This window comes from Pelobates fuscus, chromosome 6 (assembly GCF_036172605.1).
Source record: "Pelobates fuscus isolate aPelFus1 chromosome 6, aPelFus1.pri, whole genome shotgun sequence".
NCBI classification, from domain to species: Eukaryota; Metazoa; Chordata; class Amphibia; order Anura; family Pelobatidae; genus Pelobates; species Pelobates fuscus.
This window is the reverse complement of record NC_086322.1, coordinates 213,164,641-213,236,729: the sequence shown is the minus strand read 5'-3', so window position 1 is coordinate 213,236,729 and position 72,089 is coordinate 213,164,641. Positions and strand designations below refer to the sequence as shown.

Genomic DNA, 72,089 nt, shown 5'->3' with positions numbered 1-72,089 from the left:
CAACCATCTAAACTACGGTACTCCAAATTGGAACATGGACACAGCGTGAAACTTCAAAGTTAGAAAAAAACTGAATGGCTGCGTCTCAAATGTGCCCCTTCAATATCCACATATTCCTGGCAAAGGTACATATGGGGGTATTGCTGTACTCAGACCACATAGCTGAGCAACATATAAGGTATTATACAGTCATAGTACACATAAGGTTTGCAAAATATACTGTGCAAACTCACTTTGTGTGTCAAAAAGGCAGAAAAAACGCTTATTACCACTACACCTGGTACAAGCTAGCGGAAAGATGATCCCACGCTAAGGTTCAAAATATGCCTATTGAAATACCCTGGGGTGTCTTCTTTAAGAAATGGTATGGCTTTATGGGGTATTTGAATTATATAGCCTGGTAAAATACTCTAAAATGGGACATGGGCACAGCGTAAAAATTTAAAGTTTGAAAAAAAATGGAATGACTATGTCCCAAATGTGCCCCTCCGATGTCCACATATACCTGGCAAAGGTACATACGGGGGTATTTTTGTACTCAGCTGACATAGCTGAGCAACATATGAAGTTTTTTTTTTAATTCTTTATTTTTGTATCACACTGCATATTTAACACAAGTAGAGTGCAAACATTTGTTATAAAAACATCAGCTTCTCATACGCTTCAAAACATTATTAGGTAAAGATTATGCAGTGTGAATTTTTGTATATTTGAAAAGTAAGATACAAATATGAAAAATAACACAAGTAGTCTCAGGGGCGTTACAGAGGTCGGCTGTCTAGCTGCGGTTTGCGTGTTGCCCACTGAGAGAGGGTCATCCCCGTTGCTGCTGTCGCCTAGTGGTGTGTTTCTCGGGTCGGTAGTGGGGATGGAGGGGGGGGGGGTTACAAGGGTGGGCTTGTAGCTCCTTTGGGATCGTGGTCTCACAGGTTGGGCTTCATGTGTTCCGTCCGTGTGTAGTGTCTGGTGAGGTTGGGTGTCTGACTGGTCTCAGTTTGGGAGCTATGTGCATTTGGTGAGTGCTAGGATGTAGGTCGGGTACGTGTGTGATGTGTCTAAGTACCATAAGTGTCAATGAAACATAATATCAATAAAGTATAAAGTATAAAGGTGGAAAGTCATTCCCCAGGTGGGGGTAGATGGTGTATCACCCTCTGGGTATGTCCCTCAAGGTGGTGCGGCGGGGCCCTGCCCTCTCCGTGCTTGTCTGGGAGCAAACTCTGGTATTTCTGCTGGGTTCAGATGCGACAAGTTCAGACTACTCCGCTGTGGTGGTGTCAGGATGCCCAGTGTGGTAAGCAGAGATTCGATCTCCTGGGCGCTGTGTACTTTGTGTGTGGTCCCACCGTGTGAGAAGATGACCGCTCTTGGGGTTCCCCACTTGTAGGGGATATCTTTATTTCGTAGGTGTTGCAGGCTCGGTTGCATCCCCTTTCTCCATGTCAGGGTGTTCCTGGTTAAGTCCGAGAAGACAGACAGTGTCGATCCTTCAAAGGGTAGAGGAGTTTTTCCCCGGAGCGCCATTAGGGTCAGTGCCTTGTGTTGGAGCGATTGGAATCGCACTATAAGATCCATGGGTGCAGTCGTAGGAGCTCTGGGCGATTTTGGCAGCCGGAACATACCATCTAGCTGCACGGCCTTCGCCTGTTTGGGCGGCAGTATGGTGTTAAGAAGGCGTCTAATAAAATGAGGCACCTCTGTGGTCCCCACTGAGTCAGGTATTCCCCTGATCTTTAAATTATATCTCCTGCGTTGGTCCTCCAAAGCATCCAGTCTGTCTGTGGAGGCCTTGTGGCTGCGCTGGAGGTCAGCCACTTGTTTTTCAACTGCTGTCAGCCGCGTATCCTGGGCGCAGGAGAGTTCCTCCAGCCTGGAGGCCTTAGTGGCTACCGCGTCTATGGCCGTTTTGTATTGGGCCATGTCGGCTGCGATGTTCTTTCTAAGCTCGCTCAGCATGAGTTGGAGCTGGTCCGCTGTCACCGGTTCTCCCGGCTTTGATGCGGCCTTTGCGGGGTCCGGTGCTTTGTTAGCTGTAGCTCCTATATCCAGGTCGGCAGTAAAGTCATCCGAGGAGTAGGAGTATAGGTCGTCCGCCGCTGCCATTTTGTCCCATGCGGCCTTGTTCGTGCCGCGCAGCAATTCCGCGATATCACGGGTCGTTGGGGCATTGTCTGCCCTCGTTTTCTTGTTTTTTTTGCCCATGGCTTCTCAGTGTGCCTTTGGCAAGAGGGTCGCTGGAGTTTGGGGTTCCTCTCCACCTTTTAGAGGTCAGTTTCTCTGGTCGAGACACGGAGCTCAAGATTGTGCGTCCGACCAGTTCCCTAGCTGGCTCCGCCCCCAACATATGAAGTTTTATACAGTCGTAGCACACATAAGGTTTGCAAAATATACTGTGCAAACTCACTTTGTGTGTCAAAAAGGCAGAAAAAACGCTTATTACCACTACACCTGGTACAAGCTAGCGGAAAAATTATCCCACGCTAAGGTTCAAAATATGCCTTTTGAAAAACCCTGGTATGTCTACTTTAAGAAATGGTAGGCCTTTGTGGGGTAGTTTGAATTTAAAGCCTGCGAAAATGCTTGGAAATTGCACATAGGCCCAGCGTCAAAATTCAAAGTTCTGTAAAAACTGATATGGCTTGGTCTCCTATATGGCACTGTAGCTTCACAAAAAAGTGCCAAAGACATTCATTGGGGATGTCTTTTTACTCAGAATACTTAGCTGAGCATAATTTGGGGGTTTTGAACTTAGTGGCACATATGAAATATACAAAATGCCCAGCAAAAATGCAGTCTGTATGTAAAAAAATGCCCCAAATTATTTTTTACCACATACTTTGGCATATATTGGTGAAAACATGGGGGAATGCTAAGGCACAATATGCACCTTATGATATACCCTGGAGTGTCTACTTTTACAAATGGTAGGCCTTTGTGGGGTTTTTTTGAACAGTCAAACTGTTATAATACCCCAAATGGAAGCATAGGCTCATTAAATCCGTCTCTCAAAATTCTACTGTGATACTGAAAAGGACAGGTCTCCTGTATGGCACTGTAGCTTCACAAAATAGTGCCATAGACATACAATGGGGGTGTCCTTTTACTCAGAAGACTTAGCTGAGCATAATTTGGGGGGTTTGAACTTAGTGGCACATATAAAATATACAAAATGCCCAGCAAAAATGCAATCCGTATGTAAAAAAATGCACAAAATAATTTTTTACCACATACTTTGGCATGTAATGGTAAAAAAAATGGGGGCATGTTAAGGCACAATATGCACCTTATGAGATACTTATGAGATACCCTAGAGATACCCTGGAGATACCCTTATGAGAAACCCCTTTGTGGGGTTTTTTTGAACAGTCAAACTGTTATAATACCCCAAATGGAAGCAAAGGCTAATTAAATCAGTCTCTCAAAATTCTACTGTGAATACTGAAAAGGACAGGTCTCCTACATGGCACTGTAGCTTCACAAAATAGTGCCAAAGACATACAATGGGGGTGTCATTTTACTCAGCAGATGTAACTGAACACAAAATAAACCTTTGTACAGGAATACCACACACCAACTTTACAAAATACACATGAGAAGTTCTTTGTTATAAGTTTGTGTGCCAAAACCCCCCAAAAACACAATTTTACTCCAATATTTAGCAGAGATTGGCGGTGAGATGGCTACGTAGAACGTGTCAAAACAACCTTAGGTAAATAGCCTGTGGTGTCTACTTTATATAAATATATACTTTTGTGTGGCAATTTTGTTTTCTTTTATGGCTATTAAGCTTACAAGACAAACATACCAAATTCTAAATCCGCTCCACATTAAAAGTTTATTTTACTCCTTGTGCTTTGTGACCTGTAACTACCAAAAAAAAACTTAAAATCCCAGACACATTATATATTCTGTAAATCAGAACAACTAAATTAATTTATTTTTAATTACTTTCCTTAACGTTTTCCTAAAAAAGCACAAATTAACTCCAGTTAGTGGAAACGTAATTGGTTGCCTAGCAACAGATTACAAGGATTGTCAGATCCACACTTTGTCATGCTGGTGGACAACATGTGAAAAGTGCTACCTTTAAATATGCGACAAGTTTTTGGAAGCATGTGCTTGTTTTCCTGCAGCATATGAAATATACCCATATAGGGAGACACTGGGTTCCCCCATCATTATAATTAGAGCCCCCATCTGCAGCCTATGGGAGGGTTGTCCATTTGTCCCCGCTGTTCATAATAACTAACATTTAAAGGGACACTACAGGCACCCAGACCACTTCTGCTCATTGGAGTGGTCTGGGTGCCAACTCCCACTACCCTTAACCCTGCAAGTGTAATTATTGCAGTTTTTTATAAACTGCAATAATTACCTTGCAGGGTTAACTCCTCCCCTAGTGGCTGTCTATTAGACAGCCACTAGAGGGAACTTCCTGGTCCCTAGCACAGATTATCTGTGCTAGAGCGTCGCTGGACGTCCTCACGCTGTGTGAGGACCTCCAGGGTTGCTCTTTTCCCCATAGGGAAGCATTGAAATTCATTTTCAATGCTTTCCTATGGGTCGCGCCAATGCGCATGTGCGGCATTGCCGCACATGCGCATTAGGTCTCCTCGGCCGGTGGGCGGGATCAGTCTCGCCCACCAGCCGACGGAGGAATAAAGTGGAGCGGCGGGGGAGGAGCAGGCAGCGACGTGGGACATGTCGCTGCCTGAAGTAAGTGACTGAAGGGGTTTTCACCCCTTCAGCAACTGGGGATTGGGGGAGGGAGGCAGAGGGACCCTCCAGTGCCAGGAAAACGGATTGTATTCCTGGCACTGGAGTTTCCCTTTAACCTGCACTAATTGTGCACACATTATTATTGCAAAAACTGTAAAAAAAAACCACAACATTTTTCATTTTTTTGCATTTTTCTGTATTTTTTTATAATAAATAAGCATTTATGTATATATATGTTACATTAAATTAAAGCCCTTTCTGTCCTTTAAAAAACGGTATATAATATGCGTCGGTGCAATAAATTAGTCAAATGCAAATTGCAGCTGAACGCAAACAGGCTTCCGAAGCTCTGTCCTTAAGGGGTTAACTTTATAGTCCTATTACTTTCATAACATTGATCGTAAAGGCTGTGTTCAGTCAGGGCTTGTCCTTGGTTCACAATTTATGTAATCTTCATTATGATTGCAGGATCTCTATATTCTAAATGTTGAAATATTGCCAGTCATGCTCAGCTTGCTAAATACTTTCTTCCTTGTCTAGTTTCTCAATTTTGTTCTGCTTCATCACATCCCTTCTGTTTTGCATTACAATAACATTTTGTATAGGGTTATAGTAGATCAAATAAATCTTTTCCAATGGTGTCAATATGACACAACCTCAGTAGTCTTTACTAACAGTTTAATTAGATCTAGAGCAGGGAGCCACAATACAGCAAGAAATATCTTAAAGGGAAACTCTAGGTACCTGCATGGTGTTTCAAGAACCCCAAGTCCACTCTAGTGTCTGGCACTGGGTTATATGGCTATCGTTTTTTAAAAAAAATCACTGCCACTATAAGACAGTCTACTAGGGCTGTCAGTCAAACAGCCTGGAACACTTACAGGGTTATTCAGTAAAAGTTAGAATTGTTGGGAGTTCAAATTGAATTCCAAGTTAAAAGGAACTCTATAGCGTTAGTAATACAAACATGCATTTCTAAAGCTATAGTGTTTCCCTACCAAGTTATGTGTGTAACGGATCGACGGGCACCCCGACTGGGTACCTCAGTTGAAGTATGCTCCTAGCGCTTCCTGAGGACTCCAAGCACTGCAGCAGACAACACAACCACCGAACCGGAGAAGCATATGAATGCTCTCAAGCATATGAATGCTGTAAACAGCTGAACAGGAAAAACATACAATCAGCTTACACTCCTGGCAATCAGCATACAATCCAATTCCCCCAATAACGAGATTACACTTCATTTTGAGGTCAAGCAGAACTGACTGTACTGGCACAAACAACCTCTTTTATTCACAATCTACACACATAGTACTGCCCACAGGGTTTTGAAATACAACCAATCAATCCGCACAATACACACAGACACTCCAACACAAAATCCCCCCCTCTGCCTGTGATATGATTACTGAACACAATGGGTAATATAATTATCACAGGCAGAGAAATACAGTTTTTACAAAATATTAATAACGTCTAAAATATACATGCCATTCACATAAAACATACACTTTCATAATCAGCATGCTTGAAATATACACATACTTAAAAATCAGGGCAATCGGTTCAGGGGTTAAAAAGTTAAGGGAAAGTCCTATTTGACCAAATGAAGCATGTTTTTTCTGCCCAAAACCAGTTCCACAGAGTCTTCTATCCTGGAGATAATTGGGAAGTAATCGAATTATCTCCAAGGACAGAGGCAAAACTCCATTAACCACATGGTAGCAAAATACAATAAAATACATAAAAATATATAACTGTGCAGCTATTGCATAAAACAGGTACATTCAACATATCCCCAGATAGCTTAGATCTGAGCGAAAATTATTACTGAATGGCGCTCAGATCACATATACAGTTCAATTGTCATGGAGTCTTTCACATAGTATTTCGTTATACGAATGGGCTCCATGGCATAGCTATCTGGGGTAACACTGCTCACATAGGGAAAGTACCGAATGACCCGGTTTTCGGGTCTTTGCAAGGGAAAATCCAGCATTTCAACATGGGGCCATAGTCACAGGGCAGGAGGCTGGCAATCAGTCTTCTCCAATGCCCAGTGACGAGGCTGGTTCCGCCACAAGGTGTTTCATCCTCCGCCCTTGATGGTTTAAAAGGTAGTTTTACTTACCTTTACTCCCTCACTGTGCTGGTCGCGTTGCGGCTGCCGATTCCCTGGCTGAAATTATTAAGGTTGATGAAAGCGCTACGGAATCTGTTGGCGCTATATAAATGGAAATGATTATAAAATGATCCAGCCAATACAATGTTCCCCCACAGGGAAGTGTGTGCACCAATCAGATGGACTCTATAAGCAGCATTTGATTGAATAACAGAGCCTGATTCGGTTATTCAGCAGAAGCCCCCTTTAGTGGCTGTCAGGAAGGCAGCAAATAGAGATGTGTTTAACCCGGTTGCAAATATAACAATGCTGTACTAAAAGGCAATGTTTTAGATTGCAGAGTTCAAACTAGAGCACCCCTTCCCCCGGCCTCTTCATTGTGATGAAGTGGTCTGCGTACCTTTAGTGGTCCTTTAAGGGCAAAGTAGCTGAACTGAATGCATAGGTGACTTTGAGACTATTTCCAGTTTGGCTATTTTGATCCTTAAACTTAAAATTCTTGACAATTCGGACTTCAGTGAATAACTTGACCTCATATCCCAGCTGTTGGCACACTGCAGGTTGTGCGAGGGAGCTGAGCAGGTATAGCACAGTAAGTGAAGGCCTCCCTTGCCACCTGTACACCATTACATTTGGGCAGAGTTAGCAGCTTGCCCTTTTCCTCCCCACCAGTGGTGGATCCAGAGCCTGATCTCAGGGGGGCACTTGTAGATTATTTAAAGAAATAATCCAGGCACAATAACCACTACAGCTCAGTGTAGTAGTTATGGCGCCAGTAGTGCCAGGAACCCATCCCAGAGTAAGTAGTCAAACCATTTAAGAACAGTTTGACAACTTTCCTGGGGTCTGCTGGGATATAGGGCATAGGAGCAGTGGTATGTGTTAGGGGTGAAGTGTGTGTGAAAGGTGCAGTGTGTTTGTGTGTGAGTGGTGAAGTGCGTGTGCTAGTGCGTGAGGGTGGCAGTGTATGTCAGGGTTGCAGTGTGTGTGTTAGGGGGCAGTGTATGTGTGGGGCAGTGTGTGTGTGAGAGAGCTGCAGTGTGTATGTGAGGGTGGCAGTGTGTGTGTGAGAGAGCTGCAGTGTGTATGTGAGGGTGGCAGTGTGTGTGTGAGAGAGCTGCAGTGTGTATGTGAGGGTGGCAGTGTGTGTATGGGGGGCATTATGTGTAGTGTGTATGGGGGCAGGGTTTGTGGGGCAGTGTGTGTAGTGTGTGTATGGGGGCAGTGTTTGTGGGGCAGTGTGTGTAGTGTGTGTATGGGGGCAGTGTTTGTGGGGCAGTGTGTGTAGTGTGTGTATGGGGGCAGTGTTTGTGGGGCAGTGTGTGTAGTGTGTGTATGGGGGCAGTTTTTGTGGGGCAGTATGTGTAGTGTGTGTATGGGGGGCAGTGTTTGTGGGGCAGTGTGTGTAGTGTGTGTATGGGGGCAGTGTTTGTGGGGCAGCGTTTGTATGGGGGTGGAGGGGGAAGGAGGCTTTTAATATTTAATAAAATGAATATACTTTATGTCCCCTCTCCCTTCTTACCTTTACTGGGAGAAGGGGGGGACATATTTTGTTCCCTGGTGGTCCAGTGGGATTCCCTGGTGGTCCGGTGGGATTCCCTGGTGGTCCGGTGGTGGTGAGGTGAACTCTAGCCCACGCTCCAGGGTTAGAGTTCACTCTCGCGAGATTTCGAGCGTTGCCGTGGTAACCGCGGCAACGTTCCAAATCTCGCGAGAGGAGGACCCGGAGGAGCTGCAGGCTGAGCTCCCGGGTCCTCTCTCCTCCCTCTCCCTCCCCTGCCGGCTGTCACCACAGTGCCTGCGAACCGGGGAGGGAGATCTCTGATCTCCCTCCCCAGTCCGCAGGCACATAGCAGGGCTGGCACTTGGACAATGCCAGCCCTGCTTTAGCCGGCAGGGGAGAATCTCGGTGGGGGGGGGGGCAATTGCCCCATTGCCCCCCCACTGGATCCGCCACTGCTCCCCACATCATTGGCGCTTTAGATGGAGAGGGAGTGGGCAATTACTCCGTTTTAGCAATGCTATAGAACCCAGATCACTATACAGTGAACCCGGCTGTGTGTAAAATTTAAGGTCAAAATAGCCAAATTAAAAAATTCTCTAAGTCAGCTATGCTTTAATTTCAGTTACTCTGACCTTAAAGGGATACTATAGGCTATGTAAATTTAACTTATATCACACACAGGCTATTAACAGAACAGGAGAAAATCAGTGGCATACTTAGGAGGGGATCCAATACGGCTTCATTCAGCTATAGTTGTTTTGGTGCACATTTGAAATTCACTTTAAATTCCCACTTTAGTAAATAACCGATTATAGCTTTTCAAATGTCAAAACTCATCTAACAGTGAAAATGTTGTGAGTGACAAAATCCAGGCATTCAATATACAGATTTTGGAAAAAACAAAACAATTTTTTTTTTCCCGAATAAGTTGTATACGTTTTTTTTTTTTTTTTTGCCAGCTGTGAGCTAAAGGCCTGAACATGAACTCACATTTCAATTAATACATCCTTATGTTAAAACTTAAGTATTGTTTCTGCCACATATAAATCTTTGCATTGCAGTTGGCAGACATGTATAGCTTTACATGTTATTTTTCTATGTTTGACAATTAATGTTACTTATCCTGGCAGATTGCTAAATTGCAACACAAACATTACGCATTAAATTCAAAAGGCACCTCCCGTCCATTGTTGGACTAACCTTGTCCTTACATGTAACTTTATGGCTAATTATGTGTTATCTTTTATTATTTTCCATTTCATTATTTATAATTTTTAGAAAATTTATCACAATAGACAATAAAAGACTTACATTTAAAAATATAAACAAAAGACAATAGAACAATAAATACATTCCGACAGTTCTAGCACTCCAAGATACCAAATTTTAAATGTATTACCCTTAATTATCACCTTATTTATAAATTAGACGACATACCAAATTTAGTATCTTTTCTTCGACTTGAAAGAACCTTAAATAGCTATTCACTGTCTTTGACAAACCATGTAAACATAAAAACAAACAAACATAAAGTCATACTGTGCCGAGATCTATAAAACCTGACAGATAGTGCCTTACTATAGGGCTTGATATTTTCCCCTTTTCTTTTACCTTTTCTGCTACTTTCTCTCTTTTCTTCTCCCTTTTTTTTATTAATAAAATTTACGCTATAAATAGCCAAAAGACAGCTTTATATAGAGATGCAAAATATAGAAACATTACAACCTTATGAATATATCAACAGTGTTAGCTCTCTAAGTTATAAAGTTATTAAAACATTTTTCTAATCTGTCTCTATATTCATTAGTTATTTGTCATACTAAGTTTATCATCTTTGATTCTTCTCAAAAAATGGTTCATTATTATTCACTACTTGTATTTAACAGTAATGTCCAATATACATACTGTGCTAAGATCGAATAATAGATACTATCATTTTCCTTATGTAGGGCTTAATTTTTTTTACCCATTCCTCCCATTGTTCTATTCTAGAATTAGTATAGTTATCTTGTCTCAGGATTCCAATCTCCATTTTGCAATGGTTCAGGACCTGATATTTTATCATATCCCAAGAGGGGGAATCAGATAATTTCCAGTATCTCGCTAATGTTGCTTTAGTCTCCGTTAAGATGTGAATCACTATATCTTTTTTACTTCTTGAAATTCTAGGCCAACCCAGATGTAGTACAAAAGACCTACAGGTAAAGTCAAGATCTACTTTTATCACCTCTTGACAAAACATTGCTACTTTATTCCATAGTTGACTTAAATTTGTGCAAGACCACCAGATGTGGACATAGTCTGCTCTAGTCTCCAACACTTATATTGAGAGGATGGGTAAATTTTTTCCAATTTAGTGGGGACATAGTGCCATCTATTAATGATCTTATAATGACTTTCAGTTGAATTTAAACAATGAATATCCTTAGTTATGGCATTATTTGCATTTATCCACTCATTTCTTGTAATAGTAACCTGTAGGTCTTTTTCCCAAGATACAAGGGCTGGAAATATTGGGCTTGATTTATATAATTTATATAATTTAGCACAATGTGATACTACATTTTTATTACTTTTAGAATGAATTAGATTCATGAATAGATGTAAGCCTTCAGATGACTCTATGACCCTATGTTTGTGTAAGAAATGCTTTATCCTTAAATATGTAAAATTCTCTCTATAGGTGTAACGAGTATATACCCCTACACGCAGGATCCAGCCTAACAGAAGACAGTACAGAGGAGAGATACGTCTACCGGACCTTAGAGTGGCCGGACTCGACGTAAAAGGATAAGACAGAGTCAGGAACGATCCGAGGTCAAGGGCACAAAGAGACAGTGTAAACGAAAACTAGCCGGGGACTGGTACACAGGAATCAGCAAGCCGGCAAACAGTACAGAATAGGATAAAGCGAAAACGAAGTCAGAATACAAAGCCAAGGTCAAATACGGAGAAACACAACTGAACACAACAAGCACTAAAGGGAACTGTAGCAGAAACCACGATAGGGCAAGGAACTAAGGGAAAAGGGTAAGTATAAGTAGCCTTCAAACTAATGTGATTGGCTCCTGTCACTTCCACTCCCCCAACAGGTAAGTGTATGGGGTGATTGGCATGACAGGAGCCAATGGGAGCCTTTTTGCAATTTAGGCTCCCACTGTCTCTTTAAGAGCGCGCCCGAGATTCGCGGCGCGCTCTTAGCTGCAGGCGGGACACGTGACCGCTTCTCGCGGTCACTGCCCGCCTTCCTGTCTGAACAGTCGGACGAGCCGCGCGCGGCTCGTGCAGCCGCAGGACCGCGCGCGGCTTGAAGAGAGGACCGCGTCCGGCCCCCGGATAAGGTAAGTACCGCTACAGTACCCCCCCCTGAGGACACGCCCTCCGGGCGGGCAGGACCAGGCCTGGCAGGAAAACGCGAATGGAAAGAACGTACAAGGCGGGGAGCATGAACAGCATCCGCAGAAATCCAACTGCGCTCCTCAGGCCCATAACCCTTCCAATGTACCAAGTACTGAAGCCGACCCCTAAGAAAACGAGAGTCAATAACAGCAGATACTTCGAACTCCTCATGACCCTCCACAGAGACAGGAGGGGGAGGGGGAGTATGCCGGGTATAGCGGTTGCGTACGTAAGGCTTCAACAAAGAGGTGTGAAATACATTGGGTATACGCAGATTCTTAGGCAGACCCAAGGCATAAGAAACGGGATTAACCTTATGTATAATGCGATAAGGACCAATGAAGCGGGGAGCCAATTTCATAGAAGGCACCCGGAGGCGAATATTCCGTGTGGAAAGCAAAACCCTGTCCCCCACAACATAGGAAGGAGCCGCTCTGCGATGCTTGTCAGCCTGAGCCTTCTGGCGGGCAGCAGAGTCCACCAAAGAACGCTGAACCTGCTCCCAAGTATTACGCAAACCAGCCAAATGCTCATCCAGAACTGGCATGCCCTGAGAGGAGAATGCAGCCGGAAGAACAACGGGATGCTGGCCATACACAACGTAAAAAGGGCTTTTGCCGGAAGAATCATGAGTGGCATTATTCCGAGCAAATTCAGCCCAAGGAAGCAGGTCAGACCAATTGTCCTGATGGTGAGACACAAAACAACGGAGGTACTGCTCAAGAGACTGGTTGGCACGTTCAGCAGCTCCATTAGACTGGGGATGGTAAGCGGAAGAAAATGAGAGGGAAATACCCATCTCCGAACAAAAGGCTTTCCAGAACCTGGAAATAAATTGGCTACCCCTATCGGATACAATAGATAAGGGAATACCATGTAATCGAAACACTTCTCTAGCGAAGATAAGAGCCAATTCCTTGGAAGTGGGCAACTTGCGAAGAGACACAAAGTGAGCCATTTTGGAAAACCGATCTACTATCATTAGGATGACTGTGTTACCATTCGAAGGGGGTAATTCAACAATAAAATCCATTGATAGATTAGACCAAGGTCTCTCGGGAACGGGCAACGGATGCAACAGCCCACAAGGAACTCTACGAGAGGTTTTCATACATGCACAAGTAGTACAAGCACTTATATAGTCAGTAACATCCTTACGTAAGGTATCCCACCAGAAATACCGAGAAACGGCTGACACTGTTTTGGAAATACCAGGATGTCCAGCAGTCTTAGTATCGTGATAAAGTGACAGAATATCCCGTCTCTCGGGAATGTCAACGAACAATTTATCATTAGGCCTCTCGCTGGGTGCCATGCCTTGTTTCGCTTGTATGGCCTGCAAGAGGGACGAGGAAATAGACAATATAGTAGTTGCTATTATCCTGTCTGGGGGAATGACAGGAGTGACATCAATCTCCTGTTTGTCAATAGTCTCGAATTGTCTGGACAGAGCGTCCGCTTTGGTGTTCCGGTCACCTGGCCTATAGGTGATTATATAATTAAAATGAGACAAGAACAGTGACCACCTAGCCTGCCTTGAAGACAATCTTTTAGCTTCGCTAAGGTAGGATAGGTTCTTATGATCTGTAAATATGAGAATAGGATCCTTAGTTCCTTCTAGCAAATGTCTCCATTCTTTGAGTGCTAAAATGATAGCAAGGAGTTCGCGATTACCCACATCATAATTCCTCTCTGCCTTGGACATTTGTTTAGAAAAGAAGCCACAAGGATGCAATGGCTTGTCAGGAGACTCTCTTTGGGATAAGACAGCACCTACCCCTATATCGGAAGCATCAACCTCAAGTATATATGGCAATGAGGGGACAGGATGCTGTAAAATAGGGGCAGAGGCGAACGTAGTTTTAAGAAAGTCAAAAGCCTGAAGTGCCTCAGTAGACCAGACACGTGTATTGCCATCCTTTTTAGTCATACGAGTAATAGGCGCTACTATAGACGAAAAACCTTTGATAAAACGTCTATAATAATTAGAGAAACCCAGAAAACGCTGGATGGCTTTCAGACCTTGCGGCAGAGGCCATTCTATGACTGCAGCGAGCTTCTGGGGATCCATCCAAAAACCCTCGGCGGAAATCAAATACCCTAAAAACTGGACCTCGGACTGGTCGAATAGACATTTTTCTAATTTGCAATAAAGACCATTAGCAAGAAGGGTCTTCAGAACTGTTGTAACATGTCTGTGATGAGCGTGAATGTCAGTAGAATATATTAAAATGTCATCCAAGTACACAATAACAAATGAGTGAATAAAGTCCCTTAAGACATCATTAATAAATTCTTGGAACACTGCTGGGGCATTGCAAAGCCCAAATGGCATGACGGTATACTCATAATGACCTGACCGAGTGTTAAAGGCTGTCTTCCATTCGTGGTCCTTTTTAATACGTATCAAATTGTATGCTCCTCTAAGATCTAATTTGGTGAATACCGTAGCATGTTTGAGCCTGTCAAACAATTCTGTTATTAGAGGTATAGGGTAAGCATTTTTTATGGTGATCTTGTTAAGACCTCTATAATCAATGCAAGGTCTTAAATCACCTTCTTTCTTTGATACAAAGAAGAACCCCGCTCCAGCCGGAGAAGAGGATCTTCTAATAAATCCCTTGTCTAATGACTCTTTAATGTACTCCTCCATGACACGGTTTTCTTGAACCGATAGGGGGTACACCCTGCCCTTAGGAGGTATAGTACCAGGCAACAAATCAATAGCACAATCGTAGGGTCTGTGAGGCGGTAATTTGTCAGCCTCTCTTTTATCAAAGACAGTCTTTAAAGTTAAATACTGAGAGGGTATTGTCGTAGATAAAGGAGGAACAGTAGGAACGTTAATAGAATTCACAGGCGTGACTTCAATAGTACATGACTCATGGCAGGCTTCACTCCATGATTTTATCTGCCCTGTCTCCCAGTCAAAAATGGGATTGTGGGCACGTAACCATGGATACCCTAACACCAACTGTGAAGAGGGAGAGGTGATGACCTGGAACCGAATGGTTTCATAGTGTAGAACCCCTGTGAACATGTGTAGCGGTGCAGTCTCGTGAGTAACAACAGGAGATATCAATGGTCTACCATCTATGGCCTCAACGGCCAAGGGTATCTCCTTCTCTCTGATGGGAATATTGTTTCTCTTTACAAAACCAGAGTCTATAAAGTTCTCGGCTGCCCCAGAATCAACCAGGGCGTCTATGTTTTCAACTATACAACTCTCTCCCATATGTAAAGAAACAGGGAGAAGCAGTCGGTTAGGAGGCAATGTAGGAGACTTAGAAATCACACCCAAGGCCAGTCCCCTATAAGGTCTTAGGTGCGAGAGTTTTCCGGGAGCAGAGGACACTCCTTTACCATATGGTCTCTCTTACCACAATATAGGCAGAGTCCCTCCCTTCTCCTATGTAATTTCTCAGTATCTGAGAGTTTGGCAACCCCTAATTGCATAGGTTCCTCTTCAGATACTTTAACACTCTCCGGTATATTAACTCTGGGTTGAATAGGTGTAACAAAACGTCTATTCCTGTTCTTAGTATAGAGCCTGTCACGAATCCTATTATCTATATCGATGAGGTAGTCAATAAGGTCCTCTAAGGCAATAGGAAGCTCCTTAGCTGCTACCTCATCCAATATAGAGTCTGATAAACCTTCCATGAAGGCCGTAGTTAACCCATTATTGGTCCAATCGACCTGTGAGGCAAGGGTACGAAACTGTATAGCGTAATCAGCCACAGACCTAGAACCCTGTTTAACCCTCATTAATGCTCTAGCGGCATTCTTAGACCTTTTCATAGTATCAAAAGTTCTGCGAAAAGCTGTTAGGAAACTGTGAAAGTTATGCACCATAGGTCCATTAGCCTCCCAAATAGGGTTTGCCCATTCAAGTGCTTTGTCGGTAAGTTGGTGCATAAAGAACCCAACTTTAGACCTCTCTGTGGGAAATGAACGTGGATACATTTCAAAATGAAACTCTATTTGGTTAATGAACCCTCTGCATGTCTTAGAATCCCCTCCATACCTAGGAGGAGGCGTTAAATGTGCTGTAGCGTTAGGCATAGTCGATACTTCAGGAAGCAGGGGTGCAGGAGGGTTAGGTGCGGTTGCTGGAATGGTTCTAGCTAAGAGCGTCTGGAGAGCCTGAGCTATTTGATCCATACGGTGATCCTGCTCTACAAATCTAGCCTCATGGGTCGCCATCTGTTGAGCTAAATCTGCGGGGTCCATGGCCCTATCGTAATGTAACGAGTATATACCCCTACACGCAGGATCCAGCCTAACAGAAGACAGTACAGAGGAGAGATAAGTCTACCGGACCTTAGAGTGGCCGGACTCGACGTAAAAGGATAAGACAGAGTCAGGAACGATCCGAGGTCAAGGGCACAAAGAGACAGCGTAAACGAAAACTAGCCGGGGACTGGTACACAGGAATCAGCAAGCCGGCAAACAGTACAGAATAGGATAAAGCGAAAACGAAGTCAGAATACAAAGCCAAGGTCAAATACGGAGAAACACAACTGAACACAACAAGCACTAAAGGGAACTGTAGCAGAAACCACGATAGGGCAAGGAACTAAGGGAAAAGGGTAAGTATAAGTAGCCTTCAAACTAATGTGATTGGCTCCTGTCACTTCCACTCCCCCAACAGGTAAGTGTATGGGGTGATTGGCATGACAGGAGCCAATGGGAGCCTTTTTGCAATTTAGGCTCCCACTGTCTCTTTAAGAGCGCGCCCGAGATTCGCGGCGCGCTCTTAGCTGCAGGCGGGACACGTGACCGCTTCTCGCGGTCACTGCCCGCCTTCCTGTCTGAACAGTCGGACGAGCCGCGCGCGGCTCGTGCAGCCGCAGGACCGCGCGCGGCTTGAAGAGAGGACCGCGTCCGGCCCCCGGATAAGGTAAGTACCGCTACAATAGGGAAGAGAAAATAACTGCCTAATGTCCTCAAAAGACATAATTTGATTCTGTTGCATTATTTGATCTATATTATTAATACCGTAAGACGTCCAGGTTTTTATATTTAAATCTTCTATGTTGACTGTCAAAATGTTGAAAGGTATATCCGTAATAATTCTATCCAGTATCTTAAGTCTCTTTTTCCAATTTTTCCACTGCAATAATAAATTATCCATAATTAAGCCTATGTTTGTTATTTCTCTTTTGTTGACTCCAAAATATAGCTAATAAGTTTGGAGATCACAGTCTTGTAGCTTCTATTTTTGTCCAGGCTTCCTCTGCGGAGCTCTCCTTTAACAATATAATTAAATGAGCTAATGCGCATGTGTCATATGTCTTTAGAATATCTCTTGGAATTCATATTTAGTATTTTTTTATTCACCCTCGTTTTTTTTTTCCAGCCATATAAACTTCTCAAAAGCTGTCTGTATCATTGTAAGCCATGGTTTTGGAATTTTAAGAGGTATCATGCGGAATATATAGCTCCATTTGGGCATAAAGTATGATTTTACAACATTTATTCTCCCAATCCATGATATCTCTGCAGGTCTTAAGTCTTTAAGTTGTTTATTTATTTGTTTCATCATAGGGAGAATATTGTTCTCTATGATTTTATTTGGGTTACTTGTTATTTTAATACCTAGATATTGCAAATGTTTCTTAGCCCAAGCGAAGTCATATTTATTCCCAATCTTCCCTCTATCTTCCTTACTTAGATTTTTTGCTAATATAGTTGTTTTATCTACATTCAACTTGAGATTGGAGTAATTTCCAAATTCAGTTATAACTTTCATCAATTCATCCAATGATGGTACAGGATCTGTAATGGAGATTAGGACATCATCCGCATATAGTGATAATTTGTAGTCTTCTTGACCTATTCTGACTCCTTTAATCTTTAGGTTTTCCCTAACTTCACAGGCTAGAGGTTCGATATATAACAAATAAAGCAGCGGCGAGAGAGGGCATCCCTGTCAGATATTATACCTCTCCCTATAGTTCTAGCCCTTGGATAGGAATATAAGGCCATTACAGCGTCCATTAGCCATCCACCAAAACCAAAAGCCTTCATAGATGCTATCAGGAAGTCCCACCTGACCCTATCAAAGGCCTTCTTTGCGTCCAATGACAGGGCCAGAAATGGGACTCTGGAGTCGTTAGTGCTGTCTAGAATATCGATTATTTTTCTCACACTATTGCTGGAGAGTCTACCTTTTATGAAACCGACCTGATATTTATGAATTAAGTAAGGTAAGACGGTTTGCATCCTGTTAGCTAGGATGCTAGCATATATCTTTATATCCGAATTTAGCAGAGAAATAGCTTCTTACTTGATCTGGTGGTTTATCTGGCTTATGTATAGGGATAATATTTACATATAGCATTTCCTCTGGGATGACCTTTTCCTCCACAATTTGATTAACCCCTTAAGGACCAAACTTCTGGAATAAAAGGGAATCGTGACATGTCACACGTCATGTGTCCTTAAGGGGGTTAAATACATTTTTCAAATGGACCACCAATTCTTCCTTAAATTGCTTATATAATATATTAGGATAGCCATCCGGGCCTGGAGTTATTATTATTTTTTAACATATCTATTGCCTCCTTAACCCCTTAAGGACCAAACTTCTGGAATAAAAGGGAATCATGACGTGTCAGACACGTCATGTGTCCTTAAGGGGTTAATCTCTAATTCAGTGAAAGGTTTGTTGATACTATTAACCTGTTCTGCTGATAGCTGTTTCATCTTTTTATTTTTAAAATATGTTTCTGGATTGTTAAGTTGGTTAGGCAAGTTATATAGCTCTTCATAAAAAGAGTTAAATGCTTTACCAACTTTTTCAGGGGTTAGTTGTGGCCCTTCCTCAGTTATAATTTTCTGTATCATCGTGGCCATTCTATATCCTTTAACTTTATTTGTAAGCATTTTATTTGCCCGGTTACCTCTGTAATATGATTTTATTCTTAAGTGTTCCAATTTTTTGGAGGTTTGCTGCCATATAATTTCATTAATATTATCTTTAAATTTTATCTATTTTCTCACTCATTTGTTTGGAGGGATTATCTTTATTAAGCCTTGTTAAAGCATTTAAATAAATATATAGGTCTGTCAAGGAGGAACTTCTACTCTTATTTCTTATTGAACCCATTTTGATAAAGAGCCCTCTCAGAACTGCCTGGTGCACCATACTGTTATATCTGATGTACCTTTATTTTGGTTATCTTCAAAGAAACATTTTGTTAATTCTTTTACTTTCTCTATTTCTTGAGGATTATGTGTTATCTTTTAACTACTTAATAAATAAAATATAATTTGAAAATAAAAATGAATAAACAGACCAAAAGTTTATACAGATTTTGAAAACTTTTATGAGCAAAACCATTCAATTAATTTTACAATTTAAACAATTACAATCCAAACTGCCATGGTTAAGGCACACATTATATTAAGAGAAAACTATTTTCTTTAAACTTCAGCAAGACAACACACCACACATCACAGTATTGAAAGAATTTAAAAGAAGAAATAGCTGTGTGTGAAATTGACAATGTTAATCATTTGTCTGCAGTAGCACGTAGCACAATCCTATCACAATTAGGAATGTCACCACAACAAAGTTGACAGCTACATGGTGCAGCTATAGTTGTATTCTTTTTAATTCAGCACATTGTTTAATGTGTTGATGCTTTTAGTTTCTGGTACAATATTTCACAACACAGAACTAACTGAAAACCAAAGCCATTTAAAAAAACAAAAACAAAAAAAAAAACGAACAAGAAATATTTCTACTTAAAAACATTAACATACATTTAATGCGTTACATGTTCGTTAAATATTTACACAGGAAAAAAAAAAGCTCTAAAGTTTCACACAACTATGTTATAGTTGAAGTTTATATGAAAACAACAGATTTAAAGCGAAGCTGTCACTTTTTTGTACTTTATAAGGTTGCCATCAACGTTTGTCAAATTCCAGCAGCCGAGGCAAATGACGGCTGTGGGATTTAGGCTCTGTTTATGTAGGATTCTGTGGTCTCTCTGGATCATCCATATACCTTAGTGTTGTACTCTTATGCATGCGTGGTTGCGAGGGAGATGCTGGGATTAGTAAAACTTACCTTCCCTGCACCTCACGGCCACTGGACCCATATGAGATCGGTCAGTTTCAAGGGTCTTCATGAATCGTGAAATATGCAAATACCCCTGAGAGCGGATCTGTCAGTTTTCTGAAAATGACAATCCTTCACCCCAGTAAACATTACTAATGTTTAAAGAGAAATGCCATAAGCATGCACATTCAGACATTCTTTACAGTACAGTGTTTATTTAATGTGAATAATATGCACTGGGCGTGCTCTATCAGACATAAAATGTAAATTGTATTTAGAAAAAAAGAAAAAGAAATTCTGATTTTTGAAACAATTTCTTCCTAACTTTTATATCCACATAGCTAGCTTTTTAAATTTTTAATTTACATAAGGTAAAATGCCAGTCACATTTCCACATCACTTCCCATTTATAGTCTCTCCCCAATATAATTTCTCCGCTTTCTCTTACCTTATTGGCACATCACTGCCAAGTGAGGGAATACCTAGTGCTAACAAGGACTGCTGCCTAAAGCGCTCAGTTGCATGACAGGCTCATGTCACTTATCACTGTCATTTGTCAGCAGATGCAGGAGCCTGCCCCACACACAGCCTAATTAGACACTAAATGCACCCAGATCACTTCATTGAGATAAAGTGGTCTGGATGCAGTGCCCCTGTTATTTTAACCTTGCAATGTAAAATATTGCCTCCACTGCAATAACAGTTGGACCTGGTTAAGCATAGCAATCTATGCTTTTCATGGGGAACATTTGCCTGCCAATGTTTCAGATGAATAAGCATTGGTTTGGCTGAAATCATCAATATTGATTATCTCAGCAAGGGGTTGGGTGGCTGAGGGATAAAAGGTAAGTAAATCTTACCTTTTTAAACCAATAAAAGGGGGAGGAGAAGGGGGGCAACACTTCACTATAGCATAAGGAATACATGTTCCTTAAGCACAGCCATGTTTGTATGTAGCCGATTTCTAACTTTCTATATATAGAGAATGCATTCTACCTTCTAGGAATTCAGGTGGGGTAAAGATTACATATAGCTGCCTAACCTTGGATGAATATTTGTTTTTTGGCATAACAGTGCAAATGGGGTGGGACATTATGGATTTACCATTGAGCAAAAAAAATGACTAGGAGTAAAAAAAATAAAAATAAAAATAAAAAAAAATGAAGAAAAGTATGTTGTTAGAGAAAATGTTGAAGTATTTAAAATGGTTTGAATAAATTTTAAGTAGTATATACTGTTTACTACAGTAGGTTTATAGCATATACAGAAAAGCATTTTGTTGGCTTTTACCAGGTAAACTTGGACAACACTTTAAACATAGTGCCTAGAAGATACTTGATCTGCTTGCTGGTCGACTGAAATATTGACACATGTCTACAGCATGATATAAAGAATGGGCTCTTTACATATTGCTTTAAAATGGGATTAATTATTACTAACTCAATTTAATTATTTTTGATAAGCTTTTCAAATGATTATAACCTGTTTAATGGTGACTTCTGCAGATAAATCAGAAGAAACATTTCAAAGTCTATAGGTGTTTTGTAGATAAATACATTGAAAAGTTGTTCAACATATTGCGATCAATTGAATGTTTGAAGATCTTATCCAACAGAATTAAATCAATGCCTATGTTTCTATGACTGTATCTCTTTACTTATCATTCATGGCTTTTGCAACATTTAATCTCAAATGGGTAGAAATACATATTGAAAACCAGTAGTCATTAACATTTTATCTCGAAGTTAAGCATATATTCTAATTTATATACAGAGAGCAGAAGAATAAAGAAACATCAGGTCTAGCTGTAGTCCTCAGTAACAAAATAACGATTTCTTCTATTTTAAGAGGAAAAAAGTATATGTATCCATATATTAGATCTATAATGCTTACAAATATATACTCTAATAAAATCCTTAAAGGCATACAAGCATACACAAGTTAACAGTAAAATTCCTAAAGCAGGCAGAGCTCGTTTGGACAGTTAATACAATGTCACTGCATTTCCAAGAATCCCAAGTGGTTCAGTATCTACCGATGTATGTAGGATACCATGTATAGAGTGGTTTATAAGAGGATAAATCATATGTAATGACTGGGTAGCCAGATTGCATTTTAATGTAACATGCCACAGGGACAAAATAATTTTGAGGTCAAATATAAGGGGTTAAGTGTGAAAGTGTGTTGATTGTAAGACACAAATTCCATGGTGTCATTGATACAGCCTCTGGAACTACGCAATACTACCCATATTTTTAAACAAAACAGATGCATCCCAGACTTTTCTGTTCATTTAAAGTATTGGAAAAATGTGGACAATAAAGCATCTGTTAAGTCCATTTTCTTCTTTATCTTCTCTTTGTTCCTCCAAACCCTGTTGGTTAAATATTACAAGAAGAGTGAGTTAGCTGTACGAAAATAAAAAATTATTTTTCTGAACTATATTTCTTATGGTATATTCAAGATCGAGGGAGAAACTTAAAAATAAATCACCAGTCCTGCACAGTGCAAGTAAAGAGTGGTCAATGTCTCTATTTTTTTCACTTATTTAAAAACCTCTTTAATGTGCAAAATGTATCCGTGCTTTAGAACTGTGGAGCATTGAAACGCACTTACAGAAAATGTAAGTCATTAAAGTTTTGATAGGAGTCAAATTTTTTTCCCCTTCTCACTCTACTTCCATCTATAACAAAGATTTTCATTTCTCATACTCTTGGTTCTTATGAATTTTCAGTACAGACTGCGCAAGTGCCCATAAAATATACACATATAGATATGAGATACGAGTCATGCTAGATTCTGTTACTGGAGATTCTCTTGTATCAATATATATATATTTTACATTGGATTATATGGTAAATTAGTTACTTAAGATGTGATAATATACTCAAACTAATTTGAACTCCTAGAAAACCCAAGAAGGACCATTTGGAGTGGAAGACTGTAAAGTCAAAAATATAACTCCAAAAATGTATGAATTTGTTCCCTTATTGGTTGCCGTTTTTGGTGACTTTTGCTCAAGCAAATGAGGTCTGTCCATTGGGGGAGCACCAGTTTTTGTTAAATAAAATAAACAAAAACCATACAATGTCTTCTCCCCCCTCCCCCCCCCCCCCCCGTTTTTTTTTTTTTTTTTTTTTTTTTTGTGTGTGTAAACTTACATCTTTGATAAATATTTACACACGCTCTCTTCCCTCCTTTGGAGGCATCTAGTGGATAAACCCAGTATTACACCCTTAAAATGACGCCCTATATTTCACTATGGTGTATTCCCTATATATGGGATAGTCCACATATTTTGGAGGCAATAGTGTTAAATAGACACCTTCCTATTCATGATTAAAACATTTATGCAGAGAGGTGACAGTCAAATCCTGACACCCCACCAGACAAAATCCTTACCTGATGTTGTTCTCACACCTGAACTCTGTGGTGTTTGAAATGGCTGAGAAGCTCCATACATTGGGCCATGGGAATAGGTAGGGCCAGACCAATTGTTAAAATATGGAGACTGGCAAGGTTGAGTTCTAAATGTAATGAAAAATAAATAAAATGTCTGTTAATACATTTCTTTCAAATGAGATGGACACATAACTATATATGAAGGTCAACATTAATAATCCTTAAAAGTTATAATTTTTTAAATTTATTATAATTTTTTTTTAAATCCCTGGCAGTGCGGGGAGAGAGGATTTAAAAGATACTATACATTTCATTTAACTTAGAAATGATGGATTAAAGCAGGAATCAGAAACCCTTTCCCAATAGCCATGTCTTTGTATGGATGTAGGGCCTCATTCATCTATATGGCTAAAAAGTAATCTACTAATGATAATAGTAATACTTACAAACACAGGACATGAGCTGGTTTCTTAATTTTGATCTATCAACAGCTTAGTAAATGGCCCACTAATTTGGTTTCCTTATATGGGATTGCCATATAATAAGGGTACAATATTTGTTAGCTTTTTACTATACAGCTGAAAGATCAAAATTAAGAAATGCTCTTTTCTTCTCCCCATGTCCTTTCATTTTCTCAGACATGTCTTGAATCTTCTCATCTAGGTTACCTTTCCCCATGTCCCTTTCTTTCCATTGCATATCACCTCTCTCCATGTGTCCGTCTCTCCTTATCAATCTCTCTTCTCTAAAGACAGTCCACTTCTATTTCTGGTAGAGTTCCGTTATCCCATTCTTTAACAATGTTTAAATCCTCCCCTACCCCCCCCCCCCCCCCACTTCACTCCCATTGCCACCCTTCACTGCCACTTTAATTTCACCTCACGTACACAGACACACACATAAAGGGCCGGCCTTAAGGGTGTGTGAGCTGTGCAGCCGCACAAGGCACCAGACAGCCGGCACAGTTTGCACATGCACAGGCTGGTCTACATTTGCCCCTGCTGTGTGGTAGTTGCTGGGGCTGGCCACAAAGCATTTTATTAATGGTGCAGTGTAAAAGCCGCACAAGAAGGACAATAGTTATTAGATGTTCCTTATTGGGCTATATGACATAATTTCATAAGCCCACATGACTATATTGTGCGGCCAGCAAGTTATTGGTAACCGACCAAGATATTAATAAATATTATCTCACTTCATAGTGTCCTTAAACCTCACTGCTTAATCACAAACCTGAGTTTGTGCCAATATTAATTATATCAAGTACTGCTGGACCCTTAGGACCAAGTTGTGATTTAGAACAAATTCATTTTTGTTCTTCCTGTGCATATTTTTACTTTGTCTATACACATCATAATTCCTTTAATTTTGTAAGGAAGCCTATAGTTGTGATTTAGAGACTTTATTTGATATAAACATCAATATCTTATCCTTTCTTTATGTTAAATAGATGAGCTCTGTTTTTTGTATGGTATGTACATAATGAACAGTTAGGGTCCCACATTAGGGATTGCAAGTCCCCATATCTATGTGTTTATTCTGATTGGCATGGTTTTGTCTCCCCATCAGGAATAAGCACAAATGGATGCTCTATATCTTGTACAAGATAATCCTTTGTGATTACATACAACTATGGGTGGATTATTTGGAGCCCCCACATTGAGGGGTTCATCAGTTACCCCATTACAATTTTCGATGGGATTTTAATTCTGTGAGCAACTACATTTATGGGTAAATTTAGGTTTCAGGTCTCCCCTGTAGGGGTTAATTGAATTGGAAGCACACTCTGAAGTCTAAAAGGGGTGTGTATTGCCCTACGGACCCTAAGCACGCCCCCGATGACGTGTCAATTAGCCGTATCACGTTATCCAATGGGCGGAGCTAAAACCTTCAAATGACCGGCAAGCTCGACTCGACGGGATTACCCTAGACAAAGGCGCCTGTATAGCACTGAAATGCGCATCAGGTAGGATGCTTTAGTTTTTAACTCCGGGACCCCTTAGTATGCCTGCCAGATACTCAGGAGGAACTTAATTTTTCATTAGACCCGCCTTCAGTCTAACCAAGGGGATGAGGGGGGAGTTACTCCCTCACATCTTTACTAGGCTGCAGTATTTCAGAAAGCAAGGGAAACAGCTAGTGAGATGCTCGTTTGGGGGCGATCCGTTTGTCCCTGGTATGCTGGAATAGAGGAGTCAGTGAATACATACCTAGAGCTGCTTTGAAGCAGCTAGTTTAGTGATCAGGACGTATTGAAGGGTAGTTGCTTGATTTGACTAAGGGAGCAACTGCTATGTTTACATTTGGGGTTAAGCCAGCCTCTAGTGGCTGTATCCGGACAGCCACTAGAGGCGCATCTGCGACACTGGAGGCATATTATGCCTCCATCGCACAGAGCGTCCATAGGAAAGCATTGAGAAATGCTTTCCTATTGACAGCTTGAATGCACGCGCGGCACATGCCGCGCATGCGCATTTGACTCCGCTGACGTCGGCGGGGGAGGAGAGGTCAACAGTGCACAGGGAGCACGGCGCTGGAATAAGGTAAGTAACTGAAGGGGTTTAAACCCCTTCAGTGCACTATAGTGTCAGGAAAACCGCTTTGTTTTCCTGACACTATAGTGATCCTTTAAACATTTCCTTCATATCTCTACTCAAGCTGTATTCTGAAAGTATTTATATAAGGCTTCTTTGCAATACAATGACTACATTCCAGATAACTTGTATCAATTGTTTTCAAACAAAGTTAGCTCCCATTTCTCTACTAGATTGTAACCACTGACTTGAATTTATAGGGTTATACAGGTGGTATCAAACTTTGTTGTATTTACCCCTATGTAAGGAAGCTGGCAGGCAACTTAGGAGATAGTCACTGAGTGTTTCACTTATTATTTGCGTATTTGTTTTCTCTAATAAAGATTTATTTTTATTAAAAAAAAAAATTATGTTTCATACCATTTGTATGGATCCCATATGTGGGTAATCAGTTTTGAGGCTTGATTCCATGCTCTTTAATCTGGGATCTTCTCTCAAAATTAGTATTTTTTCCATTTTTAATACATTTTGTCCCAGGAGACTGTGGATTTAGACTTTTGAAATGGATTAATGACACAATTGATTAAGTAATGTCAGGATGCTCTATTATAACAGCTGGCCTTTGATCCTGATTTCTTGTTCCCCCCCCCTGCACTGGATATCCTGTTAACACCTTGTCTTTGTGACTATTGGGAAGTGTTTGTGTAATCAAGTAACACCTTTTGACCAGCTAATGCCAAATGTGCTTTAAGTTCTTTGAATATGCAATTGACAGGACATGACTGTATTATGTAAAGACAACCCCTTTTGGATGTGTGGAGAATTGTTATAAGATCTGTGTTTTCCCCATTAAATTTAGGAGCAGTATTTTGTCATACACTTGTGTGACGGAGTACTGCTCTCCAAGCTTGTATTTCTGCTGTGTCCATTCCTTGTCTTCATACCTGAGAGAAAACATTGCTGTCTGCTGAATTTAAACCACAACAGTATGGTGTCAGAAGTGAGGGGAGTCCAGATCGGGTAAGGACATTTTCTGTTTTATTTTTGTGTTCTTTACCCTGTTTGGATTCTCTGAACAATTTTTTTGTGGTTGCAGAAAAGTAATGTTTTTTTGTTTTTGTTGTACTCTCAGAAGTTAAAAGGGTTTGAGTCCCCAAGTAGCTGTGCATTATAATATTTTACATAATATTGTATTTTTACAGCATACTTTATGTTATGGGTTAGAGTCCCATAATAAGTTGTTATTAAGTTTGGGTTAGAGTCCCATGTAAAGTTGTTGTTATTAAGTTTGGGTTAAAGTCCCATGTAAAGTTGTATAAGAGAAAAAAAATGGATATTTTATGGGTTAGAGTCCCATCTTACCGGTAAGTTGTATATAGTGGGTATAGCAGTCCCACTGAGTGACCAGAGTTAGTCACTATATTGGATGCACGGTTTGGACACAGTAGAATAAATTTTATTTTGTTTATTGCAGCGCTGCATGTATAGTTGTATTGTTTAAAAAGTGTGCATTGTTCATATATAAAGTGTTATATATTGTAAAGTGTTATCTGTGTGAAGTTGGAAATGGGCTCCAGTAATGGTAAAAAAAATTCCCAACAAAATTCTGTAAAATTTAAATCATCTAAAGATGTCCCTAATAGTGCTGCGTCACGTACTCCTCAAGTCAAGTCTCAGGGTCCTCGATTAGGCCAAACTCCATGCCAGTTTGTTCAAGAAACTATTGGAGATTACTATGCTGAGCCATTTTGTACAAATTTAGTTGTATGGTCAGAGAATTGTGATAAAATGATTTGTAATCCATGGTCAAGAGAGGGTTCTTTTAGTGATTTTCATTTGCAAATGCTGAAAGGTATGTGTATTAAAGGTTTTAAAAAGTGGGGTCCAGGTGGAGATCCAAAATGGGATAAGAAGTATATGCATAATGCAGCTACAGGATGGTTAAAGTGTGCTCAGTTATGGGTTGTTCCTGATCAGACTGCAAAGTATGTTCAGGCTTCTGCAGCACCTCCTGCTTATATGCCTTCTGTTGTACCATTATATCACAGTTTAGATAAAAAAAAATAAAAAAATAAATAAAGATTTTTTGGAATATTGATACGGATGAAATTTTAATGGCAATTGGTAGAAGGAAAAGGCATGTTGGACAGATGGTTGTGAGTCCTTCTGCAATGGTGAGATGCACTGCAGGAAGTGTTGATGTTGGTATGAAAGATGAGAAAGTGACTAAAAAGTCTGTGGATGTTGGTGCAGGGAATAAGCATGTTGTTAGTGTTTTAGTGGTGGATGAGGGTTATAAGAGTCATGGTGTACTAGTTCCCAGATGGAGTTGATTGCTCTTACACAACCTTGTATTGCTTTTAAAAATCAAGATGTGACTATTTATATTGATTCGAGATGTGCCTTTGGAGTGGTTCATGATTTTGGTGTCATTTGGCAGGCTAGAGGTTTTGTTGCAGCTGATGGTTGAACTGTTTCTCATTTTGCATTAATTGATGGATTATTGAGGGCCATACTGTTACCTAGATCCTTAGCTAGATCCCTCAAGCTTCTTCTGTGTTACTCGTCCGACAGTTCCATGGCTATGGACATGTCGGACGAAGAGGGGTATTGGCTATGCTAAAATAACGATTTGTAATTAACAGGTAAGATCATACAGTTACCAATATTTTATCCAGGTGCTTAACATGTGCAAGAGTTAATACTACCAAACCACAGTTTAGTAAACATGACCACCTTCCTCCAGTGGAAGGCCCAATGTTACATTTACAAATTAACTTCATGCATATGAAAATGGCAAAAGTGGACTCAAGTATTTACTTGTATTGTAGACACGTTTTGGCTGTTATGATTAATAATGATAAAGGAACTTCTTCCACTTCAGCAGTTACACAGCAGGTTTGTAAAATGTATAGATTGGAAATTTCATATACCCTATCACCCTCAGTCATCAGGGCAAGTAGAAATAATGAATTGAACGATAAAGGAGAAATTGACAAAAGGAGGCTTGGGTAGCACACGTAATTGGCCAGACAATTTGCCAGCAGTTTTAGCTGAAATCAGAATGACCCCTAGTTCCACTACGGGTTATTCACCCTTTGAAATTTTAATGGGGAGACCTTTTCCAACTTCATGGTGTAAGTCTAAAGGTGCTCCGATGGTGAGTGGAGACCTAAATGTTGTGTTATATGTATTGAACCTTGTAGACGAATTGAATGGCATCTATGGTGATTTGTCTCTATCTCTTCCTCATCCTTCAGGTACAACCACACATCCTTTCAGGCCTGGAGACCAAGTCTTGGTGAAATCCCTCTTCAAATCCTTCAACAACCGTTGTTGCCATCACCAGAAGAGCTGTTCTGACCGAGGAGAACCAGATGTGGATTCGTGAAAGCTGATTAGAAAGATGTCCCATCAAGCACTCTGGATATTCCAAGCAAAGAATAATCAACCTCAGACTGATCCAGAATGAACAATAGTGCTCGGTGCACCCTAATTATTCTTCTTTCCATGGGACTTGGTTATGCGCTGATTAATATTATTTGATCCCAAAGAACAGTGATAGTAAAATATGTTATTAATATATTTCACTCTAAGCAGGCTTTATCTTCTTCATCATGGGAAACAGACAATCATTTTATTGGATCTGCAAAGAATTTATACCAAGCGCTAAAATGTAACTAATTGTTTAATAAACCTTAATTCGTCCAGGAGGGAGGGACGGTCTTATTATAGCCATGGCTCCCCGGAGATTTTCTTCAGAAATAACGGTTCTGAAGTTTTTTTTCTTCCCTGAGTGCTATAATAGACATTTAATTAATTTACTGATATGTTATTCTTTCAGAATAAAAGATTGGAATGAAATGGATTAATGACACAATTGATTAAGTAATGTCAGGATGCTCTATTATATAACAGCTGGCCTTTGATCCTGATTTCTTGTTTCCCCCCCCTGCACTGGATATCCTGTTAACACCTTGTCTTTGTGACTATTGGGAAGTGTTTGTGTAATCAAGTAACACCTTTTGACCAGCTAATGCCAAATGTGCTTTAAGTTCTTTGAATATGCAATTGACAGGACATGACTGTATTATGTAAAGACAACCCCTTTTGGATGTGTGGAGAATTGTTATAAGATCTGTGTTTTCCCCATTAAATTTAGGAGCAGTATTTTGTCATACACTTGTGTGACGGAGTACTGCCCTCCAAGCTTGTATTTCTGCTGTGTCCATTCCTTGTCTTCATACCTGAGAGAAAACATTGCTGTCTGCTGAATTTAAACCACAACAACTTTCCCTTCAGTCTTGTTTTTTTACCTTTAGGACTTATAGAGAGCACTGTTCTATCTTCTAATTTCAACAATTCATTGTGCTAACAGAATAGCCAGCAAATGCATAGATCTTGGTCAAAGTCTAGTAACCATGACACTCCTCCGTGTCAGTCATTTCACAGGATATAATTCTGTGGCAATGGAATGAAAATTGGTTTAGGGATTCTGACTGCATAGACCAGGCAATCCCTTAGTTCTGCTGCTCATCAGTCATGTCATGTCTCAGTCATGTGGCACAGCCCGGTAGAAAGATTGCACGGGTTAATGTGCAGATCAGTGAATCAGCACTTTGTAGAGAGCTTAGGAATCTGTTAGTCAGGCCCACATTCACATTGACACAATGTGCAGGGTTTGAAACAAATAAAATACATAGAGCTCAGATTTTAGGCAGACATAGAAGGGAGAGGACAGGGATTGTTTTGTCTTGTTCAACTAAATCTGTAAAATTTGAGTTTATCGCATCTTTCAAACCTACACTTTGTGTACAAGTGAAGGGCATGGGGGTGGTGGGGCTGAAATGCAGGTTTCAACACAAATTCTGCAAGTTTGCTATCACTTATCACAGAAAAACTAATATATTACTGCCTAAAAGAGATGCGAATGGATGAGCGCGCGCGCACACACACAGCCAACCCCATGACACTAAAGCCATGCGTTGTATCAATTTGAGGTGGTTAGTAACTAAAGCACACACTCTAGATATCAGACTGAACCACAAGCTGTATACATGCAGGGTCGTCTTTAATATTGATTGGGCCCTGGGAAAGCATTTGCTTGGGCCCCCTGGACCCACTCCCTGGCATGCAATCATGCCTCCACCCCAACGCAGTGGGCGAACATACACTGGCAGACATACTGACACACACAGACAAATACACTGGCAGACATACTGACATACACACACAGAGACATACACTGTCAGACAGGCATACTGTACTGACACATACGGACACATACACTATCAGACATACTGAAACACAGACACATACACTATCAGATATACTGACACACACAGACACAGACACACACAGACACATACACAGATACACGGACAGACAAACTGACATACATATAACATTTACATTTTAAGCCCACCCTCCAGTTTCCTACCTTTTGCTGGAGGGTGGCATCCCTGGGATCCAGTGTGCTGCCTGTGGATGATGTGAGTGAGGAGCCCCCATCCTCACTGCCTCCTCCTCCTCCCTCCCGTGCAGGTCCTTCTCCCGCACAGCAGCTCTTTATGGGAGGAAGTGACACTCAGCACTCACTTCCTCCCAGTGCTGATGAAAAGCTAGGGGCCCGGTCACGCTGTTAAAGGGCCACAGCGCCCGACCGGGCCCCTGCTAGTACAAGCCCACTGGGTGGCCCTAAGTGCATGGGCCACCCGGTGGGACTCCTTACAGTGCGGGGCCCGCCTAAAGCGTCCGGGAAACATTTTTTTTTTTTAGGGCAGCGGGGCCCACGGGACAGCTGCCTTGGGCCCCCAGGAGTAATTGGGCCCGGGGCAGCTGCCCCGTTTGCCCCGTGTTAAAGACGGGCCTGTATACATGACTATAGCTGTGTACTTGACTATATGTACAACTATCTTCTCTAATTTCCAGACAATCCCTTTAATAGAGTGCCAAATGAAAAAGTCTGGCAGCATCTAAGGTGCAAGATGCATATTTTGCTGCTTCATGCCAGATACTTTGTTTTTTATAAATTGCAAAAAAACACTTGTGTGTAAACTTAACTATTCTTCCCTTTTTCACAGGATTTAAAGGACAATTCCTTCAATAGAGTGCCAAATGTGAAAAAAGGAGAAAAAAATAAATCAGTTTTTCATTAAGCGTACAAAGCTCAGTAATTTCTCACCTCCGATTGCCAAACAAGTATCCAAGTACACCACCAGTTCCTAAGCCAGTCCAAAAACCTGGCCCTTGGGTGCTACCGCTGCCAAATGTAGAAGTGCCACCTAAACCACCATAACCTGCTGAAGACCCTAAATGCAGAAAAAAAAATAGTTAAAAAATGGAACTCATCAATCAATATTAATGTCTTTAAGGTGCAAGTTCTTTTCACATCATTGGGAAAAAGCCATTTAGTCTTTTTGCCATTACATTGCTCAGTTTTAATATTACTCTTTCATTTAGGGTAGGCACACATATTATACACTGTGTTTTCTAAAGAGACCACCCAGGCAAAAATCGGACAGTATCCAAGGTGCAAAAATACATAATTATTCTCCTTGATGCCAGATGCTTGGTTTTTGTTAAAATAAAAAATATAAAAATTGTAAAAAAAAAAAAAAAATCTTCTCCCCTTTTCAACAGGACTGGTTAGGTACATAGAGCTAGGTGTTCTTGTCAAGTATTTTAAGTAGAAAAAAACAAAAAATCATAACCAATAATAATTAAAACAATTAGAACAGATTTTGAAATCTGTAGTACTATATTTTAATATACATATACTAACTTATTATTTGCTTTTATATAGAGCCAATTTATACTGCAATGCTTTACAAATTTTATAAGCAGGGAAAATGTAACAATAAAATGAGTTGATTATTGCAGAGAACAGAACGCTTTCTTAGTTCTAACCTAGCCTAGGCCTGATAATCCCTAAACAACGATTGCATCAGACTTCCTGCATCATGTAAACAAGCTATTAGCGGATTTATTAATCATACCACTGCATTATAATGTTAGAGCACCCTGAAGTGGTCATTGTTTAGAATTTCAAATACATATTTATATATAGGTGGCAATATTACATTGTACCGGATGTCCATTCTTTGGACATATGGTAATACGTACTGGCCCAAATTGCCCCATTGGAGAGAAGGACAAGGTCTTGTTATAAAAGACTGAACCCAGAACACAGAGGGGAGAAAGGAAAATCAAAATACCTGGAATACATACACAAAACTTTCTTTTATCATTCATTGGTATCTTGCCAAATGCACTATAAGACATTTTTAATGTAACCAACTTTTACCAACATTTTCTATAATGTTTTCTCTGAATAAATCCTTGTCATTTCTGCTACGTGCCAAGCAACAAGATTTCATACCTCATAACACACACTGCTAATTGGTATACTCTGGACACCATACTGCAGAAACTGCAGTTCAATGCAGTGAGGTGCCCCCATTCCCAGAGGATCGGTATAGTATCACATTTATTATTCCCAATTCTATTTTGGTGTTCTCTAGGCTGATCTGACTAGTGTTGCAATTGAAATAGGGTGTAAGCTTGGTGGGTCATTGCTCCCACAATCTATTCTCTGGAAGCTGGCCCTAGAGATGTGATTTTTTTTCTCTCAGAGACTGAACACATTCAGCAATATTCTGTTGATTTTGCCTGGTTTTCTGATGGTCGCGCTAAAATAAATAAAATGTAATTTCCTAAGCAGATAATTATATAACTAATAATTATAAGTATAGATGATAATGGAAGTCATACTCAACATTTTTAAATAAAGTGAATTTATTCTTTTTTTTATTTAAGAGCTAAATCAGTGCATTACATATACAGATCTTATATATTTTTAGTCTCCACTCCTTAAAAAAAAAAAAAAAAAAAAAAAAAAAATCATTTAAAAACTCACTTTTTCACAGAAGCACATCAATTCAACTGTTAATGGCTTAAAAAAAAAACCCTCACCAAGTCTTCCTTGAATACCATTCTACCAATCTACTTCTCTAATACTATCCTTACCTTTTGTGCCACATTACCCCACTCCCTCTAGCATGTAAGCTCAGTGAGCAGGGCCCTCAACCCCTCTGTTCCTGTGCATCAAACTTGTCTGGTTACAATTACATGTTTGTTAGTCCACCCATTGTAAAGTGCTACATAATTTGTTGGCGCTATATAAATAAATAAATAAATAAATAAATAATCTACATATAAAAATATAAATATGTGTTGCATCTACCGATGCCTCTGCCTCCCCGGTAAATAAAGAGTTAAAAACTCTTTATTCACTTACCTTATCCCAGTGCCAATGTCCCTCGGCGCTGGGTCAAAGCCCCGTCCCCTCTGTCCCACTTCGAGCGGGGTCTAATGCGCATTCTAAATGCTTTTCTATGGGGAAAAAAAATCTGACGCTTGAGGTCCTCATGCAGAATGTGAGGACGTCTAGCGTCAGATAACAGACCAAAATCCGTTACAATTCTGGAAACGTCCCCAGTGGCTCTCTGGTAGACAGCCACAGAGGGCAGACTTAGTGCTGCAATGTAAACATTACTTCACTTAGCTGAAGTGGTCTGGGTGACTACAGTGTCCCTTTAAGCTATACTAATCAGCATAACTCTACACTACATATTCTATAATAATTGGTGCTATAGATTTATTCAATTCTGAAAATTGTGAAGTCATGTCTTAAAGGTTTTCAGTCTATGTGTTAGTTGTTTAATATAGTCTCACATTTAGAAATAAATGGTTTGATCTTGGTTTCTTTCTTCATGTATAGAGATATATAAAGAGATCGGTTTCCTCACTACTTTTGCACTCCAAAGCTCGCAGGGTATATATCATACCACTTCCTCTCAGTGAGGTAATTCAGGATGCATCTCCTTTGTACAATTGTTATAATACTAAAAGCAAATAGGAGTTAAAAAAAGAAGGGCTTTGCAAACCTGTGAAGTCAGACTTGAATCCTGGAGGAGGGGGGCTGTAGCCAGGAGGTGGAGGGGCTGTCGCATGGGTTTGGTGACCATATCCATACTCATCAGGCTGAGGCTGTTGCGGAATTGCAGGCCCACTAAGGAATAATTTATACACTCCATAAGCCAGCACCAAAATCACAACAACGACGATGGCACTGCTGCCATCACTAGACGAGGGAGAATTCCAGCTTTTCGAATGCCCTTGGAAAAACCCAGATCCGTGTCCACCAGCACTGTAACTACCATCATTAGATCTCTTCCAGCCTTCCTCAGTGTACTCTAGAGTGTACTCCAAACCACAGGAGCCACGGAGTACATAGGGATCCTCAGGGTAGTCAAAACCCTCACAGTTTACTTCCACTTTTCCAAATCTGTAAGAGTTGTCCATGTCTACCTTGCATTCCCACTAAGAGTTAAAAGAAACATGATTATTTTCCCTGCAAACGTCCACAGCATTGTCTGCTCTGGGGAGTAAGAAGGTAAAAGTTATTTATAATAGAGGACTTTCATTTTTCATAGTATATTTGTAATACAGTAAACACAAAAAAAGTTATCACCATTTGTTTTCCATTTCTGTTGGTTACCAGTGAGACCCAAAAAGAACCTATGGTTCCCACCAACCACATACCTTCTCATATAGGACCAGGACCATCTACATATCCACAGACAGGGATTGTAAAGTCCAGGCGCAGAGATCTGGAGCTGATCTTGAGCTCCAGGAAAGTGTAATTGCAATTTTTTTTTATTTGCCATATTTGATACCCTAAAATAATACACTATATTTGGGTTGTGTCCCTTCTATTTTTCATATTGCTACTTTGGAACGAAGGACTTCAATTGCAAGCGCTGCTTCCTGCCATTCTCTTATTTATTCTCATCTACGACCAGGAGGAAGTTCGGGCTGCTACAGGTACACAAAGCAATCGCTCTCTTTTTCACATTTGTACCAGTAATATATGCAGATTTTTATGTGATCTCTTACAATTTACAATAAACATTGAGTTAAAAACAAACAGCAAATAACGTTTACTATGCAAGCAAAACATTAGTAACACATTTATTATGATATCATAGCTATAATTGTCAATAAAGATCAGAAGACTAGAAATTTAAAAATAAAGAATAATAGTAATAAGAAAGATTCTTAACTTTCAGACAAAATTTTGAGCATTTTAGTCTAAACAAGGTATGGGGAAACAAAGAGAGTAGGCAATTTAAACTTTTCAGCTCTAAGTATTACAATTTGGCATTCAGGTTTGATTTCAAGTAGAATTTATTCTGTCTGTCATTCTTCTAATAATACCAACTAACATCTGTGGGCCAGGCCATACTTGAAGACTATAGAAACCCAACAATAAACCTCCTGGTCAATTAATTTGCTATAATGATTTCCCATCCTAATGTTACACAATTATTTAGCTTTGGGATCAGATTCTCTATTTTCCATTGATCCCAGGCCTGGACTGGCCATCAAGCAAACCAGGTAAATGCACGGTGGGCATCGATGACCATGGGCTGAGTCCGGCAGGGTAGCACTGGCCCTTACAGGGACCATGGTCCCTTCAGGGGCTGGAGGAGAGATTCGCAGGCCGGAGTGGGAGAATTGACTCGGACAAGCTCTGTGCGTGCCGGGCAGCCTGTCTTCTCGTGAGCGCCGCTCTGAAATTCCGGCGATCGCGAGAGGCAGAAATGGTCTGTACCATGCGGAAGTACAGACCAAATAAATGGCCGGCTGGCCCGCCAGGGATCTGTGTGCGGCGTACCCCATCTCACTGGACCACCAGGGATCTGCGTGCTCCCTCTCCCCTGCAAGGTAATAGGGAGTAAATGAGAGAATATATAATTTTTTTTATTATTTAATGAAGCCACTATCCTACCCCCTATACACATACTACACCCCCTTTATATACACTGTTATATACATCCACTACATCCCCTTATATACACACAGTACACCCCATTATATACACCCCCTTAAATACACACAGTATGCATTTGCATATAATCAATGTTTCAGTCCATTTTCTTGATATATTAAGAAAAGTCTGGTCATTTGGTCTGAAATTGTGAATGTATGCTATTGCACAGCAGTAAAAACAATTATGTTATCTTGTGTTTTTGTGTGTGTTTTTTTAAGTAATAAAAGTGTACTCTTCACTTTGGCTTACAACTGGATATATTTCAGTCTATGCCAATTCAATTCCCATAGGAAAGCATTGGGGGGCTATTGCGCATGTTTGGCAATATGCTGCGCTTCACCGCACCAATCATCTGCTCATAGAGATGCATTGCATCAGTGCATCTCTATGGGGAGTGATCAGCGCCTCCATGCCGAGTGTGCAGCACTGGACTAGGAAGCATTTCTAGTGGCCGTCTGAGTGACTGTCACTTGAGATGTGCCTAGGCAGCAATGTAGACATTGTCTTTTCTCTGAAAAGGTAGCATTTACAGTGCTCAGCCTACAGGGACAGGCTACAGAAACCAGAACCACTACATTAAACTGTAGTAGTTCTGGTGACTATAGTGTCCCTTTAATACGACGTATTTCTCTCACTGGTCGACTCTGAGTTACAGGGAGAGCAGGAGACAGCAAGAGAAGATGCATTTTGTTTGTATCTTTCTCCCCCAAGCCCCTTTCATGTGTCTTAGCCCCAGCCCCTCTGTTTCTTTCTCCCTTTCCTCAGCCCTTCTGTGAGTCTCTTTCCAGTACCTTTATGTGTATCTTTCCCCACAGCTCCTCTGTGTGTCTCATTCTCCCCTTTTCCAGCCCCTCTGTGTGTCTCTTGTTCCCCTCCCTTTCCCAACCCCTCCGTCTCTTTCTCCCCACACGCCTCTGTGTCTTTTTACTCCCCAGCCCCTCCATGTGTCTCATTCCATCCTCCCCAGTCTTCCATGTGTCTCAGTAGCCCCCACATGTGCCCCATTAGCCCCAACCCTCCATGTGTCCTATTAGCCCTCCCTCCGTCCATATAGCCTCCAGCCCTCCATGTGTCCCTATACCCCCACCTAGCCCTCCATGTGTCCCTATACCCCCGTGCCAGCCCTCCATGTCTCCCATTAGATTCCCCCCACCCCAGCTCTCCCATTAGTTCCCCCCCAGCACTCCCTGTGTTCCATTAGTCCCCCCAGCCCCATTAGTTCCCTCCAGCTCTCCCTGTGTCTCATTAGTCGTCCCCACAGCTCTCCCTGTGTCCCATTAGTCGTCCCCCCAGCTCTCCCTGTGTCCCATTAGTCGTCGTCCCCAGCTCTCCTTGTGTCCCATTAGTCGTCGTCCCCCCAGTCCGGCCCTGCTATACCCACTTATATACACACACAGTACACCCCCTGCACTCGCACACACAGTACACAAACTCTATACCTCCTAAATATACAGTACACTCCTTGCATTCACAAACTATACCCCTATAAAGACACACTACAACACCCCCTACACTCACACACTCTATACCCCTTGTGTACACACACACACACACACACACCCCCTATGCATTCACACACACACACACACACACACTATACACACACAGTACTTTATTTTCCCTATAAATACACATTTTATACCCCTATACACACACACAATTTACACCCCCTATACATACATTCATTGCCGCACCTACACACACACACACACACACTAGAACCCCTATATGCATACAACCACTAAAGATCCTAGGATACACACAATGCAACCCCCTGCGTCTCCTAGATACACACAGTACAGCCCTCACATGCGTACACTACACCACCTAGTCCCACATACTCAACAGGTACTATAAAAACACACACTACAGCCCCTAGCCACGCACAGTACGCCACAAACTAACCCTTTTACACACAAACTACAAATGCAAATAGTCCCCTATATACACAAGCATCCTCCAAACACATACAACACCACAGGGACCATACACCACAGGGAGCATACACACATTAACAGTCCTGTTCCACATTTGTTCTCTGGTATCCCACTATTGAGGACACCAAATTATTGAGACAAATCACTAGCAAATACGGCACATGTTTATGTTGAACAAAAACAAAACCAGAAAATTTACTTCACCACAAAGCACTGGATGCTCTGGAGGGGCATCACACAAACATAAACACACCTCCTTTATGGCTCTGCCCCTCATAGTGGGCCGCTCTGCCTTTAATTGCCCAGGCTAAATTTTTGTCCCAGTCTGGCCCTGACTGATCCTGCATATAAATAAGCTACAGACTGCATTCTAGTCTAATTAATGAGAGAGATTATATCAATATAGTCTAGAGTTAAAGGGACACTCCACTGCCCCAAAAAAACTAAAATAATTTTTAAAAAACGGTTTAGTAGATATAATCCAACTAAAACACGTATTTAATTATGCATTTTTTCATTGAAATTAAATCTAAAAACAGCTTGCAAAAGCTGCAGTTCTCTTGTCTGCTGCCTTTGCAATTCCTCTATTTCTAACCAAGCCCAGATTTTCTTTAGCAATCTAATTACCAACTTCACAATGCAGCTCAATGAGAAGTCTTTGCAAAGAAGGTGCACTGAGCAATTGCTGCCTCTTGAAATTATATCCACTAAGCTAACCAAACCAGGAAGTAACAGGACCAGTTGTCGGACTGACAGCCTGGTACAGAGTGTCTCTTTAATGCCATGTGAAATTCACAAGTGATTGAATACTGACAGCAATATACAAAATAATAATTCATGCAAAATATGTTATCTTGAAAATGGAATTCTGTCAGGCCAATAGATTATTGTGCCCTCACTTCTTATCAATATATACCCTAGATCAGGGATAGGCAACCTTCGGCACTCCAGATGTTGTGGACTACATCCCCCATAATGCTCTTACACACATAATGCTGGCAAAGCATCGTGGGAATCCAAAACATCTGCAGTGCCAAAGGTTGCCTATGCCTGCACTAGATATATCCAATCTTAAATAGTACAAAAATCGACAAAAAAGAAAAAAGTTACCTGAACGTCAATGCCATCCCAACCTCTGTTATGACACTGTACCACCTGTGGCATCACCTTGCAGCCAGCACTGCCACCAGTGCATTTCAGCTGTGGTACAGGGGACGTGCGGCGACTATTTGTGTATCGTTCTGAATACAAAGTGATCGCTTGAATATCTCTCAGCAGCACTCGGTCTGCAATGAAACATACATTGCTCCTAAAGTGATAGTATATAACCAATGAAGCTTAAAAGGTTTATAGCACAGATTATACATCTATAAAACATCATACCTCTCTCTAAACATTTCTGAGTCTCTACAAATGATCGCCTTGGCCAGTTCTAGGCTATTTATCAATCTTTTCATACAATATTACATTACATTATTATGTTATTTCATTATATTTATATGTGACAGAAATTAGTTTCATTAGACTGTCGTGAAGATAAATGAACATGTGGTGTGGAAATACTGTTGTATGCCAAAGCTAAAGGATCTGTTACATAAGAGTGATCCTTAAAGGACCACTCTAGGCACCCAGACCACTTCAGCTTAATGAAGTGGTCTGGGTGCCAGGTCCAGCTAGGGTTAACTAATTTTTTTATAAACATAGCAGTTTCAGAGAAACTGCTATGTTTATCAATTAGTTAAGCCTTCCCCTATTTCCTCTAGTGGCTGTCTCACTGACAGCCGCTAGAGGCGCTTGCGTGATTCTCACTGTGAAAATCACAGTGAGAGCACGCAAGCGTCCATAGGAAAGCATTATGAATGCTTTCCTATGTGACCGGCTGAATGCGCGCGCAGCTCTTGCCGCGCGTGCGCATTCAGCCGACGGGGAGGAACGGAGGCGGAGAGGAGGAGGAGAGCTCCCCGCCCAGCGCTGGAAAAAGGTAAGTTTTAACCCTTTTCCCCTTTCCAGAGCCGGGCGGGAGGGGGTCCCTGAGGGTGGGGGCACCCTCAGGGCACTCTAGTGCCAGGAAAACGAGTATGCTTTCCTGGCACTAGAGTGGTCCTTTAATATGTTTACACTACTGGGGACACAGTAGCTTTTGCTACTATGCCAAGAACATATTTGTGAACATACCTCCCAAGTGTCCCTCTGTCACTAATTTCTATCATAATGTCCTCCCCCCGCCCCCGAAGCTCCATATTATTTATGTGTGTAAGAGTATAACAGAGCTCCAGAGCAATAATACTCACAGTCACATCTTTAAACGACATGAATGTGTTTAGAAATCGGTCTGTGTAAAAACGATAAGCTTTTCTTCTCCTAAATTATATTATAGTTCATAAAAATTGGTTACAGTAAGTCATCTACAATTTATCAGAACAGGCCTGCCCCTGATAACACCCTGAAAATTAAAGCATCCCTCTTTGTCCATTCGAAATATTGGAAAGTTTGGCAGTTAAGCAAGACAAAGTTAAGTTAAAAAGCAATTATTAAAACTATATATTAAACCTATACATTTGTTTGCAGTCTGCCAAGCAATTTCCTATAAAGAGCCACCATGACAGTATATGACAGGTGCCTTCATACCCAGCTTGTGTTACCACCATTACCTTCCTGCCATGGCTCCATACTCACCTTGTGTGTGCACCACCTCCTTGCCATGTCTCCATACTCAGCTTGTGTTACCACCACCTCCCTGCCATATGTCCATGCCCACCTTCTGTTACCACCATCTCCCTACCAGGTCCCCATGCCTAACTTGTGTTACCACCTCCCTGCCATGTCTCCATGCCCATCTGGTGTTACCACCACCTACCTGCCATGTCCCCGTGCCAATCGTGTGTTACCACCACCTCCCTGCCATATGTCCATACCCACCTTCGGTTACCACCATCTCCCTATCATATGTCCATACCCACCTTCGGTTACCACCATCTCCCTATCATATGTCCATACCCACCTTCTGTTACCACCATCTCCCTACCATATGTCCATACCCACCTTCTGTTACCACCATCTCCCTACCATATGTCCATACCCACCTTCTGTTACCACCATCTCCCTACCATATGTTCATACCCACCTTCTGTTACCACCATCTCCCTACCATATGTCCATACCCACCTTCTGTTACCACCATCTCCCTACCATATGTCCATACCCACCTTCTGTTACCACCATCTCCCTACCATATGTCCATACCCACCTTCTGTTACCATCTCCCTACCATATGTCCATACCCACCTTCTGTTACCATCTCCCTACCATATGTCCATACCCACCTTCTGTTACCATCTCCCTACCATATGTCCATACCCACCTTCTGTTACCACCATCTCCCTACCATATGTCCATACCCACCTTCTGTTACCATCTCCCTACCATATGTCCATACCCACCTTCTGTTACCATCTTCCTACCATATGTCCATACCCACCTTCTGTTACCACCATCTCCCTACCAAGTCCCCACGCCTATCTTGTGTTACCACCTCCCTGCCATGTCCCCGTGCCAATCATGTGTTACCACCACCTACCTGACATGTCCCCATGCCAATCTTGTGTTACCACCACCTCCACCCGGCCATGTCTCCATGCCAATTTTGTTGTTTCCACCACCTCCTTTCTGCCATGTCTCCATACCCACCTGGTGTCACCACCACCTCCCTACCATGTCTCCATACCCACCATGTGTTACCATCTCACTGACATGTCTCCTGACCCACCTTGTGTTACCACCACCTACCTTCCATGTCTCCATAACCACCTTGTGTTACTACCCCCACCTCCCTGCCATGTCCATACCCACCACATGTTACCTCCACCACCTCCCTGCCATGTCTCCATACCCACCTGGTGTCACCACCACCTCCCTACCATGTCTCCATGCCCACCTGGTGTCACCACCACCTCCCTACCATGTCTCCATACCCGCCATGTGTTACCATCTCACTGACAGGTCTCCTGACCCACCTTTTGTTCCCATCTCACTGACAGGTCTCCTGACCCACCTTGTGTTACCACCACCCACCTTCCATGTCTCCATAACTACCTTGTGTTACTACCCCCACCTCCCTGCCATCCATGTCCATACCCACCACATGTTACCTCCACCTCCTCCCTGCCATGTCTCCATACCCACCTGGTTTCACCACTACCTCCCTACCATGTCGCCATACCCACCATGTGTTACCATCTCACTGACATGTCTCCTGACCCACCTTGTGTTACCACCACCTACCTTCCATGCCTCCATAACCACCTTGTGTTACTACCCCCACCTCCCTGCCATGTCCATACCCACCACATGTTACCTCCATACCCACCTGGTGTCACCACTACCTCTCTACCATGTCTCCATACCCACCTGGTGTCACCACTACCTCTCTACCATGTCTCCATACCCACCTGGTGTCACCACTACCTCCCTACCATGTCTCCATACCCACCTGGTGTCACCACTACCTCCCTACCATGTCTCCATACCCACCTGGTGTCACCACTACCTCCCTACCATGTCTCCATACCCACCTGGTGTCACCACCACCTCACTACCATGTCTCCATACCCACCTGGTGTCACCACCACCTCCCTACCATGTCTCCATACCCACCTTGTGTTCCCATCTCACTGACATGTCTCCATAACCACCTTGTGTTACCACCACCTCCCTACCATATGTTTATACCCACCATGTGTTACCACCTCCCTGCCATGTCTCTATACCCACCTTGCTGGTTCCAGCAGTGAACCTGAGCCAGTTGCATGGTGGAGAGGAGGGCCAAAGCCAGACACATGCCAGCTGCTGCCATCTTCTCAACAGGTAGATGTCTTGATGCTCTTTTGTGTCTCTTACAATTAGTCTGTCACTCAGTGAGCCTCTAACCCGCAGGGCTCGCACTCTATCCGCTTTATACCCGCACACGGCTGCCCGAGCTCCTTACACTAGGTTACATCAGCAGCAGTCAGCAGGGAGCTTGTTGACTTCCGCATCCAAACCTGTCACATTCCTATTGGCTGTTCAGTGACAAGTGGGCGTGGCATACAGGACGCTGTCATCCATGTTAACATACGATTATTAAATAAAGTTTCGTTCGTAAAAAAAACCCAAAACAAAACATTCCATCTAAAGCCTCAGTGGTAGAGCATTTCCGGCGGAAGTAGTTCCTTTGTTGTCATTCGAGGTCTGGTCAGCCGGGCAGTCAGCTGCCTTGTTCATCTCCCATTGTACAGGAAAGTGATCCCAGCCGTAAAGAGAAGACAGAAATCCACATCATTTATCTTCTGCATTAATAAAGAACATACAGGCACTGACCCCCTGATTTCTGAACATATATTTCATATATAATAATAATATTTATTGAGAGACAGTGAGTATTCACAGGATAGTCTCCTGAAGCAGAGCTGGGATAACCATGGCTGGCATCAAAGGTAATTAATAATAGACTTATTACAGTTACTGGGAGCCATTATTAATGGGCTGTGTCAAACTAGCCATTCATCTATATGTGGTTTATTAGAGAATGAATATGATGTTATTGTCACAGTAATAAAGGGTACAATTTATTTATTTACCAGTTAATACAAGCAATGACTTGTTTTCAGGTTTACTGGTTATTTTAAGCACTATATGCATAGATATTTATTTGCAGATGCATGCCATCGATACATTTTATATAGAGTACTCTAGCTAGCAGGAAAGTAAATATGCAATGCTACAGTATTCCTTTCTTAGTTTAAATTCCACTGTGAAAGTTGCCTTTAGTTCCAGTGTAAGGACAGCATACTCTCTGCAGCTGCATTTGCATCAGTTGAAGTAATCTGTTCTGAATAATTGTGTCCCATCCAGTTCTTCTCATAGAGAAGTAGGATATATAGCACATGTGCAACTTTTGCCGTGCGTGCGATGTGTTCCACATCATTATACTATGTGTGATAACATCAAACATAAAAGTCTTCAGTGGGGGGGGTCTTGAAACTAAAATCACTTCTTAAAGGGACATTATAGGCACCCAGACCACTTGAGGACAGCTGTGCATGAGGACATCCAGTGTTTACACATCTCCCACAGGAAAACATTAATTCAATGCCTTCCTGTGGGGAAGACTTAAAGAGACACTATAGAAACCCAGACCACTTCAGCTCATTGAAGTGGTCTGGTTACAGTGTCCCTATTGCACTTAGTGCTGTAAAGTATAAACTGCAATAATTACCTTGCAGGGTTAACTCCACCTCTAGTGGCTGTCTACTAGACAGCCACTAGAGGGCACTTCCTGCTCTATAGCACAGAAAACCTGTGCTAAAGTGTTGCTGGACGTCCTCACGCTGTGTGAGGACCTCCAGCGTCGCTCAATTACCCATAGTAAAGCATTGAATAGCATTTTCAATGCTTTCCTATGGGGAGCTCTAATGCGGATGCGCGGCATTGCCGCGCATGTGCATTAGGTCACCCCGGCCGGTGAGCGGGATCAGTCTCGCCGACGTAAAGACTGGGAGGAGTGGCGGCGAGAAGAAACCACCACCGAGGGACATCGGCGGGGTCTCATGTAAGTGACCTGAAGTGGTTTTCACCTCTTCAGGAACCGGGGATGGGGGGTGGGAGGGAGAGGGGACCTGCAGTGCCAGGAAAACGGATTGTTTTCCTGGCACTGCAGTACTAGGTCTGGTAACTGACGCTGGACGTCCTCACGCTCTGCATGAGGACATCCAGCGTCAGCTATTTCCCCATAGGAAAGTATTGATTCAATGCTTTCCTATGTGGAAAGCCTAATGCTTGCGCGGCACTTGCCGCACATGCGTATTAGCGCACTCTTTTCAGTAACATAGGAGGAGGCGGTGCCACGACCGAGGGACATTGGTGCTGGGATTAGCTGAGTGAATAAAGTGTTTTTAACCCTTTATTAAAGGACCACTAGAGTGCCAGAAAAATATACTCGTTTTCCTGGCACTATAGTGCCCTGAGGGTGCCCCCTCCCGCCGGGCTCTGGGGGGAGGAAGGGGTTAAACTTACCTCTTTCTCCAGCGCCGGGTGGGGAGCTCTCCTCCTCCCTCTTCTTCCGTCACCGGCTGAATGCGCATGCGTGGCAAGAGCCGTGCGCGCATTCAGCCAGTCCATAGGAAAGCATTATCAATGCTTACCTATGGACGCTGGCGTCTTCTCACTGTGATTTTCAGTGAGAAGCGCGGAAGCCCTCTAGCGGCTGTCAATGAGACAGCCACTAGAGGCTGGATTAACCCATTTATAAACATAGCAGTTTCTCTGAAACTGCTATGTTTATAGAAAAAAGGGTTAATCCTAGCTGGACCTAGCACCCAGACCACCTCATTAAGCTGAAGTGGTCTGGGTGCCTATAGTGGTCCTTTAACATCGGCAGGGGGACGGAAGGAGGGGAGGCAGAGTGAGCTGTAGTGCCAGGAATACGCCTTTGTAGTCCTGGCACTATAGTATCTCTTTAATGCGCATGCCAGGCATGTGTATTAGTTTTCCCCTCGGGGCGGACTTCGCTACTGTAATAAGCTAAGTGAATTCAAGGATTTTTAACCCTTTTAGTGCCAGGGGCTGGGCAGAGGAACACTTTAGTATTGGTAATACAGCTTTGTATTCCTAACACTAATTTGTTTTGTTTGTCAACTATTTGCTGTTATGTCCCCACTATATAATTAAAAAGCACTGAGGAGTAATTTGAAGCTTTTATAAATGCTAAAAATGATGAGAGATGATTGGAATTGCTGAGTAGTGGAAACCACAGGGATAGATCTTTGTAAGAGAGGAATTGCCCATAACCACATTCCATCACCCATTCTTCTGAGCCAGTCAAGTCATTAGCCAACATACTCCCAGTACTTACATTCTTACAAATTTTTTTTAGTAGTTATTAGTCTGCGTGTGATTGAGCTATTTTTTTCATTTCTTATTGTTTATTTTCATTTAAATTAGTGTTTTTGTAGTGCTTTAAAATTTTTACATTGGTTGTTATGGTGCTTAGAGTGCCCACTATGCCATTTATGACCACACTTGCTTAACAGTTTGAAAATACGCCAGTACAAAACAATGCAATATAAACTGGGTTACTCCTAGTACCATAATTGTTATATTGTCCTTAAATTTGCAATTCAATATTTAGCACCTGCGAATGTACTCTAATATGTCAGGGTAATTTTATTAATAACTTCCGTTTCTATGGAGTGTAACTTTATATATACTTTTTTTGTTTAAAAGAAAGAAAAATGGTCAGCTGACAGTCCAGTGATTAGCTCCTGATCCGGATCAGTTGTTTTTCATTCATCACTTTGTATTTGAACACTACCATTGATGCTACAGTCTTGCATTATAAATAAATATTTTATGAATTTTAAACAACTTTGTGGTGAACACTGAATTAAGGTGGCTGGATTCACCATTTTTCCTGGACAGGTATCAGCTATTTACACAACATTAAAACCAGTGACACGAGAAGCGAATAACATTGATTATATCAATACAATGGCATCTATCCAGGGGTAGGATATATATTTAAAAAAAAAAAGTGACAATCCATGTGAACACAGTGAAAATATGAAGATGGGTGTGATATTTCGGGAAGCAATTAAGAGTCAGTTCTTGAATTTCATGTGTCGGTAGCCGTAAAAATGGGCAAACAAAAAGATCTGAGTGACTTTGACAAGTCATGGCTAGATGACTGGGTCAGAGCATCTCTAAAACTGCAAATCTTGTGGGGTGTTCACGGTTTGCAGAGGTTAGTACCTACCAAAAGTGATGCAAAGAACAACTGGTGAACCAGCATCAGGGTCATGAATGCCCAAGGCTCATCTAATCATGTAGGGAGCAAAGGCTAGCCTGTCTGCTCCAATCAGTCAAACGAGACCCTGAATATTAAATTGCTGAAAAACATAATGTAGGCCATACTAGAAAGCTGTCAGAACACACAGTACAACACAGTTTGTTGCATATGGAACTGCGTGGCTGCAGAAGTCAGAGTGCCTATAATGACCCCTGTTAACTGCCAAATGTGCCTTAAATGGAGACGTGAGCATCAGAACTTGACCATGAAGCAATGAAAGAAGGTGGACTGGCCTGATGAATTACATTCTATTAGATCAGGTGGATCGCCAGGTGCGTGTCAGTTTATTTGGGGCCAATATGGCAGCAGGATGCACTGTGAGAAGAAGGCAGACTAGGGGAGTCAGTACTATGCTCTGGGCAATGTTCTGCTCGGAAACTTTGGATCCTGACATTCATGTGGATGTTACTTTGACATATACCACTTACCTAGAGATTGTTCCAGACCATGTACCTCCCTTAATGACAATGGTGTTCTCTAATGGCAATGGCCTCTTTCAGTAGGGTATTGCACCATGCCACACTGCAAAAACTTTGGAATGGTTTAAGGACATTGACAAATCGTTCAAGGTGTTGCCTTGGCCTCCAAATTCCTCAGATCTCAATCCTATTGAGCATCTGTGGGATGTTCTAGAACAGGGGTAGGCAACCTATAGCATGTGTGCCATGCATGGCACTCTAGGTGCCTTTGCAATGCACTCAAAGTTGCTAGGACCAAACAGGCTCTGGCCTATCAGGAGTCCCAGTGGAACTTCAGATATCTGCTAGTGCAAAAAGGAGGTGATGCTCAATCTACAATTTATGCACTGCAGCACTTAGAGAAAGTGATCTCAGATCACTTCCTTCCAGTGGTGGATCCGGGGGGGGGGGGAGATCTCCCTCCACGATCCGCAGGCACTGTGCTGGCAGCCGGCAGGGGAGGGAGGGAGAGAGGACCCGAGAGCTCAGCCTGCAGCTCCTCCGGGTCCTTCCCTCGCAAACATGGAGCGTTGTCGCGGTTACCATGGCAACGCTCCAGATCTCACGAGCGTGAACTCTAACCCTGGAGCTGCGGGCTAGAGTTCACTCTCACCACTGGGACCACCACGGATTCCCCACCGGACCACCAGGGATTGAGAAATCCCCCCCCCCCCCCCCTCAGTAAAGGTAATAAGGGAGGGGGGGCATAAATGTATTTATTTTTATTAAAAAATTTTTTATAAAAAAGCCCTCTACCCTCCTCACCACACATTCACACACTGTGCCCCACACACACATACACTGCCCCCAAACACACACATACACTGCCACCCCATACAAACACTGCCCCCACACATGCCATACACATTCACACACACTGCCCCACACACATACACTGCCCACACACATTGCCCCACACACCCTACACATTCACACACTACACACACACTGCACGCCTCACACATTGCACCACTCACACACACCACTGCTCCTATGCCCCACTACAGCCCCAGATTGGTTATTGTGCATGGATTATTTCTTCAAATAATCTACAAGTGCCCCTCCCGAGATCAGGCTCTGGATCCGCCACTGCTTCCTCGAAGCACTTATGAACTGCAATCTTCCCTGGAGTAGAGCAGCCCACATCAGCTATCACAGCTCCTGTCCTTGACCTGTACCTTAAATATAATAAGAACAGAAAAAATGTGCGCTAAAATGTAAAGTGCAAATTCATCTAGCAGCATCAACTGTGTAAAATAAAGTGCAATCTACTATTTCACTCACAAGTGATGAGGTGTATACCAAAAATCAGCACATATGTGATCTAAAAGTGAAAAATGCAAAAACCACTTCAAAGTGATATAGTGCATAAATTAATTTTAACTTACACTAACATTTTATCTGAGGTAAGTCACAGCTCCAATTGAAGTACATAGAAGAGGATAAAAACCATATATAGTATAATATTGCAGGGTAAAGAGTACTAAATTAATGGTGAGATAAGAAATTCACTTACAAACCTAGATCTACCTTTTGTAGCCCAAATAAATATAGAGACTTCCACTGCAGCCAGTAAGGATAAATGAACAACGTTTATTTCACATTTGCAAGTAAAAGTGCTTTGCAGCAAATATCACCGGATCCTTAGTAGCGACAATCCTGCCTTGAGTCCGTGTAACTGCCAACTAAAGTAGATTGCACTTTATTTTACACAGTCAATGCTGCTAGATGAACTTGCACTTTACATTTTAGCGCACCTTTTTTCTGTTCTTATATTTAAAGGGACACTCCTGGCACCCATACCACTTCTGCCCATTGGAGTGGTCTGGGTGCCTACTCCTAACCCTACAAGTGTAATTATTGCAGTTTTTTATAAACTGCAATAATTACCTTGCAGGGTTAACTCCTCCTCTAGTGGCTGTCTACTAGACAGCCACTAGAGGGAACTTCCTCCTTCATAGCACAGGAAACCTGTGCTAGAGCGTCGCTGGACGTCCTCACGCTGTGTGAGGACCTCCAGCGTTGCTCATTTTCCTATAGGAAAGCATTGAAATTATTTGTCAATGCTTTCCTATGTGGAGCGCTAATGCGCATGCGCGGCAATGCCGCGCATGCGCATTAGGTCTCCTCGGCCGGTGGGTGGGATCAGTCTCGCCCACCGGCCGATGCAATACAGAGGAGGAGCGTCGCGGAGGAGGGACATCGCCGCTGCCTTAGGTAAGTGACTGAAGGGGTTTTCACCCCTTCAATAACCGGGGAGTGGGAGGTGAGAGGGAGAGGAATCCTCCAGTGCCAGGAAAACGGGTCGTTTTCCTGGCACTGGAGTTTCCCTTTAAGTGTTTTGGGGCTAATACACAATATAGGTGCTGCTTGATTTGAAAAGTTTTTCTTGTTTTTGTGTTTGATATTATAAGCGCCAATTTTTCACTTGTTTATTGTATTTCTATCTTGACCTGTACCTTGCCTGCCTGGTCCTAACTGGACACATGGAAGCCACTCAGACTGCTAAATTAACACAGAGCTGTAAAATAAGCCTCCTCTCCAAACAGGTAATTCAAATAGCCCATATACAAACACAACACCATTGGCAATCCACATACAAGCACACAATCCCACAAGCAGCCCCACACATACACACAATGTGATATGTCATCAACACACACAAACTACTCATGAACATATACAATATAACAGCCCACATATACATCTTTACACAGCAACTACAGCACCCATAAATGAATCAAGCAGAATATTTCAACATACACATCTCAATAAAATTTTTTTTAAAAAAAGGACCGGCACACCAAGGAACTTCAGGATCCTTTTTGGCACAGTACCTCTAAAAGGTACTGTGCTAGAACAACAAATCCGATCCATAGAGGCTCCACCTCGCAACTTGCAAGACTTACTGGATCTGCTGCTAATGTCTTGGTGCCAGATGCCACATGACCCTTTCAGAGATATTGTGGAATCCATGCCTAAACACTCATGTTTTGGCATCATTAGGGAGGCTTACACAATAAGAAGCAGGTGGTTTAATGTTGTGGCTGATCAGTTTATGTGTGTGTATAACTGGACTGTGTGGAAATACAGGGTTGTATGTGTGAAGGGACACTGTATGCACACAGGCAGGGCCGGACTGGCCCACCGGGATACCGGGAAATTTCCTGGGGCACTTGGGGCTGCACAGTGCAGAATCTTCTCCTCCCCCACCCAGTACACACAGTCATGTTGGGGGCTTGATGAGCTGAGCAGCTCTAGATCAGCACTGTATTGCATTCACTCACGAGCAGGTACTCCAAAGTGGACTGGACTGTCAATGCTGCTCGCGAGTGAAACATAAGGAGCAGGGGAGGGAGGCAGTCCTGTGCCTGCCTGACAGCCTTCTCACACAGGAAGCATGTGACCCGGTAATCAGGCAGAGCAGGGCAGCCCACGCGGGTCCTCTGCCTATTTGCTTCCTGTGTGTAAAGTGCTGGCAGGCAGGGAGAGGAGTGGGGCCAGACAGAGCTGCAGGCAGGAAGAGGAGTGAGCAGGGGGCCAGACAGAGCTGCAGGCAGGCTGCTTCTCAGCCAGGAGCTGAGCACAGATCTAGGAGCAAGGTGGGCTCAGTGAGCTGTGGCAGCCAGGTATTTTATGTTTATTTCCAAGTTTCTTAGGGTGTGTGTATATTTGAGTGTGTTTTTGAAGGTATTGTGTGTGTCAGTATGGATCAATGTATGTGTGTCAGTATGGATCAATGTATGTGTGTCAGTATGGATCCATGTATGTGTGTCAGTATGGATCCATGTATATGTGTCAGTATGGATCCATGTATGTGTGTCAGTATGGATCCATGTATGTGTGTCAGTATGGATCCATGTATGTGTGTCAGTATGGATCCATGTATGTGTGTCAGTATGGATCCATGTATGTGTGTCAGTATGGATCCATGTATGTGTGTCAGTATGGATCCATGTATGTGTGTCAGTATGGATCCATGTATGTGTGTCAGTATGGATCCATGTATGTGTGTCAGTATGGATCCATGTATGTGTGTCAGTATGGATCCATGTATGTGTGTCAGTATGGATCCATGTATGTGTGTCTGTATGGATCAATGTTTGTGTCTGTATGGATCAATGTTTGTGTCAGTATGGATCAATGTTTGTGTCAGTATGGATCAATGTTTGTGTCAGTATGGATCAATGTATGTGTCAGTATGGATCAATATGTGTGTCTGTATGGATCAATGTTTGTGTCTGTATGGATCAATGTTTGTGTCTGTATGGATCAATGTTTGTGTCTGTATGGATCAATGTTTGTGTCAGTATGGATCAATGTTTGTGTCAGTATGGATCAATGTTTGTGTCTGTATGGATCAATGTTTGTGTCTGTATGGATCAATGTTTGTGTCTGTATGGATCAATGTTTGTGTCTGTATGGATCAATGTTTGTGTCTGTATGGATCAATGTTTGTGTCAGTATGGATCAATGTTTGTGTCAGTATGGATCAATGTTTGTGTCAGTATGGATCAATGTATGGATCAATGTTTGTGTCAGTATGGATCAATGTTTGTGTCAGTATGGATCAATGTATGTGTCAGTATGGATCAATGTATGTGTCAGTATGGATCAATGTATGTGTCAGTACGGATCAATGCATGTGTGTCAGTATGGATCAATGTATGGATCAATGTTTGTGTCAGTATGGATCAATGTTTGTGTCAGTATGGATCAATGTTTGTGTCTGTATGGATCAATGTTTGTGTCTGTATGGATCAATGTTTGTGTCTGTATGGATCAATGTTTGTGTCTGTATGGATCAATGTTTGTGTCTGTATGGATCAATGTTTGTGTCTGTATGGATCAATGTTTGTGTCAGTATGGATCAATGTTTGTGTCAGTATGGATCAATGTTTGTGTCAGTATGGATCAATGTATGGATCAATGTTTGTGTCAGTATGGATCAATGTTTGTGTCAGTATGGATCAATGTTTGTGTCAGTATGGATCAATGTATGTGTCAGTATGGATCAATGTATGTGTCAGTATGGATCAATGTATGTGTCAGTACGGATCAATGCATGTGTGTCAGTATGGATCAATGTATGGATCAATGTTTGTGTCAGTATGGATCAGTGTTTGTGTCAGTATGGATCAATGTATGTGTCAGTATGGATCAATGTATGTGTCAGTATGGATCAATGTTTGTGTCTGTATGGATCAATGTTTGTGTCTGTATGGATCAATGTTTGTGTCTGTATGGATCAATGTTTGTGTCTGTATGGATCAATGTGTGTGTCAGTATGGATCAATGTATGTGTCAGTATGGATCAATGTTTGTGTCAGTATGGATCAATGTTTGTGTCTGTATGGATCAATGTTTGTGTCTGTATGGATCAATGTTTGTGTCTGTATGGATCAATGTTTGTGTCTGTATGGATCAATGTTTGTGTCTGTATGGATCAATGTGTGTGTCAGTATGGATCAAAGCATGTGTGTCAGTATGGATCAATGTATGTGTCAGTATGGATCAATGTTTGTGTCTGTATGGATCAATGTATGGATCAATGTATGTGTCTGTATGGATCAATGTTTGTGTCTGTATGGATCAATGTTTGTGTCTGTATGGATCAATGTTTGTGTCTGTATGGATCAATGTTTGTGTCTGTATGGATCAATGTGTGTGTCAGTATGGATCAATGCATGTGTGTCAGTATGGATCAATGTATGGATCAATGTATGTGTCAGTATGGATCAATGTTTGTGTCTGTATGGATCAATGTATGGCTCAATGTATGTGTCTGTATGGATCAATGTATGTGTCTGTATGGATCAATGTATGTGTCTGTATGGATCAATGTTTGTGTCAGTATGGATCAATGTATGGATCAATGTTTGTGTCTGTATGGATCAATGTTTGTGTCTGTATGGATCAATGTTTGTGTCTGTATGGATCAATGCATGTGTGTCAGTATGGATCAATGTATGGATCAATGTATGGATCAATGTTTGTGTCAGTATGGATCAATGTTTGTGTCAGTATGGATCAATGTATGGATCAATGTTTGTGTCAGTATGGATCAATGTATGTGTCAGTATGGATCAATGTATGTGTCAGTATGGATCAATGTATGTGTCAGTATGGATCAATGTATGTGTCAGTACGGATCAATGCATGTGTGTCAGTATGGATCAATGTATGGATCAATGTTTGTGTCAGTATGGATCAGTGTTTGTGTCAGTATGGATCAATGTATGTGTCAGTATGGATCAATGTTTGTGTCAGTATGGATCAGTGTTTGTGTCAGTATGGATCAATGTATGTGTCAGTATGGATCAATGTATGTGTGTCAGTATGGATTACTGTGAGTGAGTGTCAGTATGGATCCATGTATGGATTATTTTGTGTGTGTGTCTCAGTATGGATTAATGTTTGTGTCGGTATGGATGTAGTGGATGCAGAGTGTGTGTCAGTGTAGTGGATGCAGAGTGTGTGTCAGTGTAGTGGATGCAGAGTGTGTGTCAGTGTAGTGGATGCAGAGTGTGTGTCAGTGTAGTGGATGCAGAGTGTGTGTCAGTGTAGTGGATGCAGAGTGTGTGTCAGTGTAGTGGATGCAGAGTGTGTGTCAGTGTAGTGGATGCAGAGTGTGTGTCAGTGTAGTGGATGCAGAGTGTGTGTCAGTGTAGTGGATGCAGAGTGTGTGTCAGTGTAGTGGATGCAGAGTGTGTGTCAGTGTAGTGGATGCAGAGTGTGTCAGTGTAGTGGATGCAGAGTGTGTGTCAGTGTAGTGGATGCAGAGTGTGTGTCAGTGTAGTGGATGCAGAGTGTGTGTCAGTGTAGTGGATGCAGAGTGTGTGTCAGTGTAGTGGATGCAGAGTGTGTGTCAGTGTAGTGGATGCAGAGTGTGTGTCAGTGTAGTGGATGCAGAGTGTGTGTCAGTGTAGTGGATGCAGAGTGTGTGTCAGTGTAGTGGATGCAGAGTGTGTGTCAGTGTAGTGGATGCAGAGTGTGTGTCAGTGTAGTGGATGCAGAGTGTGTGTCAGTGTAGTGGATGCAGAGTGTGTGTCAGTGTAGTGGATGCAGAGTGTGTGTCAGTGTAGTGGATGCAGAGTGTGTGTCAGTGTAGTGGATGCAGAGTGTGTGTCAGTGTAGTGGATGCAGAGTGTGTGTCAGTGTAGTGGATGCAGAGTGTGTGTCAGTGTAGTGGATGCAGAGTGTGTGTGTGTGTGTGTGTCAGTGTAGTGGATGCAGAGTGTGTGTGTGTGTGTCAGTGTAGTGGATGCAGAGTGTGTGTGTGTGTCAGTGTAGTGGATGCAGAGTGTGTGTGTGTGTCAGTGTAGTGAATGCAGAGTGTGTGTGTGTGTCAGTGTAGTGAATGCAGAGTGTGTGTGTGTGTTAGTGTAGTGAATGCAGAGTGTGTGTTAGTGTAGTGAATGCAGAGTGTGTGTTAGTGTAGTGAATGCAGAGTGTGTGTGTGTGTGTGTTAGTGTAATGTGTGTATGTAGTGTGTTAGTGTAGTGAATGCAGAGTGTTATTGTATTGTGTGAATGCAGTGTAGTGTGTGTTAGTGCAGTGTGTGTGTGTGTGTTAGTGTAGTGAATGTGTTAGTGTAATGTGTGTGTTCAGTGTAGTGTGTGTGCAGTGTAGTGTAAATTGAGCATTCCATTCCAAAAACGTTATTCCCCCCTCCCTGGTTCTTACCTGGTCCAGGGAGGGGGGAGATTAGATCCCTGGTGGTCCGGTGTCATTGTGGCCCTCCCGGCTCCCTACACTTGCAGAGGGGGCCCAGCGGACTGCAAGTGTACTTACAAGCTCTTCCCTCTCTGTAACCCCCCCTGAGCACGGCGTGCGTGCGTGCTGCGCGGAGCGTTGCCATGGTAACCCATCTCGCGGGAGTTACAGAGAGGGAAGAACTTGTAAGTACACTTGCAGTCCGCTGGGCCCCCTCTGCAAGAGTAGGGAGCCGGGGGGGCCCGCGGCGGCACATATATATAGCGATCATCGCTATATATATGTGCAGAGAGTAATTGTGGGGCCCTGGACTGCCAAAGCAGTCCGGGCCCCCCAGGACCGCCGGGCCAGTGACAACCGTTATGGTTGTCACCCCCTGATGGCGGCCCTGTGTGTGTGTGTCAGTATGGATTAGTTTGTGTGTGTGTGAGTGTCAATATGGATCACTGTGTATGTGAATCCGTATGAATCAATGTTTGTGTCAGTATGGATTAGTTTGTGTGTATGTGTGTGTGAGTGTCAGTATGGATCACTATGTGTGTGAGTGTCAGTATGGATCACTGTGTATGTGAATCAGTATGGATCAATGTTTGTGTCAGTATAGATCACTGTGTTTGTGTGTGTGTTTCAGTATGGATGACTGTGTGTGTGTCAGTATATGTCACTGTATGTGTGTGTGTCAATGTGTGTGTCAGTATGGATCATTGTGCGCCAGTGTATGTGAGAGTGTGTATATGTGGGCATCAGTACGTGCCAGTGAGTATCCATTAATCAAAATTCTATATATTGATGCCTATATATGTCTTTTTTTTTTTTTTTAATGACATGTTGAATTAAAAAAAATGTAATACAGCTTTGTTTTATCTATGTGATTTGTGGAAGTATTATGCATACATACATATGCACAAATGGTATTATATCACTGTATGTGTGTATGTATAAATATCACAAGCATATTTTAATTAATTATTATGTTTATGATATATAATATATTCATGCATAATACACTTGAAAAATAAATATATATATATATATATATATATATCTCAAGCGATAAAGTGGAGCACTCCAAAAGGACTTTTCAATCGTGTATTTATTGATACGAAAAACGCTTACATTAAATCATCTATTTCGACGTTTCGACCCCTCAGGGTCTTTATCAAGAACAATTTGCAAGTGACAAGAACAGCATTTATATACAAGTGAAGATAATTGACTCACCAATCTCTAGTGTGTGTGTGGCCGCCCGTCCGAACCCGGAAGTGTCACGGAGACCCACGTGGTTTCCCTAGCGTGCGTCAGTGCGTGCAACGTGGTTGCTATGCGATAGACTATGCTCATTGCGGTCATGTGATCTTTGTGACCAAGAGGTTCAGAATAACAATCTGAAACGTGTATAAAATATGTGGTCTCTAGCAAGGAGATCTACATAGTGAAAAGTGCTGAAGTATGTACAAAGGTCTAGTGGTACCCAAAGTATGCCAGAGGGAAAACCTCAGGGTTAATAAAGTAAATACATCATTATGAGACATAAGACCCAAAAGGGTCAAAGTGCAGCTGGTGCTGAATAAAACTGAAAACCGTGTGGTGAAAAATACCAACAACCCAAGTCAATGCATACAGTAACATACATCTCATAAATTATATTTAAAAACAAAGTAGAAGGAGTTAATTCTTAGATAGAGTAATATGGGAAAACCTGTATTTCAAAGATCTATTGTTCTAACTTGTAAATTATGAATACAAATTCAATGACTATTTTCTATCATTCAAATACTAAATAGTGGGGCATTACTTTGAAGATCAGAGCGAACTTTTATATTGATAATCTGGTTTAGGGCACATACGACTTCTATAGCTAAATTCAACAGAACATGGAAAATGTAATGTACTCGTTCAGTCCCTTGGGAGTGACTGTATCCAGCCGGTGTATCCAGTAGGTTTCGCGTTGAAGTAGTGTTTTAGATCTATCTCCTCCTCTCGGACTTGGAGGGACGTGGTCTATAGCTATAAATCGTAGGGTAGGGAGTCTATGGTTGGCTAGGAGGAAATGCTTAGCGACAGGTTTGTCTGATTTTTGATCTCTGAAGGCTGTGTTGATGGTGGATCTGTGGCCTCTAATCCGATCTCGAAGGGTTAGGTCCGTTTTCCCCACGTATGAGAGACCACAGGGACATGTGATTAGGTAGATCACATGATCCGTAGTGCAAGTGATGTATTGGGTGATAGGGATCCGAATTCCGCTGTGTGGGTGAGAAAATGAGGTACTGGTGTTCATGTGGCTGCATGTCACGCAGCCACTGCATCGGTAACAGCCTTTCTTTATAGGTCCTTTTGTCTTCTGGTAACATAAACTTGGATCGCTTTTAACTAAAAGGTCTCTAAGGTTTTTATTTCTTTTTAAACTGATAATCGGTTGCTGTTGAAAAATGGATGGCAGATTCTTGTCGGACCGTAGTATGCCCCAGTATTTATTCATGGCTTTTTTTAATTTGTGAGGTGCCTGTATGGAAAGTTAGGGGTAAATACATCCTAGTAGCTTGTGAGGTATTTTTGGTGGTCGCCCTCGGATCCCTTGTGTGTCTCATGGCTTTGTCTTTTGCTTGTAATAATACGTCTGGGTTGTATCCTCTGTGCAGAAATCTCTCAGTCATTTCTTGAAGTTGTTGCTCTCTTTTCACTGGATCACTATTGTATCTCAATACCCTCATGTATTGGGATACCGGGAGAGATTCTTTGAGTTTCTGAGGATGATAGCTCGTGGCCTGAAGTAACGTATTCCTTGCCGTTTCTTTACGATATAGGGTGTACCCTAATCTCCCATTTGCTTTGTAGATGGACACATCTAAGAATTGGATCTCATGGAGATTAAATGATAGTGTCAATTTGACAGGGCATTCAGCTGTATTCAAATCTGAGACCATTTGTTCCAAGTCACTGCTGGTTCCCGTCCAAATGAGAAAAATATCATCCACGAAACGATGGTATATAAGTATGTGTTCATGATATTTTTCCAAGATGTGCTGGGTTTCAAACACAAACATGTAGGCATTGGCATATGAAGGTGCCATTGCTGCCCCCATGGAAGTACCCGTCCGTTGTAGGTAGAAGTGCTCTTCAAACTTAAAGTAGTTACATGTTAGAGCTATCTGTAGTAGCTCCATTAAAAATTCAATAGGTGGTCCGCAGTATTTAGAAGAGCTGCTAAGAATCCGTCGGAGTGATTGTATACCTTCCATATGTGGTATTATGGTATATAGATTCTTAACGTCCAGTGTTACCAGAATGTATCCTTCTTCTACTGATGTTAGATTCTTTATATTTTCCAAAAAGTCGTTTGTATCTCGCAAACAAGTGGGAAGCTCCATCACGGTGAGATACAATAGTGATCCAGTGAAAAGAGAGCAACAACTTCAAGAAATGACTGAGAGATTTCTGCACAGAGGATACAACCCAGACGTATTATTACAAGCAAAAGACAAAGCCATGAGACACACAAGGGATCCGAGGGCGACCACCAAAAATACCTCACAAGCTACTAGGATGTATTTACCCCTAACTTTCCATACAGGCACCTCACAAATTAAAAAAGCCATGAATAAATACTGGGGCATACTACGGTCCGACAAGAATCTGCCATCCATTTTTCAACAGCAACCACTATTTAGTATTTGAATGATAGAAAATAGTCATTGAATTTGTATTCATAATTTACAAGTTATAACAATAGATCTTTGAAATACAGGTTTTCCCATATTACTCTATCTAAGAATTAACTCCTTCTACTTTGTTTTTAAATATAATTTATGAGATGTATGTTACTGTATGCATTGACTTGGGTTGTTGGTATTTTTCACCACACGGTTTTCAGTTTTATTCAGCACCAGCTGCACTTTGACCCTTTTGGGTCTTATGTCTCATAATGATGTATTTACTTTATTAACCCTGAGGTTTTCCCTCTGGCATACTTTGGGTACCACTAGACCTTTGTACATACTTCAGCACTTTTCACTATGTAGATCTCCTTGCTAGAGACCACATATTTTATACACGTTTCAGATTGTTATTCTGAACCTCTTGGTCACAAAGATCACATGACCGCAATGAGCATAGTCTATCGCATAGCAACCACGTTGCACGCACTGACGCACGCTAGGGAAACCACGTGGGTCTCCGTGACACTTCCGGGTTCGGACGGGCGGCCACACACACACTAGAGATTGGTGAGTCAATTATCTTCACTTGTATATAAATGCTGTTCTTGTCACTTGCAAATTGTTCTTGATAAAGACCCTGAGGGGTCGAAACGTCGAAATAGATGATTTAATGTAAGCGTTTTTCGTATCAATAAATACACGATTGAAAAGTCCTTTTGGAGTGCTCCACTTTATCGCTTGATATATATCCGGACGCTGGATGCACCGAAGGCAAGATATACTAAAATAACCTGCAGGGGTGAGTGCCTAAATTATAATTTTTTTCTATATATATATATATATATATATATATATATATATATATATATATATATATATATATATATATATATATATTAAATGTAAGAAGGGTTTTTACTAATATTTTTAATTTTAAAAAGTGAAAATCTAAATTTCATAATTTAAACCAAAATAGCGGATTTGAAACAAAATTTCAACTTGGGTATAGTGACAGCTTGACTATTGTAGCCTAAATTTTGCAATTTACATTTTCATTCACAAAAATATTAGTTTAGTGGATAACCCTGCCTTTCTCTCAGTCTTTCATTCCCTGGTATCAAACTACATGCAACGAAGAGTGCACTCATAGGACTGAGGACTAAACAAAATAACATGCAGCAGCATTCAGTCAATGTTTCATTCCCATTACTGGACCTTTCAAAATTCTAAGGATGAAACGTTGAAGTAAGATGCACATCTGATTAGAATAAAACAGCTCTTTTGTTTGTTTTAAGTCCTGTGAGTGTGCTCCTTCTTTTTGGTTAAAGAATTGGAACAGTATCTCTGTCACAGCTGGCACAATTAAGGATAGGGCTGGTATAACATTTTTCCAGGGCTGCTTTTTATTCCCAGTCCGGCCCTGCACACAGGACTGTGGATGTGTGGAAATTCAGGACTGTGTATATGTGTATGAGAAGTGACAGAGTGGGAAAATATGTCTGTATATATGTATGCAGGCACACAGGGTTAATCATCATAATTAGTATTGTCTGGAATTAATGACAATTCTAACTTTAGTAGATAACTCAAAAGTTGTGGGAATACAGCGGTGTATGAGTGTGTGAAGGGAACATGAATATGTAGGGTGTATGTGTGCAAAGGGACATTTGGGAATGCAGTGTGAATGTGAATGAGGGGGTCAGTATCTGGAAATGCATGGGTGTGGTTGCACACTTTTCTCTAGCCATATTACTTATTTTCTTCCTGGGAATGGAGATACATTTTATGACCTTCTAAGGGCAAGTGGAATTTGCAGGAAGAGTGGGGAATGGCATTTCACTGGTCCTGGCAATATTTTTGTGAGCTCCATCAATTCTGGATGTGTATATTGGTGGATTTATTACAACTGTTTATATGGTATTCGTGTAATGGACTCACAAAAATATTGTGGTTCATAAATAGAATTCTGTTTGACCCTTAGTGTGACTCTTTTTCAATATTGTTTGACCTTAGTCTTTGGAGATTCTGCTCACCTGACTATGTTTGAGAGTCAAAGGGGGACATTGAAGTCAAACAGAAAATTGAGGTGAAGAGAGTAGATCTCACCATGGAAACCAATGAAATCCACAGTAACATTTTATTGTTTTCCACAGTGACTGCTCTATTTTTAAAAGTTCATCCCACATTTCTGTCAGCATTTTTACATATTTCACCAAAAGTCCTCATCAGGGTCATAATTAAGATTAGTTATCAAGGTAGCAACGTCCTGGCCCTTCAGACGTAATTCACGGTCAATATCGAAAGCAGGAAACTTTTCTACCTAGTTATAGATGAAAATATAGCATTCTTTACATCTCATTCCTTATGAAGTTAACATGAATCTCTGTATTAATCTGTACCATTTGGTTTTTCACTTAGCCCTGATTAGCCTTTCGTTCGGCGGAGCAATTGGACTGATGTTTCTAATGCTTGGATGTGCCTTGCCACAATATAAGTAAGACTCTGTGTGTATGTGCCTTTTTAAAGATATCTTCAATACCTACATACTTGGTTAACTATATGAACCCTAATGTAATCAATATGTGTTATTTAATTTAGTGTCACATTTGTTGACCTATAATTTCTTTCTCCTGTAGCATGTACTGGCCACTGTTTGTTCTATTCTTCTACATCCTTGCACCCATTCCATACTGCATAGCAAAGAGGGCTGTAGATGAGACTGATGCAGCTAGCAATGCCTGCAAGGAACTTGCAATCTTCCTCACCACTGGTATAGTGGTCTCTGCGTTTGGACTGCCCATGGTGTTTGCTCGAGCAGGACTAGTAAGTATAGTTCCTTATATGAAACTAACAAAGTTTCCAGAACTCTGCATATCTTTAATGATTCTGTCACCAAACATATGGTCCATGACATCATATGCCAACATATTACCCTTCTTTATTATCTTAAACTATATTCTCTGTCTGTCTATATATTTATAACATTTCCTGGATTATATGTAGTGCGCTTGTTTAATTAAAAACTGGGTGATTAAAGGAGCGCCATAGTCTCAGGAATACAAACGTGTTCCTGACACTATAGTTCTAATAGTGCCATTTGAGGTGACCTGCCCCGCTCTCCCTGCAGTAAAAAGATGATTTGCTCACCTTTTTTCTGTGCGGGTCTTCTCGTGGCTCGCACCTCTTCCTTGGCTGAGATCATCATACTTAATGATCTCAGCCAATCCAATTCTTTCTCACTGCTTTACTCCTAGGGATGCATTGAAAAAGCATAGTTTACTTTTAAAAAGCTTGCAGAAAAAAAGTCTAGACACCAGTACAACTGCATTAAGATGTGGTTGTTCTGTTGACTATAGTGTCCCTTTAAAGGAAAACCTGAAGGTCTAACCAAAGATCATATTGTGCTCTCATTTTCATCTTCTTACCTTAGGACTACTCTCTCCTGTGTATTCACTAAGTCTCCTCCACTATAACAAAAATATATTTAAAATGCACTTCCGTTATGCTTAAAATATAGAGACCCAGTTATAAATGAAAATATAGCATTCTGGCTACTGTATGTGTACTTACAACTAACCATCACAAAACCTGATCCTGACATATAGTAAATTGAATCAAGCAAGATATAGCCTACAGTAAATTCTACGTGGTATTTTATTTCTCTTTGTTGAAATACATACCCCTCAGTTCTCATATTTGCTAAAGCCAATTCTGGTTTGAATTCAGTCCTTCTGACTGGATTTTCACAAGTCGGCTGGATGCATCTGGTGTCTGGTTTAAGATCCGTGCTTTTCGCATTTAAACCCTATACATATAAGATATGGAATATTTACAGAGCAGCAGTTAAAGAAAAAACACTATAACCTGATAAAGCTATTGGAAAAAATTAATTAACAGAACTTTTAATGATAACAAAAAAGACTTGACAAGTCTATTCTGTGCATTATTATAGATATTCTGGCTGCTCACTGTTTAATAGACATGCCACCACACACAGCATGGTGGGCAGGTGCTAGAAGAGATTTTAAACCTCCCAACCGCCACATGAGTAACCCTTGCTCTGTTGATTTTTTTTTTTTATAATTTGCCTGCTTGAAATATGCATTGCCAGCTGGCAAATAGATTGATTTCTTAAAATTGTCCTGCAGTTTTTGTTTTATCTGAAATCCAGACCAAATTTAGGCTCATTCAAAGCCTGCTGGGTAAAATCCAGATATTGGTAAATACTATGACCAAAGTCTGGAAGTTGCGATTTTATTGGCCCTGTACTGCACCGAATAGTTTTTTTTCCCCCACATTCAGTAAAATGTGGGGGAATTACATTCAGTAAAAAGTTATTTAGACTTTACTGAAAAATAATGTTACCTCTACTATGTCAGTTTGTTATTCCTGGTGCTGAACACTAGAGGTCAGCATACTCATTACATATTTGGGATTGGAAAAAAAACTTTTTTCATGCAAAAAGAGTCTGCATGATGAGCAACACAAAGCGAAATGATAACCTGACTGAAATAAAATGGACACTATAGGCACCCAGACCACTTCAGCTCATCGAAGTGGTTTTGGTGCAGTGTCCCAGGCCTCTTAACCCTGCAATTCTAATTATTGCAGTTTTTGATAAACTGCAATAATTAAATTGCAGGTTGAACCTCACCTCTAGAGGGACTTCCGGGTGGTTAGGTGACTTTTGGTTGCCTGATTTTGGACGTCATCATGCTTTGCATGAGGATATCCAGCATCGCCCAAAGTGCCATAGGAAAGCATTATTACGGAGCCTGAACCAGCGCTGGAATCAGGTAAATTATAAAGGGTTTTTTAACCCCTTCAGCACCACGTGAGGGAGGGGGTACTATAGTGCTAGGAAAACAACTGTGTTGAAAGATATCAATCAAATACAATTGCACAATCCCTGAAGGCTTTGCTGTGGATACATTCTGCCAAAGCAGCTGGAAGCCTCTTGTCAGCTCCACGTTACATTTCTGGCGCACACTGACTTCCAGGATGGGCCTTTCCTCATTCCTTTCTCCCTATTGACTCACAAAAGAAAAAACATATGAGGAAATGGTAGTAATGCAAGAAAAGGTGAAGGTATTGCATAAAACCGTAACCACTGTGCAGCATAAAGCCTCCCACTGTTGCTCAAGCAACGGCAATACGACAGTTCGTATGGAACGTAAAAGCGAGCAGAGTGAGCAAGGCGCTGCTAGAACGTCCCAAAATCCGAGGGGACGCTGGTCTCCCATCCTTCCAGGGGGGATACTATCACGCAGCACATTTACTCAAGGTAGTAGATTGGCATGCACGTCCCACGGTCAAGCTGTGGGTCCCCATGGAACACGCGCAGGCAGGCGGCACGCTCCCCTCTCGCCTATGGCTTAGCTCCCTCATGCAGGGATCTCTACGAACGGGCAACCCAATGGTCGATGCCACGCTACGAGTCTGGTGCACACTACGATACTCACACCAACTCACCACCACAGACTGCCCCCTCACACCCATTACGCATAACCCGAGGATCGGAGGGGGACTAATGCCCGCAGACCTGCACGCATACAACGACACCGACTGGCTCAGCTTCCATCAGCTACTGCAGGGGAACCGACCTTTGACGGATATCCTTGGAGACAAAACGCCCACAGGCATAGACCACTTCCATTATCTTCAAATACGGGCATACTATGCGTTCTTCCCAAACAAACAATGCCTTCACAGACCCCCCACGCAGTTTGAAACACTATGCACAACCCGAGTCCACCCTGAAAGGGGAGTCTCCATGCTATAGGCAACTCTCCTTAACGGAGAAAACCTGACACACCCCAGATACATAACTAGATGGTAAAAAGAGACAGGAACCACGCTCACAGACCAGGAATGGGATAAGATGTTTATATTGACACATAAATGCTCCATCAGCTCCAAACTCCAGGAGACAAGCTTTAAGATCCTTACACACTTGTACAGAACCCCAGATATTCTGCACCGTATAGATGCAGAGATACCAGGAGAATGCTGGAGATGCGGAGCCACCGACGTCTCCTTTCTCCACCTTTGGTGGAGCTGCCCCGGTATCGCCTCCTTTTGGCGATTAGAGAGTCCATCCAACAAATAACGGACATTGCCCTGCCATTCCAGCCCCTTACCATGTTACTACACCACACAGACATGACCCTCTCAGCATACAAAAAATCCCTAATAAAACACCTACTGACAGCAGCCATCACACTAATCCCCACTAGGTGGAAACAAAAGGATGCGCCCACGCTCCGGCAGTGGATGGACAAGGTGGGAGAGATATACAACATGGAATCACTTACGGCAGCACTACATGACAGACAAGAGAAATGTACCCGCACCTGGACGCTCTGGCTGTGGTACCTCTCGATGGTCGGGGAACCAGGGACCTCGAGCTCTCCCCCTATTGCCTTCCCTCCCTCCACCACCCCCCCCCCCCCCCCCTTCTCCACCCAATTGACCAGACGGTCGGACTTACCACTGCCCGAGAATTGGCCCTTTTAACCATTCTAACAACCACCACTTAAAGGTTAACCCCGTGACAATGGTCACAAGTCAACCCCCGACAAGGCAAACGTCGAACCCACTTAACCAACGCGCTACGCATAACATTACTGCTCCACTAAGACGCCACGCATTTACTACTTGCACTGGCCTCAGTAACTGCAGCCACAAATACGTCCTGCTCAAGCACGACCCACTAGGTCCATGACCATAGACTGTAGACCATGCCATCACACCGGTCCGTATTCCGATGTTGGAGTACACCGACCCTATCACCGAGACCCTACCTTGTCACGACTTGTACCAAGGAAGACAACGACTAACGCCCACAGTATATACGCAGACGAGTGACTTGGCTTCACACTTTGCCATTGATGCACTGTCAACACCTAACGTAACCTGATGACCGCACGATGTACCCACGCAACCTGGAGTTTAGTGCTCGCACCAATTCCATCATATGTTATCAGTTAACTATCTGTTTATTATTCCTACTAATGCTTGTTCGTTGTTCGCTGTTTGATATTGCATTACATAAGAAAATGCTAATATGTATTCCTCTCGGTTCACTATACTTCGGCTCCTCCCAACATCGCAATGTATAATTACTCATCTGCAGAAGTTGGTAATTTTGGTTGAACTAGCATTCGTGATTATTAATTATATTTTCTAATGGGTTGCCTGGGAATATTTGTCTACTGACATTCGTGATGTACTATCGCAATAACTTCTTTCGATATTGATGTTCTGAACCTTGGCTCTCTAACATATATGTAAAACGTAAAATGAAAATAAAGATTGTCAAAAAAAAGAATCCACAAGTTAAGTAAAGAAATAGAGGCTGCACAAACAGTTGCTTTGTGCACCAAACACTAGTGCTACTACCATTTATTTAAAGGACACATAAAACAAACATTTTGGGGTAATCCCTTTCTCAATGCATCATTTCCTTCCCCCATACAAAGCACTCACCGGCTTGAATAGTGAAATACAAACTATTAGTAAATCCATACCCACCGCCCTTTGCCCAAAGTGGAGGTGTGAGATCATCCTGGCGTCTGGTCGCCATCTTACCATGTCTCTCGGCATGCTGTGGTGATCACATGGTGCATGTGGACGTCGTACTTAATGGCATCACATAGCTAGGTAACCGTAAACAAAGAAATCTATTGGCCATTCGGAACAGTTTAAGCAGGCTAAATGAGCAATATAAAGTATACAAAAAAGGAGTATCAAGGCTGGATTCATATTACAAGCTAAGAAAAAATAAAAATAGGGAACCGAAAATGCCTTAAAGGTACAGAGGCTATATAAATTTATGCTGCGCTCCTACACTCTGGCTCTTTCCTTTGCAAAAGTAAATTCCTTCAATACCCTCATAACCACACTCTCCCGCGAATCCAAACGATTATTTCACACTTTTAATGCTCCCCCTCCTCCTACCCTCAAACTTTGCAACTCCCTTCATTGAGAAGATTTCTACAATCAGGGAAGAGATCTCTAACCTCTCTCCCTCCTCTTCCAATACATCACCCAACCCTAGTCCCTCTGCTGTTCTATGCTCATTCGCACCTACCACAACGGAAGAGGTTTCTGCTCTGCTCCGGTCGTCCCGCCCCACCACCTGTTCCCTCAATCGTATTCCCTCATATCTCCTCTGCACTCTGTCTCCCTCTCTTGCTCTTGCTCTTCCTCTCACTAAAATTTTCAATCTCTCCCTTTCCTCTGGCACATTTCCTTCATCCTTCAAGCATGCAACCATAAATCCAATTCTGAAAAAGCCCAACCTTGACCCCAACTCCCCATCTAACTTCCGCCCTATATCGCTACTGCCGTTTGCCTCCAAGATCCTTGAGAGAGTTGTGTATGTGATATTGACAGACTTCCTTGAATTCAACCCTCTGCTTGACCCACTTCAGTCTGGATTCTGCACTCTGTTGAAACAGCTGTGACCAAAGTATCCAACAATTTATTCACTGCTAAATCTCACAGCCATTACTCTATCCTAATGCTCCTTGATCTTTCTGTTGCCTTTGACATTGTTGATAATCAACAGCTTCTTCTCATTCTCCATAATCTCGGTCTACGGGATACTGCTCTCTCCTGGTGCTCCTCCTACCTCTCCCAGCATTTTTTCTGTGTCTTTCTCTGGTTCTGCACTTCTCCCCAACCCCTCTCTGTTGGTGTTCTACAAGGTTCTGTCCTTGTTCCCCTACTGTTCTCTATCTATACTGCCTCCGTTGGTAAACTCATCAGCTCCTTTGGCTTTCATTATCATTTATATGCAGATGACAGGCATATCTACCTGTCCTCTCCTGATCTCTCTCCGCCCATCTTGACTCGTGTCTCTGACTGCCTCTCTCCGCCCATCTTGACTCGTGTCTCTGACTGCCTCTCCAACTGGATGGCTGCTTACTTCCTTAAACTCAAACAAAGCAGAACTTCTGGTCTTTCCTCCCTCAAGTGTTGCTACTCTCGTGTCTGTCTCCCTCCAAATCAACGGCGCCACCATCACCTCTACCTCACAGGCTAGCTGCCTAGTTGTTCTCTTTGACCTCGACCTCTCCTTCACCCCTAATGTCCAGACGATCGCCAAATCCTGCCACTTCATCTCAAAAACATAGCTCGCATCCGCCCTTATTTAATTTTATTTAGTCCATGCCATTGTTCTTTCTCGCCTTGACTACTGCAATCGCCTTCTCAGTGGTCTTACGTGTTCCCAGATTGCACCGCTGCAATCTATAATGAATGCGGTGGCAAGGCTCATTTTCCTGTCTGCCCACACCTACCACGCCTCACCCCTCTGTCAGTCCCTACATTGACTTCCAGTTAAATATAAGGCTCAATTTAAGATTCTGGTGCTTGCTTACAAGTCCCTACATAATGCTGCTCCTACCTACCTATCCTCCCTAATACACAAATATGTCCCGTCAAGGTCCCTGCACTCTGCCGAAGACCTATGCCTATCCTTTGTCCGTACTCCAACATCTGATGCCTCCAAGACTTCTCCAGGGCTGCACCTTTTCTGTGGAACTCGCTTCCTTTCTCCGTTAGACTTTCACTCAGTCTCCACTCCTTTAAAAAAAAAAAAAAACAGCAGGGCCCTCATCCACTCTGTTCCTGTGCGTCCATTTGTCTGGTTACAATTACGTGTCTGTTAGTCCACCCATTGTACAGCACTATGGAATTTGCTAGCGCTTTTTAAATAATAAAATAATAATAATATACCAATCTTACAAAAGCAAGTATTAGCTGTGCATCACAATGAATATAAACGTATACAAAATAGTTTAACCCCTTAAGGACCAAACTTCTGGAATAAAAGGGAATCATGACATGTCACACATGTCATGTGTCCTTAAGGGGTTAATAGGAACAATACTGTAATACGTACAAGACTCGCCATCCAATGTGTGCAAAGTGACGTACCTACAGGAACCAGTGCCACTTACGCTTCTTGTTATGGCTATGTGGGGCCACTGTATCCAGCTAGTACGCCCAACGAGCTTCCTTCTGTAAGTAAATCTATTCCCTATTCCCCCCTCTAGTCAGAGGAGGTACCCTTTCTAGGACCTGATATCTGTGCTGTGACACATTATGTCGCAATTCTCTGAAGCGTCTAACTACAGGTGTGTCTGGGACTACATGTGGACGTTTTGTGCTGGGACACAGTCTTTCAGAGCATGTATGGTTTTGCCCACAGAGTCTAAGCCACATGGGCATTTCAGTAGGTAGACCATAAATTCTGTTTGGCAAGTAAAGAATCCTTAAACTGTTATCTAGCCTGTCCTGGTGTGTGTGCAATATTCCCTTTTAATGATCCCACTGCTGCAGTTACAGGAGAGGCATGGATAGGTGCCATAGACCAGTTTAGATAGATAAAGCTGTTTACTAGGTGTGTAATTGTCTGCCTTGACAACCATATTACGTATTGTACGGCCCTTTTTGTGTGCAAAAAGTGGAGGTTCTTTGAGTAAGTGGCCAATCTGCTTGTCCATCTGCTATACCAATTTTTACCGACATGTCCTGAATTTGAGAGGAAAAGGGAGAGTAAATATTTACGTATGGAATTCTATTTGATTTGGTTCTATGTGCAGGGGAGAGTAAGTCTTCCCTTCTCATTGCTTTCACTTTTTGTTTGGAGACCTGAAAAAGGTGTGAACTGTAGCATTTTTTTCAAGTGAGTTTGTTTTACATCTTTGTAAGAGGTGTTCTACCAGTGTCTCGTTGCTAACAATTCTGCACATCTTGAGTAGTTCACTGTATGGAATAGGACAAAGCTGTTTAGAAGGATGAAAGCTGTAAGCATGGAACAAACTGTCCAGAGTCCATGGGTTTTGTGAATAAATCAGTAGTTAACCAGTCAGTAGATTTTCCCACTAGGTCATCCAAAAAACTGTCAGTCTGCATGCTGATATCCGTAGTAAACCTAATCTATGATAAAGGGATTTCCCTGAATATTGGACATAGTGGCTGATTTCGATCTATGAGCTGTGAGTTTCAGTACAGATTGGCTGCACGAAAAAAAAATGTGTGAGAGTGGGTGGCCTTTTGGGGCACATACACTGGCCCATTGCAAATGTCCTGGGTTGGGGGGCTGATCAGTTGCTTGAAGTACTGGATCGGTGGTGCATGGGAATATGTTGCACAGTACAAACAATGTAATGTGATTTGTTAATCTCTATGCAAGAAACCTGTTTACTTCTGTTTCTAGCAATATTTTCTTTATACCTTCCCTGGACACAGCTATCATATGTAACTTGCTCAAGTTACTGATAAAAACTATGCGTAGACATGTGCGTTTCCTGTTGCTTCATTTTTTTTTTTTTTTTTTTTTTTACATGTGAATGGACCTAAGAAGAACATCTGAGTTGGGGACCTGCATGTCTTATTGTGTTAAATTTTCACAACAATATGAAAAAAAAAAAAAAATATATATATATTTACAAAAAACTATTTTATAGCAAGGGCAAATGAGTAAAAATATATATATATATATATATATATGTGATCCCAAGTAAAAATTGTGAAAACCCATTTATAACTCACATTGTGAATGTGGAGTGTGGGTGTTACAGGAGCTTCTTACTTTTAAGGCTGGTGTAGTCAGTCTGCCACTATGTTAGCCATTTTTAGCTACACTGTACAATAATAAAACGTTCTGTTGGACTAATTTAAGGTTTCACATGCAGTCAATGAGCTTTGGTTAATTTTACTTTACTCTAGAAATTGTAATTTATTTTTTTTTAATCCTTTTTTAAAATTTTGTTTATATTTTTTGTTTTCTTCGAAAGAGCAATTTTCAACAGTTTTTGGTTCCCCTCTAATGTCTGCTCATTTTTCTGTTCACAGATTCTTTGGGGAGCTTGTGCATTGGTCCTCACAGGAAATGCTGTCATCTTTTCCACTATATTAGGATTCTTTTTGGTCTTCGGAAGCAATGATGACTTCAGTTGGCAACAGTGGTGAGGAGCAATCCCCATTTGGCTTTAGGCTGGCAGTCCGTATGGCCTCCAGTGACCATCTATTCAGCCATCGAAACTGACAGAAAGCAGGAATAACTCTAGCTTCACCCTGGAACTAGCATGTGGATTGTCACATTTTTTTAGCCGTGCTTTCGCCATGGACTTGCTAAATTGCTTACCAGGAAAAGCGCTTTAACCAAGAAAAAAATCCTTCTTCCTTGATATCTTTTTCTAGCTATTCATTTGTTATTTTATATATTCTCATATGTATTGTCTTAGTGATAGGTTCTTGAATCATCTTTTTTCCCCCTCATATCCTTCCGCATTAGCCATCCTAATTGAAAGTGGAATTTTAATGCAGTTCATTTGTAGCATGAGGTTACTGCCTCAATTCTGTAACTGGTGCACACAGAGAAATAGAAACCTTTTAATATTATACGTGCTTAGATGCTTCAACATTTGTTAATTAGTCATTGAAATGAATAGGATATATGTTTATTTATGGTTTATTTGTCTGGTCAATGGCAAAAGTCTGCACTTTTGTTTTTATATGAGAGATGACTTGCATGTAGTGTGTAAATATATACCTATTTTTTTTTGTCTGCTGAAAAAAATACCAGATTATTCAGTTCAGTGATTAAAGCAGCACCGTCTTTAAAATGTTTGTCCCATAAGTTCAAAACCATATAAACTATAGAATGATTGCATTTCTGGCTTACCAGACTATAGTAAACGTACCTATATTTATCACTTGAGAGTAATTATTTTTTTTTTTTTGAGTTGGTCAACATGGCATTTCATGTTGATTT

General features: G+C 41.8%; 2 protein-coding genes across 2 annotated transcripts; one reads left to right on the top strand and one right to left on the bottom strand.

The window, feature by feature from the left end:
- Window positions 1-21,873: 21,873 nt before the first annotated feature.
- On the bottom strand, window positions 21,874-43,642 carry SARAF (store-operated calcium entry associated regulatory factor). The gene is made up of 6 exons (XM_063458723.1): window positions 43,359-43,642; window positions 39,699-39,874; window positions 34,703-35,138; window positions 31,939-32,065; window positions 23,221-23,345; window positions 21,874-22,192 (listed from the first exon to the last, which is right to left on the bottom strand). Exons 1-6 carry the CDS (start codon window positions 43,438-43,440, stop codon window positions 22,167-22,169), a joined length of 972 nt encoding a protein of 323 aa, XP_063314793.1. The 5' UTR covers window positions 43,441-43,642; the 3' UTR covers window positions 21,874-22,166.
- Window positions 43,643-43,763: 121 nt separating this feature from the next.
- Window positions 43,764-71,717, top strand: LEPROTL1 (leptin receptor overlapping transcript like 1). Its single transcript, XM_063425334.1, has 4 exons — window positions 43,764-44,059; window positions 61,718-61,793; window positions 61,936-62,122; window positions 71,168-71,717. Exons 1-4 carry the CDS (start codon window positions 44,044-44,046, stop codon window positions 71,282-71,284), a joined length of 396 nt encoding a protein of 131 aa, XP_063281404.1. The 5' UTR covers window positions 43,764-44,043; the 3' UTR covers window positions 71,285-71,717.
- Window positions 71,718-72,089: the final 372 nt, after the last annotated feature.

Bases quoted from the DNA above. Each gene is read 5' to 3' on its own strand.
- SARAF (XM_063458723.1), bottom strand. From the start codon at position 43,440: ATGGCAGCAGCTGGCATGTGTCTGGCTTTGGCCCTCCTCTCCACCATG. The intron at 39,875-43,358 runs GTGGGTATAGAG...GTTTCATTGCAG, and splicing joins TCACTGCTGGAACCAGCAAG to ACCGAGTGCTGCTGAGAGAT. The intron at 23,346-31,938 runs GTGAGAAATTAC...CATTACATTTAG, and splicing joins TACTTGTTTGGCAATCGGAG to AACTCAACCTTGCCAGTCTC.
- LEPROTL1 (XM_063425334.1), top strand. The intron at 61,794-61,935 runs GTAAGACTCTGT...TTTCTCCTGTAG, and splicing joins TGTGCCTTGCCACAATATAA to CATGTACTGGCCACTGTTTG. The intron at 62,123-71,167 runs GTAAGTATAGTT...TTCTGTTCACAG, and splicing joins TGTTTGCTCGAGCAGGACTA to ATTCTTTGGGGAGCTTGTGC.